General features: G+C 27.6%; 2 protein-coding genes across 2 annotated transcripts; both read left to right on the forward strand.

Moving 5' to 3' along the window:
- The first annotated feature begins 5,379 nt into the window (after positions 1 to 5,379).
- On the forward strand, positions 5,380 to 48,688 carry LOC107451872 (dnaJ homolog l(2)tid, mitochondrial). The gene is made up of 11 exons (XM_087161540.1): positions 5,380 to 5,711; positions 8,526 to 8,659; positions 9,768 to 9,851; positions 11,375 to 11,590; positions 12,601 to 12,753; positions 15,393 to 15,540; positions 20,377 to 20,441; positions 24,658 to 24,786; positions 26,645 to 26,760; positions 31,725 to 31,819; positions 48,418 to 48,688. The coding sequence occupies exons 1-11, from the start codon at positions 5,549 to 5,551 to the stop codon at positions 48,498 to 48,500; spliced, it is 1,386 nt and encodes a 461-aa protein (XP_087017666.1). The 5' UTR covers positions 5,380 to 5,548; the 3' UTR covers positions 48,501 to 48,688.
- Positions 34,887 to 45,135, forward strand: LOC147811894 (uncharacterized). Its single transcript, XM_087161539.1, has 3 exons — positions 34,887 to 37,148; positions 40,896 to 41,667; positions 43,172 to 45,135. The coding sequence occupies exons 1-3, from the start codon at positions 37,057 to 37,059 to the stop codon at positions 44,951 to 44,953; spliced, it is 2,646 nt and encodes an 881-aa protein (XP_087017665.1). The 5' UTR covers positions 34,887 to 37,056; the 3' UTR covers positions 44,954 to 45,135.
- Positions 48,689 to 72,089: the final 23,401 nt, after the last annotated feature.

Genomic DNA, 72,089 nt, shown 5'->3' on the forward strand with positions numbered 1-72,089 from the left:
TACACCGAAGAGCCATTACATTATGACCACCCTCCATCTATAACAATGACCTCGCCCAGGTTTTCATGGTTTCTCACCCAGGAACAATGTTTTCATGGGGCACATTAAGACCCATAATCCTCATAGAACAATCCTTGAAGTCTGTAAGCTACTTGAACATAGTTGCAGACCAGGTTCACCCATTTATAGCAACAGTTTTTCCTGTGGTGGATAATGTTTAAAAACAGGATAATGCACCATGTCATAAGGGTCGAATCGTCGAGGAACATTCCAGTGATTTTCAAGTCATGTCTACATGTCTTGGCCCCCAAATTCACCTAAACTTAATCCAATAGAGCATTTGTGGTCCTACTTGGAAAACCAAATTCGTGCTGCCACGTTACCCCCTCGCAATGTAAGGGAATTGCAGGACCAGTTGGTGAACGCTTGGTACCAGATACCTCAGACTACCTATCAGCACCTTGTGGAATCAATGCCACGGCGGGTGCTAGCAGTTCTGAGGGCTAAAGGTGGTCCTACATGTTATTAGCAGGGTGGTCATAATGTAATGGTTCTTCGTTGTATATAGTAAGTTTAAATAATTAAATATGGCGATGAAAATATAATAATTTTCGTAATTTTATATTAAAAATTGAAAGCAAATTATATTTCTGAAATAATATTACGAAATAACGCGAATTAATTACAAAATAACGCGAAAACATGAAAAAAACATAATTTTTGTTTTTCGATATATTTAGTCCACCTTTGCAATATGGGCAAAATGGGGCAGGTTTTTTCGAAAGAAAAAACACCAAAGAAGACAACAGAAAAAAAAGTTTAAGCTAATTACCTTGTGGAACTTTTTGGAGATAAGTTTCGAACGTGATTCAAACATTGTAAAATGTCAAATGATAAGATATAAACTATAAGTTTGTCAAGAGTATTTACTAATCCAACAAATTGAAAAACTGTATTATTATTTCAGACTAATTACTCTGATAAAAATGTAACAGAAATTTGAAATTCCTATATATATTTCTGAAATATAAATTTAAAAGTTACTTTCAAAAAAAAATTTTTAAAACATATTTTTCACTACATTGAACTCTCGTCGATCCAAAAAGTAACTTATAATGTTTGGAATGATTATGAATACTTTTTTTGGGTGATATTAAATCTGCCTAAGTTAGTTTTAGTTGAAATTTAATTTTTGACTTTAGGCCAAAGATCATCGTCTTCTGGCCCACTGTGGGTATCAATCATAATGGTTTCTTGGGGTGACCTCGAATATGGTAATTAATTAGTGCTAATTATTAATTAAGTTACGAAATCAGACACAAAAACGTACTTTCTCTGAATAAACATATCTGGATTTCTGTCCCTTAAAATAGGGGGTAGGCAAAATTTTGAAAAAATTGGATCACAATGTAAGGCTCTATGAAGCTCTGGATATTTGGCGTCGTCCCATAAAGATGCCAAGAATTATCACCATAGCAGAATTAGAAATTTAATATAACCATACTCTAGCTGCGTAAATGAAAAGAGAGAAATACTCCGTAACTAAGCAACCAAGCTGAGATAATTAAAAAGAATGAAATGAAAACTGAAGTTATTCTTCGTTTTTATGTTAGCTGGGGACAGAAAGGCATTTTTTTAATTAGTTAATATAAAAATATCTTAAAGCTACTAGACAACAGATTTGTTTTTAATTGATTACTGCGCAAAAAGCAAAGATTGCTTTCGTTTTCATATCCTTTAAAAATAAAATTTGAATCGATTTATAAATTATTTACAATTTTCCAAGATTTTAGTATTTGAATTAATCATGGAATTTTTGTACGGTATTATTTGTATGGAAGTTGTTTTTAACTTCTTTAAATATGAAGATTTTATACTAAAATCAAATTCGCATTATTTGAATTATATACAGGGTTGTATTGCAAATCTCGAAAAAGATCCCGTAAAAATTGTAAAATATCTAGAAAAAATTATAATGCACATTCAAAAGGTTATCTATATATATTTCTTTTTTTTCAATATTTCTTTTAATTCTTCACGGCAATATTGAAGAAATTAGTTAATGTTACGTGACATTTTAAAAAAAAAAATTGAAAAATGTATATTTAATATGAGAGCATTTGAGAACACATGTTAAAATTTGAGAAAATTTTCTGTCCTTAAAGAGTTGAAATTTTTTTTATAGCAATCCATAAAATTTAAAAGGCTGCCCTAAAGATTTGAGGATATCTGGTTCCTTTATATAAAGGAGCACTCATAATCGCGTAGTTGATAGATCTAATGAATTAAATTTTATTTTATAACCGTCGTTGAACAGCCGACCCAATTTTATAGGTTTACGACTACTAATTCTCTACTACATAGTCTTGTAATTTTTTACCCAATCCAGAAGACAAGGGAACCCCTGGATCGAGTACTAGGGCGAAATTTGACTTCGTGGAGGACTTCTTGATGGAGCTAACCCGCATTTGCGTTACATGGAGAGGAAGACCACGAGAACCTCCCACGGTTAGCCTGACGGCCGGGGGACTCTAACCCATGATCCGTCTACCACTGAGGATATTTCACGTCAGCACTGTGGTCGAAGCAAGCTGGATCCGGAATTCGTATCGACTGGGATTCGATCCCGGTTCGCCTCATTGGAAGGCGAACGCTCTATCCCCTGAGCCATAGCGGCTCAGGTCTAATGAATTGCAAACAATATATATATATATATATATATATATATATATATATATATATATATATATATACTGTATTGTTAATATTGCATTTCATTTGTTAAAATTCCATTTGATTATACCTGAGGCTCATAAAAACAGAACTGAGAGTGAAATATAAATAAATAAATAAAAAGCATAATAAATAAACAGTAGGTGATTAACTCGATGAGGGAAACTTATAGGTAGTGTAAAAGCATTAAAAATTAACAATATAATTTAATATCCGCACATGCTAGAGTTTTTGAAGTTACACTTCTTTTGCGACTTCCAACAAGAAAAAAGAGTCGTTGAATAGAACTAGTGATTTTTCTACGACTGCTGATTCTTCTACAATTAAAGTCGCAGGTTTCGAAGTTTAACTTCTTCCGCGCGGAGGGACTCCACGCACTATTTTTTTTTCTTTAACTTTTTTCAACTTAAGATTTTGAATCAAGAATTTTTGAATTACTTTAATTAGATTATGTAAATTAATAAATATCGTATTTTTATATTTTCCTTCGGGTTTTTCTTCTAATTAAGTAACATATCCTTATGTCTTTGGTAAAATTACCATTTCTTGGCTTAAGAAACTTAAAAAGAACTAAGCAAACTGTTTTATGATATTAACGAGCAAGAGAGCAGGCTATAGAGTCTCCGAATAAAACAAATTAAAAGAATTAGAGAACTGAAGCTTTAAATAAAATTAAGCATTAAAGGAGCAAGTGAAATTATTCAAAAAGAAATAACTGTCTAATAGCGTTAGGACTTTCTGGGTTTAGTGAGAAGGGTCCTGACTCGCCTAATTCAAAAAAAAAATTGAACGATCTTGAAAAAAATTGTGAAAATCATCGCAAATAAAAATTTTAAAATCACTGTTTCTGATACTCATTTCCTCCGCCAGCACAAAAAAGAAAAAAAATATAGAATTGAGAGCAACAGTAATAAAAAATAGAATCAAACAAAAATATGTTTATCCTTTTCATTAATGGTCATTCACATACTATTTAAATTTATTATTATTAGTATTATTTTTCAAAGAAAGATTTAATTTACCAGGTTATACTTGATTCACATTTGTTTCTTTGTAGGGTAAGGTGTATCTTGTAATTCAAAATTTTGAATACTTTCAGACTAACTGGAGTTCTCAAACTTCAATTAGATTTTCATTCTTGCGTTGATAATTCAAGGTTCAATTTAATGAGCCTCCAAAAACTAAATTTATTTCTTATCGAAAGAAGCTGTTGAAATTTTATGAGACACGTGCAATCAGGAATATATATATATTTATATATATATATATATATATATATATATATATATATATATATATATATATATATATATATATATATATATATATATATATATATATATATATATATATATATATATATATATATATATATATATATATATATAGCTAATTTTGATATAATATTTACAGCTTTGGCATCATTTAAAATTTAAAAGCATGAAAATTTTTTAATTAAAATTCTTCAATCAATAAGAAATTGTGGGTTCTTGGGATTATTTATTTTTCTAATTAAACATTTCTCGTGCAACATTTCTTCTTTAACTTAAAAAAAAAAAGAAAAGAAAAAAAAAAAAAAAACATCTTTTAGTTTAAATGCAAACTGTTGGCATTCAGTTCATCAAACGGAGAAAGTGTAATTTACACTGAAATACACCGATGAATTGATCGCCCTTTTTGAGGTTACCGATGACATTCGTAATATTGATAAACTAACAGAGAGAAATTTTTAAAGGAAAAAAAAAACGAATAATTAAGGTTACGTAAAAACGAAACATTTTTCTTTATACGTTCTCCTGATATGCAATCGAGTTCCTATGAAGGAGCTGTGATTGCCTTATATAATGGCCTGCGAGTATGTTTAGGAACTACGCCAGAAAGCCATACTAACTCGATGCGGTTCATGCACGTCCGATCCCATACAAAAAAGTATGAGAACTCTATTGGTAATCTATAATTTCCAACGAAAACCTTACAATCTGTTTCTTTTTTTTTTCTTGGCGGTAATCAGAGGGGTGGCAATCGCATACAGAGAGAATGCTTACTAAGAGTGATTCCTCGCACATCCTGCGAATCACACTTGCGTGTGATGACATGTGCGATCAGCAAATTTTAAGGTTATAGGAAGATATTTTTCGCATCAATTATTAAAAATTTTGATGTAAAACGTAACCTAGGTGAATTAGGTAGGTGGGTAATATATTTACATAGCACTAGAGCTGCACAATTGGATATTGGTAACGGTATGGAAAACATCCCTGAGGAAGACATGCCATCGCAAGTCAAAAGTCACCAATGTGAATTTGGAAATGATAACGAGAATCTGATTGGTGAGTTTTTAGCCAGTAAATATATTTCCCCACTCAGGCTCTCAGTCTCATCTCCGATAATCATAATCAAGCATGAATAATTTATCTGCAGTACGAACGGTTCTTGGATTCGTTTGCAAACGTATTGCGTTTTGTATGCAGTAAGAACTTCCCCTTAGTTCATGTTCCATGAAGTTTCCATTCCCACTGGAGAAAGTTTTTCCGCATGCGAGAAAACCACAAGCGTATGAGAACCGGATATTTGACTGTGAAAAACTCACTTATTTGCTTACCGCCAATGAAATTAACTTATAACTTTTTTTTTCTCTCAACTTTAACTTCCACTTTATGTAACATGATGTAATCGTGGGACGGCCGGGTAAATATAAACAAATCATGAAAGTGAAGCATTTAATTCATTTTAATATTTTCTTTAATTTATCTAATTCTTAATATTTTGCCTTTCTTTATTATTAACATTTTAAATCTTTTCTTTGAAAGAAAATATGCGTTCTGCAAGAAGTATTATAAATTTAGCTCCGCTTTCTTATGATCGGTGTCGCAGAAATTTATTATCTAATAAATTTGTTAAATGTTTTTCTAATTTATATCCAAGAACTTTTTCAAGATTAATTCCTTCTAGTATTGTAAAGGAGTTGAGTGCACCAAGTACTAATTTTTTTGTTTGTATTTATTTGTTTAAAATAATTGTCTGCTATTTTTTTCACCTCTATAATCTTAATTTTTATTGAATTCTACTGTGTTGAGTATAATATCAACAATGAAAGAAAAGGAATTTTAATAATAAAGTTATCATGTCGTGATCTGCGGCAGATTAATCGCTGAGTCTTTGCAACTTCTGGGCTGCGGTCCTCGAGAAATTAAAAAAAAATATATATATATTACAGAAAAGGACCAACTCGAAGTATAACTCGCAGCCTTTCCAGGACATGTATCTTATATTACTACTTGTGTCTTTTTTATCAAAAAATTGCCAGTGTGAATTCTATTTGTCGATTGCAGTTGATACGACAGATCATGATACGAAAATATCACCAAAATTTTTAAGTTTAATTTAGTAAGGGAACAAGGTTCAGCTTATTTTTTTAAATAGATAAAAATTTTCGTGGATCCCTCAATGGATGCAATGGGAATAACTCAGTGCCATAATGTTAATACAAATTACTTATTACTAATATTTAAACTAGCCATTACAAATAATATCTAATTTATTACTTTGGCTACAACTTTAAATAAATATGTACAGTACGCCAAAGAAAAGGAACACCCTGAATAACTTTTGATCTAATGATCTGATCTTCACGTTCTAGGACTCTATCTTAATGGTTAGAGGGGATGGAATGACCTAAATTATATTAATTAATTTAAGCTACTTAATCTACATTATCAGACACAGCGTACTTTCTTTGAATAAACATACCTTTTTTCCCCCTACAGATTCAGATTTTTGACCCCCATAATATAGGGGGGTATTCGCAAGCTTCGAAATATGGTCCATATTTTGGACCCCCTTAATGTTAATTTTATTTTTTGTGTATTAAGCAATTTGAAAAATCTGTACACAATTATAAATTTTGTTTATCCAAAGCTAATTGCATGCAAAAAATAAATTTAAATAGTTACTATTTTTATTATTTTATTTAATAACAGTTGTAAAATTTTTTAATTCTAAGGTATATACATTTTTACATAATCTTAAAGTATTTAAATTTATATGGCCAAATTCAAAATCTGTTTCTCCATGTGGTTCATTTTTCTTTTCCACACTGTACACTCATTAAACCCATCCCAAATTTTCCTTCATCAAAAATTATATTATTATATGGTCAGACAGATAAAAAAACATTTGAACGTTCCAAATGTCATCACCCAGCTGGATGCCTACTCAAGACATTCATTGAAGTAGTGTTAACTTACAAGTCCATTTTACGAATCGATACAGTCCTAAAAATCTAAGATGTTTAAAGTAAAAGCTTTGCTGGATATGTTGAGGTTTCTTGGTGCATTGAGTTGCATGTTGTTTCCTTACAGATCTCTTATCTTTTTGAGTTACTAGTCTCATGACCTTAATATTTTATAGTAAATTAAAAAAAAGTATATTGCTAAAATATATTGATCTTTACCAAACCAAAGAACAAGGATTTATCTTTACGATTTACTAGTCTTTTGACCTTAATATATTAAAGTAAATTTAAAAAAAAGTATACTTAATGATAAAATATATTGATCTTTACCAAACCAAAAAATAAGGATTTCTTATATTTACGATGTACTAGTCTTTTGACCTTAATATTTTATAGTAAATTAAAAAAAAAGTATCCTACTTAATGATAAAATATATTGCTCTTTACCAAACCAAAAAACAACGAGAATGAATGCCGTAATACCGAACATTCCCCTGAATCCAATTCGACCCTTACCCATAGTTTCATACGAAATACTTTATCTTGATATTGATTACCATCGTTCGATATGAACTGTAGCTGCGGCAAAGTCAAGGTGACAGTATATGTTCTTTGCCTAGACCTCATACCAGAAAGAAATTTTAAAAGTTGGAAAATAAATAAAAGAAATGGATGGGAGAGGGGGTGTAGTAAAAAGATGTTTTCTTTAAAATTAAAAAAAAGAAAGAATGTAAATTGAATTTTTATTTTTGTGAATGTTTATTTCCCACGCCAGAGATAGGGCTTAATCAGTATTCTATAGTATCAAACCAATTTACTGCATCTGAATACATAGTCTCGATTTTAATTGAATGTTTTATAATTATTTAGTACATTGGATGCTAAAATGAACACTGAGAAACATTGATTATTAATGTCTTATAATTATTTAGTATATTGGGTTCTAAAATAAACACTGAAAAACACTGATTATTAATGTCTTATAATTATTTAGTACATTGGGTGCTAAAATAAACACTGAGAAAAACTGATTATTAATGTCTTATAATTAATTAATACATTGGGTGGTAAAATGAATACTGAGAAACATTGATTATTAATGTCTTATAATTATTTAGTACATTGGGTGCTAAAATAAACACTGATTATTAATGTCTTGTAAATAATTAGTACATTGGGTGCTAAAATGAACACTGAGAAACATTGATTATTAATGTCTTATAATTATTTAGTACGTTGGGTGCTAAAATAAACACTGAGAAATAAAATAAATCTGTACCTAATTTGATGACAAACCGTTGCATTATTTAAAAAAAAGGTAAAATTTTATCACAAATATTTGGTTTACTTATTAATCTTTTTTTCTCTTCTTTTTTTGAGACTGATTATTTAAAAATGTAATGGAATAACATTTTTAAATAATGAGTGGAATTTTACAATATTTTGATTAAAATGCCTTACTTTAAAATCTTGTGTAAATAACTATATTTTTAATTTTAAAAAATATGCAGGTTTAAAATTTATTGATAGCATGTTTAACTTTTTTTTCTATTTCTAGGATGTTTTCATCGGTCGCATTTTAAACATTTTCATGTTTCTCACAATACATTAGCAGCTAGAGCTGATTTATATAAAGTTTTAGGAGTTTCTCGGAATGCTAGTCAAAATGATATTAAAAAATCATATTATCAAGTAAGCTTTAATTATTTTATTATTAGATAATTTAAAAAAATTTATGTTGCAGTAGAACTTCAATTATTTGACACCTTCAGAACTAGAGGAATGTTTGAAAATCAAAATCATCCAATAAAGGAGGAACCTTTTCAAATCGTTTTTTTCAACATAATGAACATTGAACTGCTGGTACAATCACTTGAAATAAGTAATGACCATAATAAGGTTGATTTCTGTAACATTCATTAAATTATTTTATTATTGATAAATTGTATATGACTTGTATAATATTTATCGTAGATTAACCATTCTAGAACTTTTATCAAACTTTTCTAGGTTTAAGTTTTTTTGATGCCAAGGAAAAAAAATCTAACTTATCAACATTCTTTTCCTCATCAATTTCTCTTTGTTTAGTTGGTCATCTTTAGATGACACCAACGTAATTTTTTTTAAAACTACTCCAAGCTTCAGCTAAATTGAAAGTAGCACTCTTATTATGTAACAGTTCCAAAATTTTAAAATATTTTAACTACATTTTTTAGTTTATAATAGCAGTTTGGAATAATAGCTTTTTACATATCTTTCCTACCTACTAGGTTGTATTCATGATAAAATGCATATTGGAACACTTTTAAGTCACATGGAAAAAGGTGTCTTATTAGTGAAATGCTGTTTCATAGGGCATTGGATAGTCAGGGTTCTACTGTTTATTTGATTAATAAAAGTCCTTGATTAAAAACTTGATTAACTTTAAATATATACTAATTGTAAATAACAGTCGACATGTTTCCAATGATCAAAGACAGATGCCTACTTTCAAGACTTGCCTGATGTAAATTAAAGCAATTTTATATTAAAAAATTATTTTTGCATTTTTCAATGTCAACTTTATGCTTACTATTTCAAATCACTTTTGTTTCTTTTCATTCACACCCGGTAAGTATTGAAAATGGGCTCACGATTTTAAGCGCTTGAAACATGACTGCTATTTCCAATTAGTGTATTTTGGAAGCAAGTGAAGTTTTTAATTGAGATATATCTGATTGCTTCAGTTTCTTGAGATCATTTATTTAATAATAAAAGGCCTATTTGATTTGTAATTAAAAATAGTGTTTGTAAATTTTAGCTTGCAAAAAAGTACCATCCCGATACGAATAAAGATGATCCTGAAGCTGCAAAAAAGTTTCAGGAGGTTTCATCAGCATATGAGGTATATTTATTTTTGCTCTGTGTCATAAGTTTTAAAATAAAAGATTTATTATATTTTTGTTTAGACTGATGAGAAATGTAAAAAAAAAATATTTTTGTTGCTGTCTTTTGCGAATTTTTTTTTTTTTGCTTTCGTTATTCATATTTTACAATTAGTAATAAAAATGTTCATTTTGATTATTGTTCATTTCTTTTTTGATTATTTATGGGGTATATATTTAGTTAATTTGTCAGTGTTTTAATTTAATTAATTTGTCAGTCGCCAAATACTTTTTTATTATGTGTCTATCGTAAAAGAAGCAAAAGTCAATACGCAATTTTATGTAATTTGAGAATAAAGTGTTATATCAGGAATTAAAATCGATTTAATGAATACTTTAATATTTCCGATTTCCTTTATTAAACCTAGCTATTTGTTCATCAGTTAAGAATTAGTTTAAGATTACATAGACAAAGAAATAAATAAAAAATTCACAATTAACTTTTGTAATATTTGTGTATGTTTAAATAAGTCAAAACTATGTTTTTCATAATCTATTACAAATTATTGTAGTGATAAATGACACATGAATTTTTTATTTGATTTTTTATGTGAAAAATGTTTAAAATTTTATTTTCAGCAATATATGACCTGATTTTGTATATTTTCATGCTTAGATTTTTAAAATTTTTTTAACAGAATGTTTTGAAAAGCATGTTTGCTGATTCGCATTTAAAGATGGCTGTCTTCAGCGTTATTGTTTTTTTTTCTTATTTTTTAAAAAAGCCTGTTAATACCCACTTTTTAAAATAAATATTTAACCCATTTCCGGCCAAACGTGTTATAACGCACCATTTCAATAAATATTTTTTTTATTAACACTGTGAAGTATATTACTCCCTAATTTTATTTTTCTGCTATTGTTAAGGGTTCTTAAGACACCCAAAAATTAATAGTTATTAAATTGGAGTAAACACTTTCAGGTAAGAAATTTTTAAACTATTTAAGTTTTTTTTAAAACTCAAAATGGTTTTTGAAAATGTATAATTTTTCCTTTTGAGATTTATCATTATGTTTTTATGATGGATTAAAGTTGCATTTCATAAAAAAAACAAGCGTTCACCTAAAGGGTTTGTTCATTGATTTGGTGAATGGTGCCTATGCGCCCCATTTTATTTCTTAAATAAAATATAATTTTTTATACAAGAAATTTTTTGTGTGTCTTAATGAATGTAATGTAAGCATATTTCAATGAAAATAATACCACATTTTTTAAAATTTATATGCTTGGCCTGAAATGGGTTAATCACAGTTTTTTAAAATGTTCCAAAAAATAATGTATGTGCATGAAGGAACATAATGTTTTAAATCTCATATCAGTAAAAAAAAGTAAAGTGATGAAGCTAATAAAACTATCCTGTATAGAGGATGCTTTGAAATAGCAGGTTAATCTAAAATTTTTACATACTATTTTAATATTTATGTGAAGTTATAACATTTATATGAAGCTGAAGTTAAAATTTATATGGTTTTTTCCCTCTTAGATACTTGGTGATGAAACAAAGCGAAAAGAATATGACCAATGGGGTACACAATCTGAGTTTGGTCAGCGGAGTAATACTTCAAGTGAATTTCATTATCACTCTAATATAGACCCTGAAGAATTGTTTCGCAGAATATTTGGTGATTTGAATTTTAAGCCTAGAATGTCTGATTTTGAATATACTGATTCTTACTTTGGCTATGGAGCTTCTGAACATGTTTGTAATGTTTATTTAACTTTTATTATGTGGTTTTAGATATATGTTTTAATTTTGAAATTATTAAATGCTTTTAATATTTTAAATGTATGAACCATTTTTCGCATTATTATTTATTTGTTTGTACTTTAACTCTGTAACTTTTTACTTGTTGTTTTTACTATTATAGATATTTATATATTAGCTATAATTTTTTGGTTTATTTATCTGTTTTTTAAATGGCTGCTTTTTATGTGTTGCTTCCCCGCATGATAAAAAAAGTATAAATATCCCATTTAAGACTGGGATATATTTCTTTAAAAAAAAACACAACTTTTTTTTTTCCTTCTAAGTTTTAATACGACTCAGAGATAAGCATTTTCTTCTTAGTTAAATTAAAAAGTATTCTTCTTATGGAACTTAGAAATAATACAATTATTAGGATAATTTTCATGATATTTGGAAATAATTTTTTCATTTCATTAGTTACTGCTTAAATTAACTTGTGAAAATTTTGTGAAATTAAAAAATTTGTCATCATGAAAATTTTGCAAAAAATAACCATTGTTGAACAGCGGACCCAATTTTATGGGTTTACGACTACTAATGTTCAACTCCGTAGCCTTGTAATTTTCAATCCACTCCAGAAAACAAGGGAACTTCTGGATTGAGTTGTGGGCAAAATTTGCCTTCATGGAGGATTATTCTTAAATGTATTGCAAAAAATGTACATTGAAATGAGCTGAAAGTCTCTAATTATTTGTTAATAAATGTTATATTAAGTTTTCTATAGTTTTTATACTGTAGATAATTTTAAAAATATATAATTTTTAGTTTTTCTGTAGAATTTTTAACCATTTCCATTTCTTGTCCATTTCTTTTTATTACCATAGAAATTATTTTTCTTTATAAATATTTTAGTAAAAATTTCTTACGAAAGTATTATTCATGCAAATGTCTTCTAACTTTTTTAATTAAGACAAAATATCAAATATATTTTATGATAATTACTTTTCTTTAATGTTCTGCAGGTACACTTACATTTGGATTTCTTTGAAGCTACCAGGGGTGCACAGAAAGTAGTAAAAGTGAATGTAATTGACACCTGTCCCACTTGTCGCGGCAGTTGCTGCGTGCCTGGAACAAAAATGGTTCGCTGTGATCACTGTAATGCGACTGGGATGGTACGTTCAGTTCTCTGATTTCGACATTATTTTTGACTTGCTTGTTATTATAATAAAATAAAACCAGGTAGATGGTCTCTTTAATGAATGGTATAGTATGAAGACTCATTGATCAAACTTTATTCTTATTGGCTGCCAAGTGTCGCATTATGTAAAATACACGTTGAAATTTTGAGTCTAATAATTAAAATTTTTGTAAAGATATAGAGAATGTAAATTTAAAAATATAGAAAGTAATATAGAATATAAATTTAAAACAAATTAATTTTTTTTCTAAAGTAATATGTAAAAGTTAAATTTTATTAAAATGATTTTGATGTGCTTTTGCTGTTGAAATAACTTTAAATTTATCCTAATTTTTTGTGTCAATTATAATTAGTTTTTACTATTTTGATTTTAATTATAATATAAAATCCATTAATGGTTTTTACAGAATCTTAAATAAATTATTTGCTCATTCATGTGGTGTAAATTTGTCCAATAGTTCTTATTAAGAGTCTGTATATTTGTAGTTTAATTTTTTCTATTATGATACATTTGTATCAAAGCAAAGTAAAAACTTTGCTTCCTTAATGCATACTATTTGTTTTTTGTTTTACCAAGTATGTTTTATGAAAATAAATACGTATTATGAAAATAAATACATTATACAAAGGCATGAAAATTAATCTCTGGTATAAAATACTTAAATAGTTGACTTTATTTTTTTAAAAATTTGATGCCTCTAATTTCCAGAATAAAGCTCACAGAAATGTATGTCATATTACAAGCCAATATGCCACACGTTTTATGTATTATAACCAATTGCCATAAATATTGTACATATTTATGGCAATAGGTTATTGCCAAACTTTTCAAGTCACAGTCAAAATGTTAAATATTGAAACAAAATCTGTTTGTTTTTAACGAGCTAAAAATTACTAGCCTGCCACCACTGGGACAAATTTTGAGAGAAGTACATTTTTTGGCTGTTTAATAAAACACAATCCAAAACAGGAAAAAATTAAGACATTTTTATTCATTCTGGTATTAATATAGAAAGGGGAAAACCGAACAACATTTCAATTTTATCTTCTCTTTTAACATGTCACACTTCTTTTTTAATTTCATCTTCTTTTTTATAAAGTTATGTGAGACATGGTGTGTAGCGTTTTAAAAAAGTGCTTAAAGGTGCTTATTTTCGACTTTCGTTTTTTGAAAGCCCTTTAAGGTGCTTTTATCATTGGGTGTTTTTAAAAAGTGCTTCATTTTCCCTTTTTGAAAATAAGATTTTTTTCTTTACCATGTCGATTTTCTCCACATATTAAGCAAAAGCATGCTTTTCACATTGTTCAATTCAAAGTTTTCACAATTCATTCAATTACAATCTGTTTCGGCGTCTCGTCAGTCGATAGCGTGTGAAAGCGCCAATCATTTTACATGTTTGATGAAATCCTTGAAAGTCCACATGTGCATCTACTGAGTTGGGGGGTTTGGCGATATTCTTGCACCCTCATGTAAACTCTGCTGCATTTTGCAAGATATTCTCAATTTCAGGCTTCATTTTCCACCGTCTGATATCGAATCAAAACACCTCTTCATCTTTTTATAATGGCTAATATAATCAAGAAAACCGTTCTAAGTCACAAACTGGTAATTTTATCATGATCGTGTAAAGTCTTTGAAAATTTTTTTGCATTTTATTAATGTATATAGTGCTGAAAAATATTTTTTGAGTGCTTAAAAAGTACTTAAAAGGTTGTTATTTTTTGTTGAAAGATTTGGCTACGCACCCTGTGAAAGCAACTACTGACTAAGTTATCTTCTTTCTTATAAAAGTAAAATTCTTCCATTTTTAAGAATCCTGAAGCAACTTCAAATAAATACACCACTGTCGTCTGCATGTCCTTTATTTTTCTTCTTGACAGCTTAAAATAAATATTAAATGTCATTGATGACGTCAAAAATCTTCCTTTTGCTCTTCATCTCATTTTTCTTTCTTGTATCTTTCAAAAACTCTTAATCTATTTGAAAATCTTCAGAAAAAAGTACTCTATTCCAGTTAATTTAACTCATAATGAAAGCAAAAGAGGTAAATGTGTCGATTTAATCTTCTGTCTCAGTCTGATTTATTCAGTCTCTTCTGTTTCAGTCTGATTTATTGCTGATTCTGCTATTGTTGTTACAACAGATTTTGCTGCATTTGGATTGTTTTTTTTTTAAATAACCTTCATAATTTTTCTTTTACTTGATATGTACGAGTAACGAAATTTATCTGTCTCATTCATTTTGGGTATTATTGTTCATCAAAGTTGAAAGTGTTTGGTTTATATTGTGACAAACACTCTAGTCACCAAACATTTGAATTATCCAAAAAATTAGTTTGTTCCAGAATATTGTATTTTAGCTTTACAATATTATTGGTTTATAAGTTTAAGAGCGACATACACTTATTTACTTCAAACTAAAAAGCATGAATGCTTTTAAAATTTCTATATTATCAAAACAATTAGGTCAACATTGATTATCTGCTATTTTATGGGTTTGAAGTGCATTTATTTATTCCCAATTGAAATGAGCTATTGGTTTAATATATTCATAATTAATTTAATTAAAGTAACGTAGAATAAACCTAAAATATTTAATATTGTTTTTATTAGGAGACTGTTTCGACTGGTCCATTCATAATGAAGACTACTTGTCGTAAATGTAATGGAAGTGGTATGTTTAATAGATTTCCCTGTACAGAGTGTTTTGGCAAAGGCGCTTGTGTTCAACAAAAAGGATTAACTGTAAATGTGCCACCTGGTATGTTTTTTATTAATATTTACAGAGTTAAAAAGGTGTCTTAATTTTTATATGTCCATTGAGCAAGTTTGTCTACAAACTATATGCCTGAATAAAATTCTTACATGAATAAACATTCTTTTTTCAAATGCATGTATAGGAAAACATATAAATGAATGTACAGTCCGCAAAAAAAAAAGATATCACCCTGAATAACTTTCGTTCTAATGATCGGATTTTCACGAACTAAAAGTCAATCTTAATGGTTCCCGGGGGTGACCTCAAATATGCTAATTAATTAGTACTAACTATTAATTAAGTTACGAAATCAGACACAAAAACGTACTTTCTCTGAATAAACATACATATTTTTTTACATATTTGGAATCTAGACACTTGAATTAGGGGGGGGGGGGTAGAGAAAATTTTGAAAAAATTGGGTCGTAAATTTTGTAGCAATAAAGGTTTATATATTTGGCGATAGTCCAGAAAACTGCCAAAAAAAGTCGCCAGCGCAAATGAATATTTTAAGATAACCCATTGACTAATTCAAGAGCTTAATGCTTAATTTTACTAGGTTGCTAGGCAACCTAGTAAAAGAACTCTGAATGCAAAAAAAAAATGAAATAATGTTCTGTGATTGCTGGGAGAGGTTTAATTAATTGTTTATAGAAAATATCTCGAAGTTTCTAGGCAATAGACAATTTTTAAGCTGATTTCTGTTCAAAAAGCAAAAAATAAAAATTTAAATCTCCTTTGAAAAGAAAATTTGAATTTATATATGAATTATTTATGATTTTTTAAGTTTTTAGAATTAAAATACATGAACTTCTTATCTGATATTATTTAGATATGTTGTTTTTGCTATATTTATTCGAGGATTTCTTACTAAAATCAAATTGACATAACTTATTATAGCTATATACGAAATTTAAGGGATAATCATTTTCACAGATTTAATCGAGTCTTCTAGGCAAGAAAGTTTGAAGAAACAAAAAGTGCTTGAAAAATAAAATGTAGATTGTATAGTAATTCTAATACACATTCACAAGGTTTTCTGTAATTTACGATATTTCTTTTTTCTATAACTCAAGGAATTTCTGAATGTTTAGTGGCATTTTAAAAACATTGAAACATGTTATATTTAAGAATAAGATATTGAAATAATATGTTGCATATTGTATGATTCATTGTTTAAAAAATCGCTTCATTCTGCTAGATATTTAGGTTACATGGTTTTCTCTGGATAAAGATGATTAGCAAATAGCATCCTTATATTTCGATACATTCTGAAACCTACGTTCGCAAATTCACCATAAAATGTCGCACAGCATATTCTTCAATTACGATAAGCTACATTTATCCCCGAATACGTATGTATATTATTGAAATTGTATCAGTTATTGAGATGAAAAAATTAAAAACTAAAAAATAATCACATTAAATAAGCACAATCTGGTGTATAATCATATTCTATCAGAAGCATGCTTTTATGAAACTCGACATTCGTTGAATAAAATGTTTTTTATTCAATAAGATGTTTTATTCAAATTTCTTTACTAAATTACAAATAGAATTTTAGACTATTAAAAAAGAAACATCGTATTTTATAGTTTTAAAAAAATAAAAATATAAAGATTTGCAAACGATTATTAGTGAAAAAAATATGAATGAAATTTTCGCTACGCTCGCTAAGTTAAGTTCCTCGTAAGTTTATCACATTTTAATATTTATCGCCCCACTTAATCATTTCTTCATTGTCGCCAAATTATTTTTTTTTAAATAATTAATTTAAATTTTTCTCATCTTCTAATAAATAAAAACAGTTGAAACTTCAGATTTTTCAATTGAAAAATATGTTGATTAAAATGGTATAAAAAAATTCATACCTTATAATTCAACTTTTTTTCATCCTCACTATAATTAAATAATAAAAAATAATAAATAATTATTAAAAATTATTTTTTTCATGAAATTATCTTTGGGTAAATGAGTTCTATGAGTGGGTTCAATTTTTTTTTGAATTGCTTCATTAGTTTTTAAAATATGACTGAAAACGCAAAAAGCGAAATTAACATTAAGGGGCCCGAACTTTGAATCGCTCTCCTGACCAAACTATGGGGACCACATTTCCCAGATTGCGGCTACACCCTATATTTTGAAGATGAAAAATCCAAATATGTAAAAAAAAATGTATGTTTATTCAGAGAAAGTACGTTTTTGTGTCTGATTTGGTAACTTAATTAATAGTTAGCACTAATTAATTAGAATATTTGAGATCACCCCCGGGAGCCATTAAGATTGACTTTTAGTTCGTGAAAATCCGATCATTAGAACGAAAGTTATTTAGGGTGATATCTTTTTTTTTTTTGCGGACTGTACCTAGTATTAATTTGTTAGAAAAAATGACATTAATCAAATTTCAGTTTTTTTTTTTCATTATGTAAACAAATATTTTTTTCAAAAGCATGTAATGGAAAACATATTAATGAACATACCTAGTATTCATTTGTTAGAAAAAATGACATTAATCCTTTGATGCAAAATTTTTATTGATAATATTTTTCAGTTTTTTTTCATTATGTAATTAAATTTTCAGTTTCAATTTTCTTCATTTTTTCATTACGTAAAAAATTTCAGTTTTTTTTTTCATTATGTAAACAAATATTTTTTTCAAGAGCATGTAATGGAAAACATATCAATGAACGTACCTAGTATTCATTTGTTAGAAAAAATGACATTAACTCTTCGATGCAGAAGCTTTATTAATAATATTTTTCAGTTTTTTGATTCATTATTTTCAATAATTTAGGATATCAACAAGGATATTCTCTTCAACATGATGCTTTAAAGCAATGCCTCTCTTGCAGGTTTTCATATTAAAATTTTACCTTCTAGATTAATTTTCTAGTGCTCCACAATTACGGTAAACCTTTTTTTTAATAAGAATAAATACAACTGGGGGAATAAGGAAGAATTAGCAAACTTTTTTTTTATACAAATTCTGAATTGTTCAGTTAAATTTAATAACATTTACGTTTTTTCAAATATTATCTATATTTTTATTTTTCTTCCCCTTAAGCGCTCTCAGCTGGCATCTTAGTGATTTCCCTTAAATTTTAAGGGTAGATTAATGAGCAATTTACAATATTAAATATTAACTGTCACACATAACAAGTTTCAAATCCTGGAATTTAAAGTTATTGGAAAGAAAATACATCTTTGTATTTGTTGATAATTTTTGTAACATAAATAACTAGATTAATTTTTTATATTTCTGTTCATGTTATAAATTTTTAAAGACTCTTTTTAATACGCTATGCTACACTTGTTTATTAATTTTTTTAATTTTTACATATAATCAGCATTTCTTGCAATTTTTTATACTCACATTTCAAAATTATTGCAGTATCAACTTTTATATGTTTTCTAAATTTTCTATTTTAAAACAAAATTTGATTTGTCACTACTATTTGATTATTATTTGTACTGCTATTTGATTTTTGTTCAGTGCGTTGACAGATTGTTATTTCAGTTAATGGAACACTAATGGAGCTGATTGATAAACTCTATGTGATGATTCTTAAATATCTTATAAATTATCCTTTTAATTATTTTGGCAAAAACTAAAATTCTTTAAATTATTTTTGTAAAAAATTTAATTCTATACATTTATAATTTTCAAAACCAGGATGAAATACATTCTTTTTTTCCTGGAACTTTCCTAACCTTAGTGTCATTTTGTCTATGGAGGATTTTACAAATTTGTTAATATTTGCAACATAAAATTTTCTAAAAAAACTTCTTTAAAAAAATTGGAAAACAATTACTGAAATACTTTTATATGTTAGTTAATATATCATTTGAAGAGTATAAATGTGTGTATTTTATTTAATTTTTGTATTTTTTAACATGTTTTTGAATAGCAAAAACGGTATGTTAATGTCATTCAAGAACATGTGAATTTGAAAAAGAAATTTACTTTTATTAGCACTCTTACTGTACTCAATGTCATATCTGGGTATATTTCTAATACTAATTATAAAATTAGGACTATTCTAATCTCCATTCTTCATACATATGGCAGATGAATTATCAATAGATCGTTTATTTAGACAAGTGGATGATATGAGATGCAGTGGTTTAAGAATGAATGTTTTGTGTTCTCAACATGTAATATGCAAAACTATACTGGGTTATCTTCAACCCAAAACTTGGATAAGAGTTATCAGTATAATTGAAATTGATTTATTTTTCACCCACTTTTGTTAAGTCGTGTGAATGATAAAATGCACTTTTCTTGAAAATGGAGCATATTTCACAAAGTAATCACAAAATCTTTGTAATTGAAATGCAACTTCATTTAAAACTATAAATTCTCTGTTTCTGTTCTTACAGTGAAATTTTTGAAACTTTTTTCTAAAAATATTTGTGCTTTTCAGTCTTGTAAAAAATTGGAAAGCCATGGGACTGAATGTTATTCCAAGTCAGAAATTAAATCACTCTTTTTCTTATCAATGTTCTTCATGCATTATTATTAGTTAGAAAAAAAAATTGGCTCGAAAATATTTATTTTTTGGTATAACTTCTCTAAGACACATGAAATATAAGTGAGGGATGAAGCATGTGGTTGACATTGCAATGAAAATTAGTTTTTTTTTTTCAGAATAAAAGGAATATGTTGGTATAGTTTAAAATCATTATAATTGTGTTGAAAGACTGAAAATGTGGACAAAATTTTTTTTAATTGTTTAAAACATGACAAAAAGATTGTTTTGGAACTGAAATATTTCCTAATTCCTAGAATAAAATATGTCTGTCATGTATCTTATTACTAATGTCTAATTTACTGTTTAGGTGTTGAAGATGGGCAGACTGTTAGAGTAAAAAGTGGACTTCAAGAAATTTTAGTGACTTTTAGGGTACATATTAATTTTCCTTTCTCAAAACTGAGAGTTTTTATAAATTTTGTAGAATTAAAAGAAAATCATTTGATGTTTACATGGTATATTTAAATATAGAAAGGCTGACATTGATGTTTACGTGGTATATTTAAATATAGAAAGATTTTTATGATTATAATCTGTGTTTAGTACCTTTTAAACTAATTATATTTAAATAAATTGACAAATTATTAATTTTCGATGTAAGTATTTCTTAAATAAGTTGATATGTAAAGGCTTTAGGAGTTATCAAAGCTGTGCTAATAAACTATCTAAGAGTAATAATATTTATTTGAAAGTGGTAAATCATTTATAATTGTAATGTTTTGACCAATCAAGAATCTGATAATGCTACACTGGTGTGTAGCATTACACTGGTAATGTTACACATTCTTATGAGAAAGCTATTCACTTAATACAGTACGGAACCCGTTATCCGGAAATCGGAAAACCAAAAAACCGGAACGAAATTCAATAAATTTTCCTGCCATTTTTTTAAAAAAAAATGTTTTTTTCCTCTTAAGATTTTAGGATTTTTCTTTCTTTTTTGAAAGATGTTTACCTCACCACCATTTTGGAAATTATCATTAGTGTATTACTTTAACGTTTTTTCTTCTTTTTAAGATTATTTCCAACTATTTTTATTTGTTTTAGTTGGGTTTAACAATAAAAAAAACGGCTTTTTGTATCGATTCAGAAAACCGGAAAAATCAGTTATCCGAAATAGCGATGGTCCCGATCGTTCCGGATAATCGGTTCCCTACTGTATATTGAATACAAATAATTGATATATACTGTTTAATATCTAATAATATTGTTATTATTGTTAAATATTTTGGAAAAACTGTCACTTACAAGAATTAAAAAGAATGGAAATATCTATCACTTTTATGCTGGCACACAGATGCTATGTCAATTAAAAAAAAACGAAAAAAAAAAAAAAAACAATTCTGATCTCTCTACACATTAGCTATGGAAATAAAATCAGTTTGAATAAATCACTATTCCGATCAATAGTCCTCTATGGTAGTAAAAGGGAGATGTAGAATAAATATATCCAAAACAAGCTAATTTTTGAAAGAAAAATTCTACGCAAAATTTAATGCAGTCTGGGAAAATACACAGTTGGCCAATTTTTTACAATCAGAACATTTATGATTGAGGTAAGCAGCCAAATGCAGCAAAAGTCATCAAATCAAATAAGGCATCTTGATTGCTTATTTAGATCAAAGAATTATATCTTCGTTGTTTTTAAGAAAAAAATTCAAATTAAAATTCAAATATTATTTGTTAAAAAAAAACATATTCTTTTCAACTTATCAAAATTCTAGTTGTTTACAACTTGAGATACTTAGATACCTATGATACTTAGATGCTTGATACTTGAGATACCTATAGGTTGAGAACTTTTATATTGGAAACTTTTTCATCAAAGCAAGTAAGTTATGCTGCTGTAAATGTGAAATTTCTTTTTTCAAATGTGAAGTGCACGCTTCATTTTCTGATTTAAAAAAAAAGTCTGATTTGATACAAGTGTTTAGTAAAATTGGGAGATACATTGATGTCATGCAATCATCATTGATCCAATGTTTGGATTGTCATTTTTTTTGAGGTATCTGAAATTACTATATATGCAGTATGTGTGTGATGAGTATTGCTCCTGATGTATACATGGTGTCGAGTACACCTCAAGAACAATTCTTGTGACCAGATGTTGATGACTGCTTGAGGATATTGACGAAAGTTTGTCCAAAAAACATTTTTCTCTACTTTTAAGTAAATAATGATTATTGTGGCGATTATCGTTATCTTTTCCCCCCTATCGTGATTCATCAAGCAGGGATCTGCATTTTGCTGACATGAAAAATTCTAATGTGGCTGCGAATTATTGAGAGTCAAATTGTTTTTTTTTTACTCTCGGCTGTTGGAACATACTTTCTTTTAATTACGCAAATCCTTGGATGTTGATTTTTTTGCAATCAATTCAACCGTTTATCATTTTTTGACCGCTATTTTGCAAAAACATGCACGTCTTTAATATTCCTTGTTAGAAAATATTAAAAAAATACAATGCTCAGATTAAAAATTGCCACCAACTATATGCAAGGTATCCGCACAAATGGAAAGTCATGGATTTCGGTATTGAACAAAATTTGTCATGAAATGTCATGATTTTAACTATTTTCTTAAAAAAAGTCATGAAAAGTCATGGATTTAGGTCGTTGAAAAATCTAATTTTAAAAATGGAATTTACACACCCCCCCCCCAATTTTACGGTGTTCCAAGTATCTGAATTTGTAACAAAATCCACTCTCACAGTCATATTTGGTTAAAATATAAATTGTTTTTATCGTGTTCTTTCAAAAAAAGAAAGAAAAAACATAATTTCTAGAGCGAATTATCTTTTAAACTTCTGTGATTTCAGAATTTTTGTTATTATTTATTTTTTTATTTTATCAATTTAAAATTCTAGCTGAATCGAACCAGTAATTTTTTTGATTTGTTTAAAATTTCATTCTGAAATGAAAACGGAAAAATCAGGAGTATTTCTTTCCTTTCCGATGAACAAGAAAAGTATCTTTAGAATGTAATTCTGCAGAAAGAAAAAAATTATTTGCTTTTGTATTTTTTTCAGCTATTTTATTGCTTCAACTCTTTCTTTACTCTGTTTCTTAAATTTAAAATCTATAAATATGAAGATGCAGAGTATAACAGTTTTTGGTTATTCCTATCATTTCAATGAATATTGTTATAATGCTCTTTTAAATTTATTGTTGTGTTTTTGTTGGAGAAGATAGTAACTTCGTTAAGATAGTAACTTCGATAGTAACTTCGTTAATTCTTGGAATTAGTCATGAAAAAAATTTGAATTTAGAAATCTAAAATGTAGCAGATACCCTGCATATGCAAATTTTTAATAATTTATTTCAATTTGAGATTTTTTTTAAATGTTTATTATTATGTACTAAATTTATGATGAGGAAATGTGACTTGGAAGTAACATGTGCCTTTTAGCGTCAGCTTGTCAGTTCTAAATTTTTCTCATTCCATCAGCTAAGTTTTTTTATTTTTCTGTTCATAAAGATTTTTGTAAATGCTGGCACTATGTGCATTTTAATTTTGTTCTCATACTTATAATTACTTAAAGACATAGTCTGTGCAGGCTAATGTATACCACACCCAGCACCGTTCCGTGCAAGTAATTGCACTTTTTAAAAAAAATTTTACAATGTATTATGTTACTAATGTATCAAGTGGCTCATATAATTTATTGATATTTTATTTTAAAAATCAAATACAGTTAATTGTTGAAAACTAGACAAATTTATAGCATTTTTTGACTCTTAATTTGTTATGTAATTGAGGATTGAGTTTATTACAGGAATATAATTGCCAAATACTATAAAAAAGCAAAAATTCAAAATTTTGTAATATAAAAATTAAAACAAAACATACCATGATAGTGTTATGATTACGTTGCCAAAATCTTAATTCTTCAGTTCTAGTGCTTGAGTATAATTTCTATATGTAAAGTAATTCTGCAACAAGAAAAGAAAAAGAATTGCTTTGATACAAATCGTAAAAAAAAAATATAGTGCTAAAGTAACAATTAAACAATGGATTGGATAAAATTCTTTATTCAAAGAAATATTTTAAATATAAATTTTGGATTTTAGATACTACTAAAATAATGATTTTTTTAATCAAAAAAATTAATATATATATACATATGATATACTCTCGATATTTCAAAATTGAAACCCCCCTGGAAAAATTTTGAGATAACAGTTTCAGAACTAAATATGTTCTTAAAAGTAGAATTAACAAGTTTTCGAGATAAAGAAGATTGAGATATCGATAGTATACTGTATGTATATATATGCAATTTTATGTGCTTGACTAACCATGTAAAGCATTTATGTTAAGAATATGTTCATACATATACATAAATGTTTATGCATGTGTATATACATACATAAATTCTTCCAGCAAGCTAGTACAGATATTGAATTTTTTTTAAAGACTATTATTGTTTTTAAATTCTATTAATAAATAATTATTTCTTGCATGTTGACTTAACATGTTTACTTTTTTTTTAAAATATAAATAAATGAGTTTTATTTGTGTCAAATTTATTTTTATTGTGCAAAATTTTTTTTTTTCTTCCATGTTCTGAATTTAATTTCATATTTAGGTTCAAGAGAGCAAATATTTTCGCCGTGATGGTTCTGATATTCATACAGAAGCTACTATTTCTGTTTCTCAAGCATTTTTTGGTGGAGAAACTAAAATACAAGGCTTATATGAAGACATTGTATTAAAAGTTTGTAAAAAAAAATTTTCTTCTAATTTTGCTTACTAATTTTGTTTGATAGGACAAAAATTATTGAAATATACTAAAACATGCTGACTTTTTTTCCTATGATGGCAGATTAATTACTTGGCCTGTTCTAACATATTTTTGAATGATGTCAAAACAACTTCTTTTCGATTTGCAAAGTTATTTTTTTAGATATATATTCTATAATCAGCTCTTGCCACAGTTCTCCCTAGGAATAAGAAAGAGAGCAGAGTGCTTCCTCACAGAAAAGGACACTTTGAGTTTTGAAAGGGCATCATCAATTAACACCGCAAAAGTTTCTCAAAATAGGAAATATTATTTAATAACTGTATTTGATCGCCAAAAATATTTAAATTACCCTCTTATACTATTTTATGTAATTATTTGAAAAAGTAATTGTTACTCATCAACAAAATAAGAGAAAAATTTGTTGTTATAAAAAATAATTAACGGCATGCTAGAAGACAATTACTGTGCAAAATTTATTTTCAAAAAAATTAACTAAAAAAAAAAATTATTAATTGATAAACAACTTGAAAGCTTTTTTTCTATAATTTAAACTGAAAATTATGAGAAAATAAACATTTAAAGGTGCGTTTTTTTATTTAAAAAAAAGGTATTTATTTGAAATAAATTTGAAATCACTTAAAAAATTAATTTATTAATTTACTCCCATCTCCCTGAAAAAAGAGAGACTTTTAAAAATATTGAACCAGTTGAAAATAATCCTAACAAAATAAATATTTGCAATAGTAATCAGAATTAAACCAATAAACTCAGATCATTTTGCCAATGTGTAATTATTCAACAGTGAATCGGTTTAAAATGGCGTATGAATAAAAAAGCCGTGTTCTTAAGGGAAGGCAGGGTATTTTTCCAAAAGGACAAGAAGGTGCATCAAAGGGCAGACAGGGTGACCTTCCTTCTAAAAGCACTTAGGGAGAACTTTTTTGTAGTATCACAACTAGGGAACTTGGATCATTTACAGTTATTGTCTGTTGAAAATGAGTTTTATTTTAAAGGTTTTTTCATTTTTTTTTTCTATTTTCATTTAGTATTTGAAATCTTATAATATAATATCCAACAATCATCAATTCAATCCAGCAATTAAAAATCATTGATATTGAGCAATGTAAAAGAATAGTAATAATAATGAGCATCAATCATATATAAATGTTGCCAATTGATGTATTAAATGTCTTATTAAGACTGTTAATTTTTTTTTCTAGATTTTTGGTATGAAAACATTTGTAAGGCTTAATTATGGCTTTCCATTTTTTTAGGGAAATTATCAAATTTTAATAATAATTTGGTGCACAGTGTGTCTATTTTTATTTTAAAAAAAAATCTTTTTAAATTAGAACTATGTATTTTCATTTCTAATTGTTGCTTCCTACAGTTGCTGTCTTATGAAATGGGTTTGTAAGTGTAAAAGTAGTGCAAAGTGATAATTGTGAAATTTTCAGTTTATTAATGGTTTATATGTATAAAAGCTGATTATTTCATTGTGTACATTGTGATTATTTCATCTTACAAGTGGATAATGTTAGTGATATAGATGTGTTTGGAAACTTGTTTTAAACTGTTTAAATGAAAACTGGTGACAAAAGTCAAAATATTAACCTTCCTGTACTAATAAACTTATAACTGGTTCACATGATGCAGAAAAGTTAAGGTGAAATAAACAAATATAATCTTTCATGGCATTGAATCAGCTAATCTTATCTACTTGACTTTTCCTGATTCATTTTTTTCTTGTCATCTAAATGAATATTAATCAATTTGACTTCAAGAAAAAAAAGAAAAACTTATTTTTGAAATGTAGTTAATTTTGTTTTAGATTCCTCCTGGTACCCCTTCACACAAAGTGTTTAGATTTCCCAATAAAGGGATTAAGAATACTACAGGATATGGAAACGGAGATCATTATGTGCACATAAAGATTAGTGTTCCAGGGTAAGAAATCTCGTCTTTATATTCTAAAAATGCTTTTTTTTTTTAATGTATTAAGAAATTTTCTGAAGTTTTTCTGTTTTTTTTTTAAAGTTTTTTATTTCATTTTTTTAATATATATTTTCAGATTATAGCGAATGATTATGTTATGTTAATGTTTTAGCATATTAATATTCATTGCAAATTTTCTAATAAATTTCAGTATCCTTTTTTTTACTTTCACATACATTATCTCATCCGAACATATATCAAATTAATTTAAATATGTTAATATAACACAGCGTTCCTGATAAAACATTGCTTCCTTATTTGTCCTGTTTTTTTAACTTTTTGTTCTGATATTCCTGATTTTTTTTTGTGTGTTCAGAACATTCCATATTCTAGGTAAACAATTGTGAATTTTGAAATAATCTATTCGCATCGAAAAATTAGAAAATTTATCTTTCAATCTGACACTGTTTTATTCAAATTATTACGCGAGCAAACATCTCAAAATTTGATTGTTCAAACTTAAGGTTCATTCACTTAATATATACAATGTTCGGGCTTATAGCTTAGCTTACCTGCAAAATTCCTTGTTTCAAACTTTTTTGGCATTCAGTTATTTAATGAATAAGAAACTCATTTATCAATTTTATGTTTTCAAATTTTCATGATGATGAATTCAAAGGTCAGATATTCATTAATTTCAGCAAATGCAAAAAAAAATCTTGTAGGGTGGTGTTATGTAGTTTAGCAATTATTGATTCGTCTCTTTCATTTGATTTTAAGATAAGCTCAATCTCAATCAACAATACAGTAATCATATCATTGAGTTTTTAATTGGTGATTTTAAAAACAGTTATTGCTATCATTACTTTTGTACATAATGTAAAGGGTCATATTTACTGTGTTTTCTTTTTGAAATCATTAAAACCCTACTTTAAAATCATCTGATTAAGGAAGTCTTAAACCTGACTGTAAATTTTAATTGATTATTGGTATGTGGAATTATTAACTAATTAATGCTGCTTATTTTTTGAATGGAACAGTATAAAAATTTTCTATATATTGTACTAAAAATATTATGAGTTGTTGAGTTCTCCTTTTATAAAATTAGGCTTGAATCTTAATGAACTTTCTATTCTAAACCATTTAATTTTGAAATTAAAAATAGTATATTCCCTCATTCTTTTGTTATAAAATTTATTTTCAATTAAGTGGAGATAATTCATTCATAGTTTGCACTTTTGAAAAGTAGTCTGGAACCCTACTATGATTTTCAAGAAATAGGAATCGTCTTTCCTCCAGGAAACCTGTAAATAGAATCTGAGACTCCTTTCTTTCCTAAAACAATACCATGAACATCAAGATATCAAGTTTCCAAAGAAGCAAAACATTTCTGTTATGCCGAAAGATGTGCTCAAAAGGGGATGGAGAGTCAGATTTAGCCAATCATTAACAGGTTTTAGTGTTTCAGGAGTAATAGATTTTATTGGATGGTTAAGAAAAATAGATTTTAATGTAAAATGCAGAATGTAAATAAGGATCGATTTTGATATTTTTTCATGTGATATTTTCTCATATTTCTTTTTTAAAAGAGCAAAAACGAAATACGTTTTAATATTCATTTCTGAAATATAATTTTTAATATTTTGTTGTCATATAAATTTATTATAAAGGCTTTTATCTGCTATAAGTATTAAATTTAAATGTGAAACATTTTATATTTTTTATGTTGTCTAATAGAATGTTAATACTTAACCACTAAAACATACAGTATTTTTTTAGATGATATAATGTATTCTAATTTACACTATCCTAATTAGTACAAGTTTACTTATTTGTTGCTTCCAAAATTTCACCTTTGTTCTTTTGTATGACAATTGTTCACAAAATATGATGGATCATAAGGACAATGCTACATTACACATAAGTACATTCACAATATTTACATACACATATTTAATTTTGTGTTTATTTTATTTTTAATTTTGTAATATGCTGTATGTACAAATCAAAAATATTTTTGATTTGTGCAAACTTAGAAAGTAATTGTGCAGGAGGTAGAAAGTAATTTTGATATAGTTTTTGATATGTTCTGTTGGAAATTCAGATTGTATTTAATTTAAAAACATGTTTTCATCAGAAAAACGTTTTTATAATTTCTACAAGGAACTTACAAGTGGGAATGTTACATAAAAAACGATGAGTTAGGTTTCATTTCTAATAAATCACCCCTAATAAATTGAATGTTAGAAAATAAAGTATTGAAATTAATAATTAATAATATTTCTACAGCCAACGAATAATAATTATTTAAAAAATAATGCATAAATATATGAAATTGCTGCCTTCATGAAATTTAAGTTCATGTGTACAGTTACACATACTATTAAATATTATTGTGAATACAATTTATGGTTTCTACTTATTTTTAGTTTCTTTGATTACATAATTGATAGCTTCTACTTCTGCGAGTCACAATCAATTTTAGGAGTGAAATTTTTTTTTATCTGAAAATATACCAGTGTGGAACACTTTATCAATTTTTTATTGTTAATCATTCGCTAGTCTCTGAGAATGCTTTGCATTCATCATTGTTTTTCTTTGCTTAAAATTCTTTCTTTTTTTTAATGTAATTTTTGTTTGTAAAATATATAATTATAATTTTAAGTAAGAACATTTGGTTGATATGTTAATTGTTCCGATTACCTGAAATTGAAACAGTCTATTGTGCTTGAAACGAAACAAACATATTATCTTAGGAATATAGAATGTGCAACACAATCAAAAACAATGAAATAGAAGTAATTTTGCCTGTTAATAATATATAATGATAGCCTTATATCATATAACATTTCAGACAGGAATTTTTTTTATATTTATTTTGAATCTTTCATATTTTTAAAAGTTTCAATATAAGTATAAAATTTATATCTTGTGCAACATTTATTCCTTTACTTTTATTTATTTCTTCATTTTTTTTAATACTTAAATACTTAATACTTTTTAATACTGATTTTAAGACAACTTGCAAGCTATAAAATGAAGATCTTGTGAGAGAAATATATTTTTCTACAACAATGAATAAATAATTATTAATTGAAAAAAAGGAAAAAAACTGAAGAAAAATTTATTCTTAAAAATATCTTCTAAATTCAAACTTAAATATAATGATGCTTAAATCATTAAGACCCTTTTCAAATAACTTAAAACTTGAGTCATCATGAAATGGGTTAATTTGGATTTGAGCTATTAAGTTCACTCTAAATGTAATGAAATCTATTATTTAATCTAATTTAAGCTACATTTAGCTTAAATATCCATTTATTATAAATAAGTTTCAAATTTAATGTACAATAATATCTAGAATTAAATTTTTTGATTTTGTTTAATTAATTTCTAAATCTTAGTTTAACATTATTTTTTTTGCCAACTTTATGAATTGCTTTTAACAAATTTTTTATTATTTATTTTTTTAATTTTTTTGGTCTTATTTAGATTGGGAATTTTAATGATTTTTATATTGTATTTTTTTTTCTGATTATGACTTAGATTTCATTCTCCTTATTGAATATTCCCTTTAAAAAATTAGAGTGGAAATTAGACTACTGTTAATTGTTTAATTATAAATGTATGCAAACAGGAAACAGTTTAACATTGGCATTCTAATAATATTTATTAAAGGAATCTCGTTTTTCCTACCTCTTCACTTGGTAGAAAAATAATTCCTCTTGAAATTCAGTTTCCAAAAGGAAACCAGTATTCATGGTTCCAAAAAATGATTCCTCAAGGAATATTAAATTTTTTCTTTAAGTAATCCAATTCTTTACAGTTCGTGATCTGTAAAACTGTTCTCATTTTTTTCTTTTGCTCACTACCAGACCTATATTATAAAAATGTAAATCATTTGTTAGACTTTTTATTATAATTGTTGTAGTTTTAAGTCTTGTTTGTATTTACATTCATCACCTTTCTTAATATGTCTTTTTTGTTATTAACTTTTTACTGCTTTTTTTTATTATTATTTTTGATTTAGTTGGAAACCTGTTAAAATATTTTGTGGTTGATGAGCTGTTTTATTTTTCATCAATCTTTCCTTTTCATCATTTATATTAAAAGGTAAACTAAAATAACTAATTGATGTTCTGAATGTTACATATCTTTCAAACAATAAAATATGCTTCAATATTTCCAGGAAAATTAACAATTAGAGGTAAAAAAAAGTACTATTTTTCTCATGTATTATACTTCTTCACGATTACTTTATTTCTTCATGAATGTCTAAATTTTTATCTGTGAAAATATTATTCCTATCTAAAGAATTAAAGATTTTATTTTTTTTAGTTGTGAAAATGTAAAAGTTTTGTTTTAAAGTTTACAAATAAAATAAAAATAAGTAAATTGAAAACAAGGAACATTAGAAAGATCAGAAATTTGCATTATTTTGTAGTTTTCAACAGCAAATTAATGCATATTTTAGTTTTTGCTGAATTAAAGAAATATAAAAATTAATTATAAAATAGCTTTAATTGGGACAACTCTTTAGTAGTTAGCATCTCTAAAATGTACTTAATAATTTTCAAATAAATAACTGTTAAGCTTAACATTTACCAAAATCAATTTTATTTCAAGTTCAGAAATTCCGTTTTAATATACTGATCCAGAAATTGAACTTACTTGATCCTAGTATTTAAAATTTTTCATTATTTTGCATTTTTTAATGAATTATAATGAAATATTTAATTTGATATACAAATTTCTTAAAAATATATTATTTGTTATTCTTTCAGATAGTAAGCATGCTTTTTGTTAATTTTAAATATCTTATATTAAAATATAAGTTTCATTGACATAACTAGGTATTTAAATCTTATTATTGAAAAAGCTTCAGTATGCATAATGCTATGTTTTAGGCTTTATGAATACATTTTTATATTTTTTATTTAAACAGCCATATAATATTTTTTGCCTTTTTATTTTAGGAAGCTTGATGGAGTACAGTATCATCTAATCAAGTCTTATGCTGAATTAGAAAAAGATACTCCAGGCACTATAAGTGGAATTTCATCTTCTCAAAGTAAGGATTGATAGTCTGTATATAGATAAATATAAATTGTATTATTTATTATATGGTAATATAATTTATATTTATTTATTGTATTAACATTTATTTTTTTTATTTATTATATTCATAATTATTTATATTTATTCATTATTATTTACATTTATTAATTGTTGCATTTATTTATTGTACTGTATTTAATATATGTTTATACAATTTATAATCATTTATATACATCCAGTTATAAACTTAATAATTTTATAAACTATCGGAACATAGAATTTTACTTAATTTATTTGTGACTTTTATTTTAATATAATAATTTTATTTCTCGAATTAGGTGTTCCAAAAATGACTGAGGGTTTAAAAAATAAATTAAATAAAAAATGAAAGGGGATAGAAAAGTAGAATTTATTTCAGATTGCTTAGGAAACTAATTTTTTTCCATCAAATTATAGTAAAAGTTAATTTTAGTAAAATTATTAAATTAATGAACATATGACAATACAATGAACAGATGGAAATTAAAATAAAATCATGTTTTCTGTTGTATGTCAGGACATGTTCCAATTGAAATCTTATCACAGGCTTCTATTAATTTTGTCCTTAGACTGTACGGCAATGTTGTTGCAATTGGCAGTCATTTCAAAGCATTTTATAGTTCTTCAGTTAGTAGTATTATCAGTTATATAGTTAATTTTGACATTCGATAAGAGAAAACGAACTGCTAGTTTTCTAAACAGAAAGCAGCAAATTTTACTTTTTTTTCTATTTCTCCATTATTTTTAAAATTAATTTTTAAATTTCAGATTATTTTTAAGACTTCTAAGCATTAAATTATTTACATTATTTCAATTTCTTTTGACCCAGATTTTATCCCTTGTTATTTAGAGAAAAAGTTGGATATTGAGGAGAAATTTTTATAAAAACTTACTTAAAAGTAAAATGGTTTGTCAAGTTTAAGGAAATATTGATTTTGACTTAACATGTTAGTATAAAACACAAATTTACTATTATTTTTTTGCATATTGTAAAATTTGTTTACTCTATTGAACAACATTTTTCAGGGCTCGAAAAAAATCGGAAATTTTACCCGTCGCCGAGAACGGCTTGTCTAACAATGTAACCGTCCTCCTTTGAAACTAATCCGTAGCTTCTAAATAAATAAAAATATAATTTTCTCTTATTTATTACAAACATTTATATAAATTGCACAATGAATTAGTAGTTACTAGGATTACAATATACAGTAATAAAAGAAATACTAGTTTACTAACAGTAACCTAGTATATCTTTTATAAAATAATTTAAATGACAAAGGTCAATTTATCCGAGGGTACTGCGTTTTTTAAATTAATCAGATATGACGTTTGCCAGTTCCACAATCAAGCCAATGATTTACAGAGGTTTCTGCGCAGAAATCTGAAAGGGGTTTTCCATTTAGGTAGATGTTCATAATTGCGTTTAACGATTCTTGTTTAAGACCAGTACGTAATGTGTTTTTTTTTTGTTCTTTGCTGAAAAGCCCCTTTCGACCGCTGCAGTACTCCCAGACAGAGAAAACATCAATTCCACCATGCGCAGTATGTTGCTGTATTTCTAGATTAGAGGGTCATTTTAGAAGTGAGGCGCTCTTGTAAGATAAAAAAAATTGAAAATGTATCACCAACATTAATGGGAAAATGACCGTCCGCGCGGACGTTCGGATTCGAGAAATACATTGTCCGCGAGGAATTTTTGACCGCAGAGGACGGGCGGCTTTTCGAGCCCTGACATTTTTCTATCAAAATCATTGAAAAGCTAACATTTTGTATTCATGCAATCTTACAGAAAATGAACAGCACTTTATAACAAATTGAAAAAATTTGTTTGTACGGATTTTCATTTCATGGACCCCCAATTTTTTGCCCACTTGACATGGACTCCTTGCAGGTTGTCATCGACCCTCGGGGGTCGATATAGACCACTTTGGGAATCACTGATCTAGACCAACACTTCACACTATTTATTTTATTATTTTTAGGTGAAGTATTCTGAAGAATTCACTAAAAGAATATTTAGTAAAAAGTATAGTAACTTATTTTATTGTTGGATACCAGAGCTCTTGGTGGCACAATTGGTTAAGAGGCCTCAACCTGCGCCATCTTGAAAACTCTCCGTAATGTTAAGTCTATGGGGGAATTTTCGCTACCTTTTCCATTAAAACTATTAGGGATATATCATAACAATTAATTTTTTATACAAGAAAATAAAAATATGCTTCGGGGTCTTTTATTATTTCTTGCGATAATAAATAATAAGTGCTAAAGAAAATTCATTTTTTTTAATGAGAAATTTTAAATTATTTTTTGCGGGAAAACTACAAGATTTTTGAAATATTTGACAACGCGTCCATCAAGCAACTATTTTTACAAAGCATTTGAAAAAAAATTCATTCGTATAAGTATTATAGATATTGATAAAAAACACATTATTTCATTTAATTTTTTTGAGACCCGCCCAAACGCTTTGACCCCGCCTAATCTTGTGAGTAGGGAAGTGGTGTAAGTCCTAATTGACCAGTTAGAAGGAAAATCTTCTGGGGAAACCAATCACTTTCTACTAAAGTAGAAAGTGAAAACTGACCACTCATTACGCAAAGATTCTTTTCGTTCTTTCTTTTCTTTTTTTAAAAATTCATTCACGTAGTTTCATTTTGTTAATTTATTTAATGACAAAGGCGCTATAAATTCATAAATACCCGCAAGGGGATCAAAAGGGTGCACAACAACTCTGGATATTCAATCAATAAAAATTCATATTTTATTTTTAATTATGTAAATTTTCTATTTCAAGAAATCTCAAATATTGCTGTTTGCGTATTACATGGAATCTACTTCAATTCGACAGTTGCATTTTCAAATTTAATGCCAAAATTAACACAAATTTTATTTGCTAAATAGAAGAGGCGTGAAAAAATATTTTTATAAAAAAATTAAGCTTATGGGAACTCATGTCCTTATTTAATTCTAAGAATTTAAATAGATCTTGATCATTATTAAACATTTTTATCGTTTTAAAATAGAAATGTTTTTTGAAAAGCTAATTTTTTGCCAATCAATAATTGGCTTATTAACACTTAATTAATTTATTAAAATTGTCCTAATACAAATAAGATTTCTATTATTTTCATGCAAAATAATATAAAAATTTTAGTTTTTTTTTTTAATTTTTACAGTTATTTTATTTTTTACATTTATTGTCATAGGATTCGTCAAGTATTGAAATATTTTGAGGTGACCAAAATTCATAATTCTTTTACCCTTTTCTAATTTCTTTCTTATTATTAAATAAATAAAATTATTTTCGATAAACTTAATTTTCTTTTTTTTTAAAAAAAAACTAAACTCCCTCCGAAAATATGTTTTTTTTTTTATTATTATTACTATTATTATTATTTACTCAATTCTGTGGATGACTCTTACCTCTATCGCCAAGGATATCTTTAATTTTTTTTATTTATAGAAGTATTCAAAAATTATAGTAAATTTTATTAATTTAAGCAGAGACTATCTATTGTAGTTCGAAAAAATCGATGAACTTACCGTTTCGAATGTCGTAAATTTAAGACAGTTATCTGTTTAATTAGTACCAACATTAATCTGCTTAACTTGTACCAATAATAATATATTTTGTTTTTTTTTTATGAAATCAGCACATAATATTAAAAAAAATAATTTAAAAATGGAATACAGGTGGAATACTATGTGGTAACTCGTAGTTGTGATCACTGACTAATAATAATTATAAATGTGGAAAAATATGTGGAACAGTGTAGTGGTGAGGTCATGCAGGTGGAAGACTGTTGAACCACAAAGCGGATTGTTTGTGCAGGTAAAAAACTCTGTGGTACCAAAAATGTTCAAACATTTCATTATGATAAGATAAATATTTATTTTTTAACATAGCTAATTTTGCTTATTAATCAGTTCTTAAAATAACATTGGAAAATTAAAGGTACATTGTTACAATATATTTGTGTCAAAAACCGTAATTCCATATTTTTGCTTACAGGCTGATATATTATGTGATTATAATGGTATATTAATGTAAACCACACTAAAAATTTATAGTTGTAAGACGGTTAATAAACTTAGACACTGACTAAAATAAGTTTATTTTTTAAAATGTAGCGTAATGAGAGAAAATCATGAAATTACGTTATTAGAGAGAAACGACTCGCTGTAAAACTTAAATTTAGAAAACTTTCAAAATAATAAACGTCATAATATAGCATTGTTAAATAAGAAAAATGAATAGCAATATCTTTAAAATAATTTGAAGATACCTATAAATTTGGGATATAAAATTTTTTCGAATATTTGTATAAGTGTTATTTATGCTGATGAAAACGAAGAAAAAGATTGGAAATTAGCATTACAAAATAGCCGCTGCATCATTTGATTTTTATACATAGTTAGATATTCTTATTTTCTAACTCTACAGTCCCTGGTGGGCTTTGACTTTCTTTACAATGGCGCACAACTAAGCTTCCTCTCCACATTTCTTTTTTTCAGTTTATTTATTATTATCATTATCATCATCAAGTTATTAGTATCATCAAGTATTTAAGTAAGTTGATTTTTCTGCACGTTATTATGACGTTGTTATGTTATCCTAAATTTATATTTTCTACTGCCTCTTTGACATATATATATTTCGATTACACGTCCTTTGCGGTATAATCAGTGAGAGACTAAAGTGCTCAAGAGTACTTATCCTTTTTGTTGGCCTGGGCACACCTTTTCCATCAAGAGACAGGTAAATTTATGTATACTAAACTATCTTTTGCAAAATAATTAGCGTGGCTAAACTCACAGGTGTCGAGTTAGTTCCTTACACAATACTTTAGTTTTCAAAGAAGCGAAAAGGGGAGATCACGGTTCAATGGTACATTACTGGAAGGGTGATCGTTTTTCGAAGCTTTTGTGAAGCCTCGTTATTTAGGAACACCTATGAATAGAAATCTTCAGCACTTCTAAAGGCTCAATTATTTAATTTATTTTAGCATGATCATGTAACTAAAAGTGATTAACATACCACTCATCTCCTTTTCTGTATATAAGAACGTGCAAAACTGTCGAGTTTTCAAACATTCGTTACCATTCGTTGCGATGCGTCGTATTAGTAACAGAGCAACCTTTACTTACTTTTATACCATGATTTCATAAAAAAATTTTTAAATTTCTTTGATGTAAGAAGATTTAGCCAGGATGCCTCGATTTAGAAAAAGAGAACGTGATTTACATTTGTCTGCACGTAGAAAGAAAAATAAAGGTCAAAATTTGAAAGCCTGGAGAGAAAGGTAAGGCTATTTTCATTTTTGTTTTTCAAAAATCCATTTCTTCTTAGAATGTATGTATGTTTTTGAAAATCCATTTCTTTTGTTGCTCAATTCTCTATGTGCGATAAAAGTCGTTTTTTTTTCATCGATGTTATGTAATTCCAATTCAATCATTTTTGGATATTTTAATTTCAAAATTTTTAAATATTACCAAAAATTATAATAAAAAATGTTAAAAAATGCTTATATTTTTGAAATTCTTTTTTTTTTTTAATTATAACCTTTATTTATTTTGTATAGTTGTATAATTACAAAATAAACAACTAAATAAAAATATTGAGAAAGCTGTTCAAATATAATTTTTTTGTTAATTTTCAATTGGTTTGCAAAATTACTTTTTTTGGTAAATATAAAAAACTGTTTTAAATTGAAAAGTTGAATTTTTTTCTTCCATTTTTCTTTAAATGAAAAATTAATTTTGACACGTTTATTTTAATGGACCTTTTCTATCGCAATAGTATTATTTTCTTGCCTTTGGATTAAAAAAAAAAAACATGTTTAAATTTTAACACTACCATTTTCTATCAGACCGATAGAAAATATTCTGTTTAGATTTTCTTGAAAATATTATTTATTCACGTTTACAATATTATTATTTTCTTATTTCCTCGCATTCCGATTTGAAATTTGTGTATAATAAAGTTATCATAAGTAAAGACTTCATACTAAAATAAATTAATAGCTTAAATACTTGGTTATGAAGCATTTAACTTCTACTAGTTGTACGCCGAAGCTGGAAGTGATGTTTAGAAGCTTGAAAGTGTGGCAAAGAGGATATTTCAGTTTACAATAATTTCGTAAATGAATCTGTATTGAATTATTTTAACTTGTATTTCATTTATTTATTAGCTTAATTAATAAATATTTATTTGCGACACTCAATCAAATGCTGAATTAAAAAAATATTTTTGTTTTAAAACTTGTAAAGCTTTAATCTTATAAAGTTACACTCTGTTAAAAATTTCTTTTCTGAATCGGTAAGATTTCCTAAGATTTTGTTTTTTTTTATTATGATGAAATTAAATAAAATGAATAAAATTTGGGCGAACGAAGGTGTTACTATTTTTATGTTGTAACTTGTAAATATTAGTAGGGAAGACTAAAGCCAGTTGACACAAGAGTGGGTTGTAGTTATAACTTATTCTATTTCCTGCTCTTCTATAAATTGTGTCAACTCAAGGATTCCATAGAATGTAACAAAAGCGTAGTGCTAACGTTATATAATAGGAATATAAGCATTTGATTCATTTTTTTTTTTTTAATTAAGTCATTTTACTCAGGTTTATTTCTGTGTTGACTGAAATTATGACTACTATATAATTTTATGAGAAAGTTTATTGAAGAAAGTTCTGCGTGAATTCTAATAACATGCTACTGTGAAGGGTTATATATAAGGCTCGGGTTTTGATGACATTTGCATTTTTTTTTTTTTTTTTTTTTTGCATTTTCGGACAATATTTGTCCTTTAGATCATTTTTTTAGATTTATAGGGCATTTTTTTAGATTTATAGGAAATTTTTTTTTTAAATTTTGGGGCGTATTTTGCATTTTAAAGCATTTTTAAAGTTTTTTGTTAATTTTTGCCACTTTTCATTATTTTTTGCGGTATTTACATTGAAGTTTCTATACAAAATGAAAATGCTTTGGAGACAATATATTTTCCTTTTTTTCTGTTATTTTAGGATATAAAGCATATTTTTCAAACTTTAATTATCGTAGAAAAAATATTGCATTGCATTATACTTTTTTAAATGACTCATAATGATTTTAAGGAGAAAAACATTCTGTTAGTTCAATATTTCTACTTTATTTAAGTCATGTCAGAAGCCTTTTTAGCGCAATTTTTACATTTTTAGAGCATTTTGTGTACTTTTTAAGGTCATTAGTTGAGATTTTTCAAACTCCGAGCATCAAAATCTGGGCTTTATATATATATACCCAATGATTGCTGGTAAAACAAATTACGTGTAATTTTTTTTATTTAATTTGAAATTGAATAGAAAAAAATATTGGCACAACAAATTTAGAGTTAACGAATAAGTATGATCTGTATTTACATCTTCATCATTAATCGAACTCCGCAAAATCTACCAGTTACAAAAAAAAAAAAAATAATAATAATAATAAAAAATAAAAAAGTAAAAAAAAACAATATTCTTTTAATTTGTGATTTATTTACATCTTATTAACTAATAATCAACAGTTATTTCATGACATGAAATAGTTTTTTGTTCTACGAAAGTTGAAATTACTGTAGTATTCATTCACAAATTTTAGTAGAATTCATTCACATTAATACAGTAGGAAACCGATTATCCGGAACGATCGGGACCATCGCTATTCCGGATAACTGATTTTTCCGGTTTTCTGAATCGCTACAAAAAGCCGTTTTTTTTTATTGTTAAACCCAACTGAAAAAAAAAATTGGAAATGATCTTAAAAAGAAGAAAATACGATGAAGTAATACACTAATTATTATTTCCAAAATGATGGTATGGTAAACATCTTTAAAAAAAGAACGAAAAATCCTAAAATCTTATGAGGAAAAAAAAAATTTTTTTTTTAAGAATGGCTGGAAAATTTACCGAATTTCGTTCCGGTTTTTTGGTTTTCCGGTTTTCTGGTTTCCGGTTAACGGGTTCTCTACTGTACTACTAAAAGCCATTCTGTTCTTGTGTTCGTGCAAACATTCCCTTTATGATTCGGCTAAAACCTAATACTGAACATATAAATATTTTCATTACTAATAATTTTTTAAAATGACATTTTATATTACAGATATATTGTTATAACTAAGGCCCGGATTTTGATGACATTTGCATTTTTGGACATTTTTTGTCCTTTAGGGCATTTTTTTAGATTTATAGGGCATTTTTCATTAAATTTTTTGGCTTATTTTGCATTTTTAAACATTTTTTAAATTTTTTCCAATTTTTATTATTTTTTTATCATTTTTTATTATTTCACTGGCTTCTAAACAGTGAGGAAAATCTCTAGAATAACATCAGTAGACGTTGAAAGAAGCTTCTCAGGTATAAGAATTTACTTTTAGACAAGAGACGCTCGTTTACATTTCAAAATATCAAAAAAAATTTAATAATCCAATGTAATTCTGATATTTAGTAATATTATGAGATTCAAGTTGTCAATTCATTAAAGTTTCTACACAAAATGAAAATGTTTTGGAGTCAGTATATTTTCCTTTTTTTCTTTGTTATTTTAGGATATAAAACATATTTTTCATACTTTAATGAACGTAAAACAAGTATTGCATTGCTTTATATTTTTTGAAATGACTCATAATAATTTTAAAGAGTAAAACATTGTTTTAGTTCAATATTTTTACTTTATTTAAGTCATGTCAAAAGGCATTTTTAGAGCAATTTTCGCATTTTTAAGGGCATTTTTCGCACTTTTTAAGGGCATTTTTTTCACTTTTTAAGGGCATTTATTGGGATTTTTTAGGTCATCAAAATCCGGGCTCTAGTTATAACAAATTGGATTAGTTCATGACAGTAAGTTAATATTTCCGTTCACTAAAAGGGCAAATAGTTTAAATATATTTAAGCATACATCACGCAGTGACCAAAAATAAAATTTTCAGCAGGAAATAAATGAGAAAAAAATGTCTGATTCAAAAAAAAATGAAATATATATTGATATTAAAAAATTTGATATAATTATATGTTAATTATATTTTCCTTTTAGAAAAGCGAGAGAACTGGCAGAATTAGCTGAACAGCAGCAGTTAGAACCACAGCAACTAGAACATCAAGAACAACATCATCTAGAGCAACAGCAGCAAGGACACCGAGAGCAACAGCAGCAAGTACAACAGCAAGGACAACGAGAGCAACAGCAGCAAAGACATCATGAGCAATATCAGGATGTACAGCAACACAGAGAAGAACAAGAAGAAGGGTATGATATCGAACCAGCTCAACTCTTGCGCACAGAAGAACTTGAAGGGAGAAGAATAATTGATATTGTCTTTTTCCTGAAGCAAGTACGGAGTTTAGACAATCATAGCAATTTTGGGTGCAATTTCTCTTCAATGGAAATAATATCTGAAGAAAGGAAAGGCTTACTTTCTGGATTCAAATTCAAATGTCGCATGTGTAATCTAATGAAAACCGTTTGGTCAGAAGACACAGATTGTCCTTCCAAAAATGTGAACACTGATGCTGTGTCTGGTATTATGACAATTGGATGCGGTTTCAACAACTTGGAAGAGTTTTTTGCTATAATGAATATTAAAGCAATGAGTTACAATCTTTATAGTAAAGAACATGAGAAAATCTGCGATGCTTGGGAAAAAACAGCTTTGAAAGAGATGGAATTAGCAGCAGCTGAAGAAATGGCTTTAGCTGTAGCAAGAAAAGAGGTAGATCAGGACGGTATACCACTCTTGACAGTAGTCGTAGATGGAAGTTGGGCGAAACGTTCATATCGGACAAATTTCACTTCCCTTTCTGGTGTCGTAAGTATCTCTGTTTCATTAATTTTCGATAACATTAATTGCATAAGTAAACATATATTTCTTTACTTATTTATTATTTTTTTAACCTGATAATTACTTATACAAAATGTGATTCTAAATTGTTACAAGCACTTTAAATAAATTAATTTACGCTTTGAAGCCAACAAAATTTGAACAAAATTTTTTGAAACAAAAATTTAATTGAAATCGTACTTTATTTAAATTTTTTAACTAAATCTACATTTAATACTTTTAAATGAAATATATATGTATCTGATATATTTTAAATTAAATATATATTTAAAATTTTTTAAGTTAAATATTTAATATCATAATACCACCATTATAATATCATAATAATATTTAATATCATAATATTTAATATCATAATATTTAATATCATAATATTTAATATCATAATATTTAATATCATAATATTTAATATCATAATATCATAAACCGAAAGTATGAAAATAAAATAGAATAAAACTTTTTTATTCTCCATATACAAATGTCTTCAGGAGTGAAGCACCCTATTTTTTTTCGTTTTATGTGTGATAAAAAAAAATCAATTATATTTTTCTTATCCACAGCAAAAAGGGGAACTTTAGGGAAAAACTTAATGAAACTACTGCTGAGTTTTCTGATGCAATATTTATTAATTTATTGCAAAGTGGCATACCCCACTCCGCCAAAACCTTGTTTCTTTTAAAACTAGTACGTCAGAAAATTTCTCCATAAAGAATCTTACTTTTAATAGAATGCATTATTATTCATTTTCCAAAGCTATTTCATCTGCTAGAAATATCTCACTTCAATTAAAATTGACAAGGATTCCATATCTAGTAACTTTTTACTTCAGTAAAGTTTCAACAATTTCAATGAACTGAGTTTATGTAAAATTTGCTTGTTCTTTTATCCGATACATCGAAAGAAAAATGAAAAAAAAATTTACAATAAATATAATAATTAAAAAAGAAAATACTGTCTCATAGTGAAGGAAATATCAAAAATGTTCATAACTGTCGTCACAGCCACCGTACCGAAAATCATCCTTCTCTATAAATGCGATTGTGAAATAAGTGCTAGTTTCTATTTGCATCCCGATAAGTAAAGGTAAAAGTTTTGAAGCAGCTCAGCTAAAATTTTGTTTCCTTAATTTCTTGGATTATTAACCATATCTTTGATTGACCGTGAGTTGTTAAACGCTTGTGACCTACGAAAGAGTTTTAAATCACATTTAGAGGTGTAAAATTAAGTGGAAAATAAAAAATATAATTATGATTTTAAAACTATTCTTAAAAAAATTAATTTTTTTCCATCAAATTCTGCTATAATCAAAAAGTCAGATCAGAGAAAAGAACTTGTGCTATCAGCAGAAAAAGATTTGTAATCAGAGAAAAGCACTTGTTCCAACTTACGGACAAATCACGCATAAAAATTAAATGTTTAAAATGAATCTTATTAAAGTATTGCATTCTTAACTCTGATTTTTCTTCCATAGGCAGCTATTGTTGGCTTTTACACAAGAAAAGTTTTGTTCATGGGAGTGCGAAACAAATATTGCGCTAAATGTGCACGGGCAGAATTACGTGGAAAGCTTGCTGCAGACCATAAATGTTTTTTAAACTGGACAGGGACATCAAGTGCAATGGAAGCGGATATAATTGTCGATGGATTTAAATGTAGTGTCGAGTTGTACAACTGCAAATATTCGACAGTTATAGGAGATGGAGACAGTAATGTCTATAAAAAAATCATCGATGCAAGACCGTATCCCGAACTAACTGTCGAGAAAATTGAGTGTAGCAACCATTTGCTGCGGAATTTATGCCACAAAATTAAAGACATAGCCAGGTCGGGATCAAATGGTGACATTACTGCCAGAAAACTGATCAATTCAAACATAAAAAGGTTCAGAAATGCCGTTACAATGGCAACCAAGTTTAGAGGGCAAGAAGAGGCAAATTTAACCGATAAAGTGAGAAAATTAAGGGAAGACATCCTTAATGCCCCCTTGCACGTTCTTGGTGAGCATGATAAATGCGCTGATTACTTTTGCAAGAAACCAAGAAAGAATACAATTTATAGTACCATTAAAAGTTCGGCAGCTTTTTTTAAAGTCATGCAAGCATTTAATATGTTATCTGACAATGCAAAGAGTTTATTGTACAATGTCAACAATAACTCTGCAGAACATTTCAACTCGGTTGTTGCAAAATTTGTTGGTGGGAAGAGAATTAATTACTGCCTTAGGGGCTCGTACCAAGGTCGGTGTAATGCTGCTGTTTCGAGTTACAATTCTAAAACACCACTATCGAATCTACATAGGACGTTATACAAGTCTAGCCCAAGTTCAGTTTTAAAGCGTTTGGAAAAAAAGAAAGTAAGAAGGAATTCTGGGCGCAAAATAAAGCCAAAGAAATTATTTAATAAACCAAAGGAAGAAAATGATAAATATTATGGGGAAAAAGCAGAAAAACCAGATATGAACTCTCAAATATATGAAGAAAAGAAAGATTATGTGTTAAAATCCTTAACTTTAGATGAAGTATCCAGGAAGAGGCTGCAGTTGGATACCACTCTTCAACGCGATTCATCTCTATGGGTCGAAGAGAGAAGAAAACGAATCACTGCTTCCAACTTCGGTACCGTTTGTTGCAGGCTGCCTCACACAGGGTGTGGAAATTTAGTGAAATCGCTACTATATTCAAATGTGGATACTAAAAGTATGCAGTATGGCCGCTTCAACGAAAAACATGCAATTGAACACATCGAGAAACATTTGGACATTCGTGTTCAACCCTGTGGTCTCTTCGTAGATGAAGAAGATTTTTATTTAGGGGCTACACCAGATGGACTTATTGATAACGATGGCATACTTGAGGTCAAGTGCCCCAGTTCGTGCAAAGATATGACCCCTGAAGAAGCTATAGTTAAAAAAAAATTTACTTTCTGGAAAATTGATAAAAAAACAAATAAAGAGGAAATTAACTTAAGGCACAAGCATTATTTTCAAGTTCAGGGGCAATTACATATAACAAAACGCAAATATTGTTTATACATAATGTGGACCCCTAAAGGAGTAAAGATAGAAAAGATTTTCAAGGATGACAGGTTCTGGAATAAAGAAATGAAATTAAAACTTCAACAATTTTATTTTGATTGTATTTTGCCAGAACTTGTTGATCCTCGACATACGCGGTCAATGAAAATTAGGGAGCCTGAATATATTATAAAAGCGCAAAATGAAAAAAATCTTTCTAAAAAAAGGAAACTATTGTAGTATAATTGTATTAGAATAATTGTTAAGAAGTAGTTTCATAATTGCTTATAATTAGCTAAAATAAATTTTTGTTTATAGCTAATGAGTCTGTCTGGTGTGACCCCGAAGTAAAACTTTTTTTTTTCATGCAATAGTTAACAAGATTTATATTTTGTTTTTCCTTGTGTTCAGTTGCATGTTTATTAGACATGAAATATATATATATATATATATATATATATATATATATATATATATATATATATATATATATATAATATTATATATAAATATATATATATATAATATTATATATAAATATATATATATAAATACATATATTTAATATACTGCGAACTGAATAAACGAGCAGTTTGTTTTAAAAAAATGCAAATTATAATTGGCTATCTTATGTATTGTTATTTAGATAAATTTATGTCACAGTTATTGTTACTTCAAATTTTGAATCTTATAATAATTTTGTTCATTCATATTCAACAATATATATATATATATATATATATATATATATTCGAAGATTTTTGTCAAACAGTTCAAAATATCAAAATAGTTCGCATATCATTAATAAAGTGAGTTTGTTATCTTTATTATAAATGATACTTTCATTCTTTGCATCTAAATAATTTAATTAATAATAAATTTTCGCCGAGTATACCGTAATTTTCTTGTCACCCACTATATTTTCAACAATCAAAAATCATCGTAGCTATTAAAATTTTTTCTTAACTTCTAAGCATGCTTTTCTGCTGTAAATACTGCTTATAGCTAATACATTCTTTTTATTTTGTTTAATATTGTTTTATAATTGAAATTTAATAACCATTCTACATCTTGTTTTAGAATTGCAAAGTATTATTATGTATCTTATGTATTGTTATTTAGATAAATTTTTTGCCATAAAAATTTTATTTGCAATTTTAAAAAATTTTAATATTTTATTCAATACTATTAAACGAAATGCTATGCGCATACATGCATGAATCTAATTAATTTATGCGTAAATGATTTTTACCAAAGAGTTTAAAATAAACATCAAAATAATACTTAAAAAGAATACTATATGAAATAATGACCTACGTTTTCTGAGAACTCTTTTTTACAATTTCATTATTCTTGTATATCATTCTTTATAAAACATTACAACTGATTTTAAACGTCTGTAATGCTAAGTAAAATAAAAATACTTTTTTTCGTATATAAAAAAATTATGTGGGATTTATCTCTTGCCTCCCTTTTCATTCATGTGCATGTTTTTTATTAATTATATTTCCTCCTACAAAACGTCCGTTCAAATTTTTCTTTATAGTTATCTAAAGCTTGTTTTGTTTTGGCCTTTGTATATACTGCACATAAACATAGCTAATAAATACATTTTTGCATAATGTAAGCAGAATACTTCATTATACATCCTGTTTTGAAAATGCAGTTAATAAAAGTTTACCTGCAGATTTTTATTAATTTGTCCCTTTATAAAAATAAGAAGTAACTGGCAATATTCATTCATCATCACTTCTGAATATTATTCTCTGCTTTTATTATGTTTTCGCTTCTTATTATTGTTCAAAATTAGAGGATGAAAAATAAAATTGTTCTTTATTTAATTTTAAAGGCATTATAATGCATTATTTCATGATAAATATATATACACCGTTTAATAATCTTAAATTGTAACATATTACTTCTACTTTTGAAATTAGTTAAGAAAATGTATACACTTATTATAATGAACAAGAAAAAAACGAAATTCTAAAGGAAGAATTTTCTTTCAGTTCTTATCACGTTCGGGGAAAATATTGAATGAGTTTTTGTATCAATCAAAAGTTAACTATGAATTTCAAGAACGGATTTCTGGAAGTACGGCACAACAGTGAAGTAGCAAATGTATACAATTTTGAACTTAATTCCAATAAAATATGAAATTAAATTATCAATAAAATTTGAAAATTTTTGGGATTTAGACTAATATTGATACTTGAATCTGTAAAAAAAATATAAATGATAGCAAATCTCAGGGAAAAGATCATTTTGTTTAATAAAAAATTAAATTTGTTTCATTTTCCCTGCCACCGGCGTATATATACGCCTTTTCGAGTACCATCCTTTGCATTGCGCTGCTATAAAGAAAACTGCTCCAACGATTTGAATTGATTTTTTTTTTCATTTTCTTTTTTTCTGACGGAATATTAATACGGAATATAAAACGGAATATTTCGTATTCATTATTATAATTGCATACATTTTCAGAACTGATTCTAAATTTTAAAAGTAAAAGATAACATATTACTTTTAAAATTCAGAATTAGTTCAGAAAATGTATACAAACATAATAATGAATACGAAAAGTAACTACCTGAATTTTCTTTCAGCACTTATAAATTATCACTTTCGGGGAAAATATTAAAAAAGTTTTCATATCAACCAAAAGTTAATTATGAATTTCAAAAATGAATTTGTATATGTATTCCACAACAATGACAGAGCAAATTTATAAAGCTTCTAATTTAATTTCAATTAAATAGGATATAAAAATATCAATAATAACACCATAAAAAAATTGATTTCTGGAATAATTCATATTAGATTTATGTTACAATCAGTAAGAAAAAATTTACATGATCGCAAAGCAATCATATGAGTGTCAAGATCATTTTGTATAAATTTGAAAAACTGTTTATTACAACAAAATAAATCAAACAGTGTACACTTTTCAACTCTTGTTAGAGAGAGATATGAATTACGTAGTGAGGAGTTCTAGTCAAGCAAATGTCTTATTTGAGGAAGGAAGAAAGTTTTCAATCGAAGCTATCCTATATCCTAAAATTCTAAGCAAAACAGGTTTGTCCAGAAAATAAAATAAGAAGAAAACCACGTTATTTGAGAAGGTTTGAGGCAAAGAGGGGTTTAGGAAATGGGTTCTTGGTTCCCCCTTATATTTGATTGACAGGCCGGTCAGCTTGGAAGGGTCCTCCTTTTACCACCCTTTTTCCCTTGCACCCATTCTCACACCCCCTTGACAAAAAGTTTTCACTTCCAAGTGATGTGCTCTTAAGATATCTTTATCGTTCTTGGTTGAGAGCTAGGTGTCGTAAATTGGACGCTAACAATCGACTGAACAATTGGCGTGTGTAAGCAGCAAGGTGCATGCTTAATATGCTGCAGCTGAAAGTTATCTCATTCATTGTGGTGTGGAAGATTGAACAGAGAGTTACCAACTCGGGTACTGTCCTCATCACCTGATTGGGGTCAAAATTACCTGACATTTCTGCTATGGCTGTTAAAAGAGGATTGGGTGCTTGGCGATTGGTTAGCCAAGCACCCAACTGGTATTAGTATTGTTGGTTGATTGGTGTGTTGGAGACTAAATTTATTTTATTTTATTCATTTATTGTTATTATACATTTCTTGTTTTATATGTTATTATGTTTCTTGTTATTATACATTTCTTACATAAATATCTTTTTCAGAAAAAGAACAAAAGTATGCTGGACATGCAGAACCTGAGAAAAAAGGACTATTAGAAAAAATTAAAACAGCTATATTTGGATAATTATTCTGTATAATTATTCATTTTTTCCAATTTGAAATTTGTGATAGATTTTAACTTTGTTTTGACCACATGTATTATTAGATGTAAATGGAAATTTATATTCCGAAGATCTAGATTGGTCTACATCTTGTAAATTGTTTCAAGTTCAATAGTTTTATTTAAATATCAGTAAAACATTTTTTATTTAATGCCTCTCTTTATTTATTTATTCTTTAATAGTTAAGGGAATTATCTTTACAAATTGTTTTGATTGTTAATGTTAGTTTAAATGCAGAAAATTTATGTATGTTATGTATGTATACATTTAATTGTTGATGGATAAAACAGAAATAAAAGTTTTTAAAAATGTAAATATCTGTAGACAAATAAAAAAAATTTTGTTGAAAATATTATACTACTTTTAGGTATGAAAGCAGTTTTAAAAGATTTCTGTAGCAATAAAAATTAAAAAAAAAAAGCATTTGTTTTTAAATAGTGATGTTAATGTTCCCAATTTTACATACTTTGGACTAAGTTAAAATTTCTTTAAAACTGTTCCATACATGTTTCTAATTATAATCGAATATTTTTGTACTATACAGCATCCCTTCTTTCATATGAAAATGGTTTCAAACTTATCTAATTGTGTAGGGAAAAAAAATATTAAAAAAAATTGCTAATTGTCAGACAAAGAATATCAAATAATCGGACTCCATTAGCAAAATAAAAAACTTGGTGAGATATTAAGAAATAAAATTCTGTGCTTTTACTGCAAAGAAGATACACTGCAAGGCATTTTCAATCTCTCTGAAAACATCTTTTTTAAGTGGCTATTTTGCACATCCTTTATAGTTTCTGTTTTGCCTATTAGGATTTTTTTTTATAAATATAATTGTTTCATAAATATTTCTTAACATAATTAGCTAGTTTTGGTAATTATGACAACCATTTTTTCATATGAAAGTGGATTCAATCTCAAATGAATCTCATTGTACAGAAATGAAAAAAAAAATATTGGAAAGCAAATTGTGTTAAGTATGTATATATACAAAAAATGGACTAATACATTGCATTTTTCTCCTTATTGAGACTCAATTTCTAAATTACGGTATTTGTGCAACCAATACTATATATATTTTATAACTGTCATTGATCAGCCGCCCCAATTTTATGGGCTTACGACTATTAACGTTCAACTCTGTAGCCTTGTAATTTTGAACCCGATCCAGAAGACAAGGTAACTCCTGGATCGAGTGTTGGGAGAAATTTGCCTTCGTGGAGAACTTTTATTTTGATGCAGCTAACCCGCATTTGCGTTACATGGAGAGGAAGACCACGAGGAGCTCCCACGGTTAGCCTGACGTCAAGGGGACTCTAACCCATAATCCGCCTACCACTCAGGATATTTTAAGTCAGCGCTGTGATCGGTGCAAGCCGCATGCGGAATTCGTATCGACTGGGATTCAAACCCGGTTCGCCTCATTGGAAGGCGAACGCTCTATCCCCTGAGTCATCGCGGATATATATATTGCGTATTTCTACTGAAATAAGTTTTTTTTTTATATCTTCCTTCACTATTTCAAGAGAATTTTTTGTTATTTTGCTAAGAGAGCCAGAGTTCTCTTTAGGAATAAAAAAGGCCGAGGTGATTCCTCACAGAAAAGGGCACTTTGAATTTTGACCGTAAAAATTTATTGGTTTGTGTAATATTATGTAATAACTTAATTTGCTGCTCAACAATTTTTAAATTACCCTCCTTTACTATTTCAGAAAGTAGTTCTCACATATTATCAAAACAGGAGAAAAATTTCTAGTTGAAAAAATAATTAAAGGCATACTGAAAAAGACAATCTCTGAGCATAAATCTTTTTCAACCTAAGTAAACTAAAAAAAAAAAAAAAAAAAACGATCAATTGGAACGAACAACTTGAAAGTTTTTTATTTTTAATTTAAACTGAAAATTCAGAAAAAAATGAGCATTTAAAGGTGCATATTTTTTTAAAAAGGGATTTATTTCAAAAAATAATTTTCAAATTTACCTAAAATATTTATTAATATACAAAAAATGTGAAACTTATAAAAATTTAACCACTAAAGAATAATCCTAACAAAGAATATATTTGAAATAGTAATCAGAATTGAAACTATTAACACAAATAATTTTACCGGTGTGTAATTATTATGTATACAGTGAGTTATTAATTTATTATTATTTTAAAAAGATATGAGTAAAGAGGCAGTGTTTTTAAGGAATAGCGACTTATTTTTTCGAAAAGGGCGCATTATAGGGATGAAAGAGCAGCTAGGACGGGCCGTCCTATCCGAACAGGACATTGAGAGAGCCATATATTAACAATCGGATTTCGTTAACGAAATTATGGAAAATTGAAAAGGAAATGTGAGTTATATCGACTAGTTAATATTTTCATTTTTGCTTCTATCTTAATTGTAGATTTTTAGTATTTTGCCATGTTTGTCTTAGTTTAAATAGTAATACGATTTCTTTAAAAGATTAAAAGGATTCAACGAAATTTCAATAACTCGTAAATATATTTTAATTTATTAAATTCAAAAGAAAGAAGTGAAATAGTATTAGGTTTACCACTAAGTAATGACTTAAAAATTTGAAATCTTCCAATTTTGTTTTGTTTTGTTTCTAAAGCTGTTTTGTTTTTTTACAATTTTTTTTTTAATTTCTATTTAAAAAAAACTATTTGAACTTAAAAATAGTAAAATCTTTTTTAAGTATATTAGAAGAATTTTTGCTTACATATTGCAAAAAAAAAAAAAAAATTTTTTTCCTACAAAACTTATTTTATAAAAAGGAAATTTTCTTTTTATATTGTGAAAGTAAAAGAATTTTTTTTTTTAAATATAAAATTTAAAACAATTCTTTTCAAAATACACAAATTTAAACTATAAAGAATTAATTAATTTAACGACTTATAATATTTTAAGGTCGAATTAAACCATGTTTAAAATTTTAGTAACTAATAATTTTTAGTAGTTCTAGAAATAGGAATTTAATATGATAGTATATTTACATTAAAACAGTATATTATATTGAAACAGTATATTTAAGATCAAATTCGTTTTAAATTGTTCTTCCGACTCTTCGATTACCAACAGAAAAGTTTAATCGGTTTTCATTTTAAACCTTCTATTTTTCGTATAAATAATCAATTTTGTGTAAAAATCAAATTATTTTAAAACAAACTTTTTATTTTAATACAAAATATTTTCCAATGCTACACTGACTGTATTTTTTGTCACTTTTTCTTCAAAATAAAAATGAGCCGTGTTAGGTCAGTGGTTAGAGAATTGGATTCCGGGCCTGAGTTCGATCCACAACTCTCCTAAGACCTACTGAATACATTCGATGTACGTGCTCGTAAAATCCGTGGTGTCGAAGGTCCTGTGGTCTGTTGCTGAGCAGTTACCATGGATATAGGATAAAGTGACCACATTTTCACTGAGACAAAGCGGGACAAATGGGATGAAATGAGAATTACAATTTAGTTATATATATTTTATTGTATACATTCATATACTTGTACAAAAATGTATTTATTATTAATTATCGGTGACTATAAAAATATTTGTAAAAATAATAATTTGAACATTATGATTTTTAATCAAATTAAATTTTTTATTTAAAAAAAATTACGATTTTCTTTCACGGTCATATTTTTGATCCGAGTGAATACTTTGCAATAGATTCGGATCATTTATTAAAATGTCGTGAAATATTTCACATGAATTGGTCAAATTATATTTTACACTTAAAATAGATTTTAAAGTTTTAATGTTCAACTGCGTTTTTTCAGTTGTCCATATTTTATTGATACTAGAAAAAACACGTTCTGTTGCTGCATTTGTTCCCGGAAGGGAGAGCGCGAATTCTACAATTTTCAAAATATTTTGATAAGAAATATTATTCTGTTTAAAATGAAGGAATAACTCCGTCCATTTTTTGTCTGTTTCCACATTTGCAGACAACCAACATTTAATTTTTTCATCTGTAACATATCTTTTTACCAATGACACCTCATCAAAAAGATCATTTTCGCAAATATTATTTTTCGGAAAATGGTTACTAATATATTCAAAAGATTTTTCCACATATTCCCATAAAATCTCCTTTTTTAATGTCACCCAATGAAAATTTTTAACATCTTCGAATTGAACTGTCCATTCTTCAAGATATTCCAAGCAGTTATTATAGAAATTTTTGACATAGTTCAAAAAATCAGGTCGTTTAATGGCACCTTGTTCTTCCAACCTAGTGATGTCTTTTCGAATAATTAAAGGAATGTAATCGTTATCAATTCTTTCTCGTAATTTTGTTTTTAAAATATTGATTTCATTTGACACTTCCGTAATTGAAATTTTGTCCCCTTCAATAACTTTCACAGCATTGTGAAATAATGTAGCTTGGTTGTGAATGAACTGAAGCCAAATTTGTGATGTGCCATTTTCAAAAAAGAGCTGCAATATTCTTGGACATTTATCTTGTGATAAAAAGTATGATTTTAATGGTTCGTATATTTTTAAAATATTTTCTACAGCTGGTAAAAGAGCTAGCCATCGTGTTTTGCTGTAACCAAGAATTCTTTTATATTCGATTTCTGCGATTTCACAAAAATCCTTCAAACTTTCAACACGCACAGTATATATATAAAAATACGAATAAATTTTTGCAATAATATTTTCTACATCAACTGGAAGTAAGTCAGATGCTGTTTGAATAGCATTATGTAGAATGTGAGACCTACTCCAATGAATGTGACAACCTACTCCAATAATTTTTTGGTTCAAATGTTCGTTAAGTTTCGTAAAAACGTTATTGATGCCTCTTCTAGCTTTTCCACCAAAATTTGCGTTAGTGTTATCCGCACAATAGGCAATAATTTTATCGTTCAAATTATTCTTTTTCAAAATAGTACTTATTGAGTCAAAAATTATTTGTGAAGTTTCACCCGGCAATGAAACAAAATCTAATATTCTAATTTTAATTCCTGTTTCCGGATCAAAAAATCTAACAATTGTGGGAAATAATTTTAAATCTTTGTGGTTGGAAGCATCAGAATATATGGATATAAATGAGCATTTTTCTAATTCTTTCTGCAGTTGTGAAAACGAATATGGTGAAAAAATATTACAAATAATTGCTTCGGTTTTTGTCCTTGCACATGAAAATTTTTTGTCGAATAATGTTTTGATCATTTGCGACGTACAATCCATTGATCGGAAACTTTGATTGTGGTTTATGGTGTGGAAAGCAAATAGCCCTTCCGCTAATGCTAGCTGTTTTTCCGTGTTGCCAAAGCTAGCACTGCGAAAAAACTGTTCCATTTTAGACGAAGAAGCGGCATTATCCAAAAATCTTTTGTGCCTCTTTGTCGCTAGATGTTTAGTAATATCGTTTTTTCCACCATGTGAGACCGAAAATTCAGCATTGCATTTATCACACCGTACCATATAGTCTATTTTAGTTTTTTTAATAAATGGAAATTCTCTGCTTAGCTCTTCATTAAATTTGCATTCTCTTTTTTTACTCATCTTTTATTCTGTGGGTAAATACTAGAAATAAATAAAACAAATTTACTACAAAGGCTAAAAAAGAGTATTAAATTTTACCTTTCTGGCCATTACGTTGTAGCGACTATTGCTCTACCACTATCTTCGTCAATCGAATCGAGTCAAACCGAAAGTCAAATTGAAAACAACAAACCGCATTGTCTATCGGCAGTCCGCCTGTCTGCACTTATCTGAATTAAGCCGAGACGTAACGACAATGATCGAACACCACCGAATAAATCTAACTCGGTACATTGCCTAATTTAGTTTACTCTGCATGCATTTAATGTATTTTTTTAAATCTATTTTTTATTTCTTTATATTCACCATAATACTTAATAAATAATAGGTAATATATTTTTACAGTACATTTAAAATAAGAAATGCAGATATTTTCTAAAAAGCGGGACATTTTAAAAAATCGGCGGGACGCGGGACAGTCCACAAAAAAGCGGGACTGTCCCGCCAAAATCGGGACGTGTGGTCACTTTAATATAGGAACATAGAAAAAATTTCCTTTCCCTTTAGAGCAACGTCTAAATTGAGAAAGTGGCCTCACATAATAGTGATGGCATGTCCTTTGGATCATTCTCAGAGTTGTTTTCCAGATCGTCGCCAATAGCCCAAGCGAAGCTCTAGTGTCGTAAATGAAGTATCTACCTAAATATCAAAATAAAAATTCATATAATATGGTAGGTCATATACTTTATATACGTCGCACTAGAGCTGCACAGTGGACTATACTAGCGAAGGTCCTGGAAACATCCCTGAGGATGATCCGAAGACATACCATTGCAATTTTGATCCTCTGCAGAGGGGGTAGCTCCCCTGCTTTGGTAGCCAGACGACCAGCGAAGCAAAGTCGAGCGCTTTACGGTAGAACAGTTTTACGAGGACCAATACCGCGCACCCTCGGTCCCTATAATGTAAAATATTTAGAAATTGAGAGTTTGATTGGTGCATTTAAAGTTGAATGATCAAACCACACTCATTACGAATGTTCCCTAAATTTGTAAAAATCGTGCATTGTATTTTAAATGACGATCAAAATGGGCTGCAGGGGGAGTATCTCAGAACTCTCTACTTATGGCAATACTTCATATGTTTTCACCATTATCGTTTGGAGAATCAGAAGGAAGGAAGCTAGTTTCTGTTTTTAATCTGTTGATCTTCAAATTGGTATTTATTAAAAACTTCTAAGTTAGGAAACTATATGGAGCTAAAAACTACATTCAACATAGTTCTAAAAGAACTTCTCCCCAGATGGCGCATACGAGCTTTGCAATCACGAATAGTCTCAAGATTTTAACTTTTTTATTGTAGTTTATTTTTCTCAATGAAATATTTAAAGTACTAATAAAAGAATTATTACTCAACCTTTCTAAATAATTAATAACAGTTAATCGATAAACTTCTCAAAAGTTGAAGAAATTCGGAGCGGGCTCCAAAAGCTCCGTGTCGTGGAACTAACTAAATAAAACTATATTTAATGAAATCATATTTAGTTTAAAGAAAGTAATGTTTAATAACATTTATGTAATAGTATATACAATATTAAAACACTGTATTTTATATCAAAAATCTGCATGAAATATAGTTAAACAAATCAGTGTTTAATAATGTTGCTATACTATTATAATTATGAAAACAGTGTATTTAGTATTGAAAATAGTATATTTAATATTGAAAATAGTTTATTTAATATTAAAAAAATGCATCTTATACTATAATTAATATTAAATATATTATTAAAGATTGTAATAAGATGTGTGTACGGGCGGCACAAGAAAAATTAAACTCCATAATAATTACTCTGTAAACTGGTATTAAATTTTACATTTTCTGTAGCATATTAAAAATAATAAATCTTTTTAAGTTACTCGATAAAGCGATAAAGCTTTATTCTAAAAGTTTGTGCATTAAGTAGGAAGTAACATTGAAAATTTTGTTAGAGTCATAAAAAAAGCCATGAAACAGTTTAGGTTAACATTGTATAAATGCTTTAAAACTGTGTAAACAATGTGTTTTATTTAAGCAATTTTTTTGGAGTGAATTTCCTCTGTTCTAGTACCGTGCGGAAATTAGTTCCCTTTTTAAATGACAATGTAATTTATCTTCCGACAAAAACAATTGTTGAAGTGAAAGTACTCTTTTTAACTTCCTTTAAATTTGAGTTGTTTTACGACATTATTTAACACTCTTTTTTCCCCCTTCTGATTGTTTTTCTTCTTGTGTGTGGTTTATTAAGGTGTATTTCATAATCTCTACAAAACAATGCGTAGTTTAAGAAATTCTTAAGAGTTTTTTTTTCATGATAGCTAGAAGAAAATTTAAATTTTTTCTCTACTTAAAAAAAAAAAAAAGCGATGTTTTAGGTGTTCAACTTAACGTTTCATTATGCGTTTTACTGTACAAAAGTTTCAGCCTGACAAACTTGAAATTACGAAAATAAACCGAAAAATATATAAGGAGTGCGTGGATTAAAGTAAATTATTATTTGATAATTATTTCGAGAATTATTAACTGTTAAAATTTTTTAAAAGCTTTCTCTTCCTGATAGCTAGAAGAGAATTTTTATTTCTTCTCTATTTTAAAAAAAAAAAAAAAAAAAAAAAAAAAAAAAAAAAATTATAGCTGTTTTCGTCTTCATATATACGTTTGCAATACTTGTAGGTTTGTTTTGCGCCGAAATGCAAAAATCTACCAGATGTGTTTCAAAATGTTGCTGTTATTCTACCGAAAGTTATTCTACACGTTAACTAAGTTACTTGCAGATTATCTAAGGCGATCTGTCAAAGTATCAAAAATTGTTTAATTTGTCATATCACCTACGTATTCAGCAAATCACCTAAATAATCTGCACCTTACGTACTAGGCACTTGGTAATGTGAAAATGAGATTTTTGCCGAAACGTTTCTTATGCTTAAATTTATGTAATGTCACTCATTTATTTATTTTAAAATTTAGAATCGAATGAATACAATTAAACTAACAACAAATTAGTTGATATAATCAATCATCAATGAATTAAAAAAAACTATAATACAAAAAACTATAGTATAACTGCTGAAACATTATTGCAATTAAGGAAATTAACTCATTCTTTAACCCTTTTGAAGGCCGTGGTAAGTATACTTACCACCACGTTTTACCACTTTTAATTTAGGTTTCCATTTTTCAATAACTTCAGCTTTCTTGAAGTGAGTTTGAATAAAATTGATAACCATTTGTCACTTTTGAAAAACGTATAAAAGTATAAAATACATAATTCCTTTTGAAGTTTGTAGCATTTACGGAATTTATTTTATAAATAAGGAAAAATAAAAGTCAGTAAGTTCCTAATAGGTCATGTTAAATATATTTACCACCAAAAAAAATGGCCATTTTTATAAACTAAATGAGTTATTTTTTTATATCAATTACTGTTCTTAAAACAATTTCAATTCCAAAAATTCTTTAATTTACCTTTACTAGAAATAAAGGACCCGTTAAAGGGTTAATTTATTTATTTTTCGGCATCTAAAGAATCAAGTCAATGCAATCAAACTAGCAACTAATTAGTTGAATGAATGACAAAAACAAATTTCAGAAATTTAGCGATGGGGAAGACATTAATGTGCATATTAACTTGGTAAAATGAGGAAAATACTTGATTCCACATTATCTATCTAAGTAGTCTGCTGAATAGCTAGAAACTGTGGCTTTTTAGCTTTAGCGGCAACATATAAGCTGATAAAATACATTAATTTCAGAATGCCGAAGAAAAAAATAATATTCAGTCTGTACTTAGATAAACACTATTTGCAATTTGCTTATCTTTAATTAATTTCTTTTGATATCACACGGCAATTGTCTGAAATATTTGCGAAGAAACTGCGATGCAATATTTAATGCTACGAGTTGAAAAAAAAAGAACTCTCAAATATACTGAAATTTATGTTTCTGTTCCTGACCTAAATACAAAATACACAATATATCTCAATGCTTTAAATATTTCGAATGCTATGGAAGGCTTGAAATAGAATGTTTTAGAAATATTTACTAGCAAATATTTACAACCTACTTTTGATCTACATAAATAACTTTTGTCAAAGAATTCAAAAGTATAGTAATAGTTTGTAATTTTTCGCCTTATAAAAAAATTAACTGTTTTAAAATCGAATTCAAAAATCAACTGCTAAGGATTATTGTTATGTTTTGAAAAATTTCAATTTTGTTGGTATTAGGTTCATTTTTTTGTTGAAACTATGCTTTTTTTCATTTTATTTGTAAACAGCTCTGAATTTATCACTAATGTGATGCTATTTTAAGAAAGGCTGTTGTGTTCGAGCTGTCGAAGCATGCTCACCTTTTAACATGTCACCTTTTTTGCCATTTCAATCATAAATTAATGAAGTATTTACCGTCAAGTTATGCCTTAACGTTAAACTTGATATGTCCATTATAAAGAATATGAGAAATCATCGATTGCTGCACATTGTTGGAACCTTGGGCATAAACTCAATTTTGACAATGCCAAAATTATTTCCACCTCATTCACATCAGCTCATCTTGATGCTCTAGAATCTTGTTTTATTCGTATGAATAATGATTTTCTTGTAAATGACATTAGTTCCCCCACCATCTTTCCATAGTTTATGGAAATGCATTTTACTTTGATCTGCCCCTCTCAGGCACTGGGGAATTTCTTGTTCTGTTTTTCCTCTTTTTTCTCTCTCGGCTCTTGTGGATTTTCTAGTTTTGTTTCGCTCCTTTATTTTTCCCTTTTTCTTTGGCAATATTTCGTTTTATATGTTAAAAATCACTTTTGTTTCCTATCGTTCACGTCTAGCAAATCTTGAAAATGGGCATCTGTTTTTGAGTGTTTGAAACATGTCGACTATTATTTCCTATTTAAATATTTTTGACGTGAATGTAGTTTTTAATCAGGTAATACCTTTGCGTATTGATGTGATAAAAATAAAATATAATGAAAAAATAATTCATAAGATTTTAATGAATTAATTAATAAAGTAATAAATAATACAATTATAATTTATAAGATTATAGTCATGAAGTATGTATAAAACAGAAATGATTAATCAAAAATGAATTACTCTTAGCTTATATGTTATATGCATTTTACTTCATTTTATAGGGATGGTTTGTAGGAATTTATTTAAATTAAATTGAAGGTGCTATTTTTTTTACTTTTTAAAATTTGAACTTAGAATATAAAAAGAAAATATTTTGACTAATTAAACTTTATTTATGAATGTTTCGTAATGAAATTCAAATAATATTGCAGTTAATTATTCTTAAATAAATGATTTAGAAAAACGTTTGTGTCTTAAAAATATTCTTATAAAATAGCTTTAGATTGTCTAACGCATTGTCTAAAAATATTCTTATAAAATAGCTTATTCTTATAATAATAATAGCTTAACTTTAAGATTCGCATTTTAAGTGCAAAGGAGCAAATCTTTGCCTTATCTAAAGCAAATATTGATAAGCTACTAGTATTTTATTCGAAAAAAGATTCTTATTTTATTTTTATTTATTTATTATTGTGGAATTTACTTAATTGTGGGGAATCAACAAAACAAAATATATCTGTCAGAAATATTTGCGAAATAATGTTTTTCCGTGAATTCTTTCCCAGCATTTAAGTTTTTTGTTTGGTGAATTAAAATGACATAATTTTTTTTTTCGTAATCATATAGTTGAAGAGTGTAAAGAAAGAAAATAATCTATAAAAATGGCAACATCAAAACTTACTTTAATGACTACTGTAATAATAATAGTAATAAAAAGGAAACAAGTAACTTTATTTTCTTTAACATTTGAAGTTTAAGACATTCTTTATTTCTATTTGTATTCCTTACTTGGTAAATATTTTAAAAAATCTCTCATTTCTTTTATTTTTATTCAAGAGACACTTTTTTTAGGGTATAATTATTTTTATTACTGAATATTGCATCTAGAGATAAAAAAATTATTTTTCCCACAAAAAATAATTTATTTGTAACTTTAGAAGTACGTTTTTTAGAGTCGTGATTGCTCAGAAGATAGAGCACTCGTCTTGCAATAAGGTGAACTGGGTTCGAAGAATCTGATTCGCTGATGGCTGATTGATACGAATTTTACACCCACTTCGCTCCAATCAGAGTGCGGAAGTAAAATATCCTTAGTGGTAGATGGAGCATGGGTTCGAGCTCTTTAGCCGTCAGGTTAACCATGGAGGTTTTCGTGATTTTCCTCTCCATGGTAAAGCAAATGCGAGTCTTTCACGAAGTCAAATTTCTCCCAAAACTTGATCCAGAAGTTCCCTTGTCTTCTGGATCGTTTCAAAATTATAAGACTACGGAGTTGAACATTAGTAGTCGTAAACTCAAAATTAGGTCGGCTGTTCAACGACGGTGATAAAGTTAAAATATGTTTTATTTATTGCTTATAATAAATAATAAAGCGAACACCTTAAGAACTTTTGATCTAATCATTAGTTCTTCAGGAATCTTAGGAACTATTCTTAAGTATGCAAAAAATTTTAGAACAGAGGACATTTTAAGTTATGAACTATGGCACAAAAACGTACTTTTGTAAGCTTCCTTTTTTGGGGGGTGGGGGAAGGATTCTTGAGCCTCAAAATATGAGAGGTCGCCGCACTCTGGAAACCATAAACTATAATCCCGATAGTTTAAGATGGATAGCGGCTAGAAGTTTGCATCCTTAACCGTATACTGTGATCCTTAACGTATGTGGTGAAATATATGCATTCTTAAACCTATGTGGTGAAATATACAAAATTTTATGGATGCAAAAATTAAAGGAAGCCTTGTATCCCTTAATTTTTGGATCCATTAAATTTTGTATATTTCACCACATTTTTGAAACAAAAAATTGTTACGCACAATTATAAAACTTGTTTATCTGAAGATAATTCAACACAATTTTTTTCATTATTTTTAGTTATTTAATTTACCAATGGTAAAAATTTTTAAATTATAAGTAAAATTATTGCACTAATTTTAATATTCGTAATTTTAAGTTTTAAAATCTGAAATTTAGAGGGATTTCGAAATAAATAGTTCTTCGGAAAAAAAAAATTCTCAAACGTTTTATTTGCGATTGGGGTACGCAAAAAGAAAAATTAACATTAAGAGGCCCAATTTTTCGAATACTGTTTTGCCTAAACGATTGGGATGGGACCATATTTTTTTGGTTCTGGTTTCCCGGCCACATTATTGTTTTGAGGGTCAAAACTCTAAAATTCATTTAAAAAAAGAAAAAAAAAATATTCAGGAAACCTACATGTTCTTCTGTCTGAATTCATAACGTAAAATATCCACATAAAATAAAATATATGATTCAGCATATTTAAAGTTAGCTCCTCAAATTATGAATATTGCATAAACGAGAAAAATCCTACCAATAGATCAAAAGTTATGAGGTATTAGTTTTTTTTCTTCTTATTTTCAGTCCTGTGCAACAAATTGTATAGTACTTGATCCAAAACGTTTTCAAAATTGCATTCTTTTTTAGAATACACTTATTAGAAATAATTTTTTTTTGGAAAGTTTTTAGCTCGAATTCAGAAATCAAGGCATGAAATGGAATACACGTGATTCTTAAAAGTTATATTAGAGCAGCTGTAGACACAAAAAGTAAACGCCCGCGTGCATATCCTCTCTATAAACCAAGTGCATCCCCTATCTCTTAAAATGAATTAATTTATCATTAAACTAATTATCGTACTTTAATGTGTGGGCACATAAGGTCAAAAACATTTTTAAAACTCACTCTGGCGTAAAAGGTTTATCTACAATTGCGATGTTGTTTTTTTTTGCAATTTGCAAAGATGCATTTTTTGACATTTTCTATACAATGTTAAAGCATAATAAAAGCTGATGCAATGATAACTCTTTTAAAGGGGGTAAAATCAAAATGTTGTTTAGTTGAAAAGGATATTAAAAAATTCATCTGTTGATTCAATTTTGCTATTTCACACACGGTATTGCTTTAAAACAAAAAAAAAAAATTCGATGCATCATTTTATATTTCTTTTTCTTTTTGAAGACGAGTTTTCTTCTCCTTTTTCTTCTTTTTTTTTTCTTAGCTAACACGTCAACACAACTGCAGTGGATTGTATTTAGGGCACGTGGATTTTCCTAAATTGACTTTTTAGTTTTACGAAAATTTTTCATTTGACTGTGCCTTTTTTTTTTCTCTTTTTTTAGCTAACACGTCAACACAACTGCATTGGATTGTATTTAGGGCACGTGGATTTTCCTAAATTGACTTTTTAGTTTTACAAAAATTTTTCATTTGACTGTGCTTTTCTTTTCTTTCTTTTTTCTTTTTTTAGCTAACACGTCAACACAACTGCAGTGGGTTGTATTTAGGGCACGTGGATTTTCCTAAATTGACTTTTTAGTTTTACGAAAATTTTTCATTTGACTGTGCTTTTTTTTTTTAAATTTTTTTTTTAGCTATCACGTCAACACAACTGCAGTGGATGGTATTTAGGGCACGTGAATTTTCCTAAATTGACTTTTTAGTTTTACGAAAATTTTTTTTTCTTTAACTAACACGTCAACACAATTGCAGTGGATTGTATTTTGGGCACGTGGATTTTCTTAAATTGACTTTTTAGTTTTGCGAAAATTTTTCATTTGACTGTGCCTTTTTTTTTTTCTCTTTTTTTAGCTAACACGTCAACACAACTGCATTGGATTGTATTTAGGGCACGTGGATTTTCCTAAATTGACTTTTTAGTTTTACAAAAATTTTTTTTTCTTTAACTAACACGTCAACACAATTGCAGTGGATTGTATTTTGGGCACGTGGATTTTCCTAAATTGACTTTTTAGTTTTACGAAAATTTTTCATTTGACTGTGCCTTTTTTTTTTCCTCTTTTTTTAGCTAACACGTCAACACAACTGCATTGGATTGTATTTAGGGCACGTGGATTTTCCTAAATTGACTTTTTAGTTTTACAAAAATTTTTCATTTGACTGTGCTTTTCTTTTCTTTCTTTTTTCTTTTTTTAGCTAACACGTCAACACAACTGCAGTGGGTTGTATTTAGGGCACGTGGATTTTCCTAAATTGACTTTTTAGTTTTACGAAAATTTTTCATTTGACTGTGCCTTTTTTTTTTCTCTTTTTTTAGCTAACACGTCAACACAACTGCATTGGATTGTATTTAGGGCACGTGAATTTTCCTAAATTGACTTTTTAGTTTTACGAAAAAATTTTTTTCTTTAACTAACACGTCAACACAATTGCAGTGGATTGTATTTTGGGCACGTGGATTTTCCTAAATTGACTTTTTAGTTTTACGAAAATTTTTCATTTGACTGTGCCTTTTTTTTCTTCTCTTTTTTTAGCTAACACGTCAACACAACTGCATTGGATTGTATTTAGGGCACGTGGATTTTCCTAAATTGACTTTTTAGTTTTACAAAAATTTTTCATTTGACTGTGCTTTTCTTTTCTTTCTTTTTTCTTTTTTTAGCTAACACGTCAACACAACTGCAGTGGGTTGTATTTAGGGCACGTGGATTTTCCTAAATTGACTTTTTAGTTTTACGAAAATTTTTCATTTGACTGTGCTTTTTTTTTAAAATTTTTTTTTTAGCTATCACGTCAACACAACTGCAGTGGATGGTATTTAGGGCACGTGAATTTTCCTAAATTGACTTTTTAGTTTTACGAAAATTTTTTTTTCTTTAACTAACACGTCAACACAATTGCAGTGGATTGTATTTTGGGCACGTGGATTTTCTTAAATTGACTTTTTAGTTTTGCGAAAATTTTTCATTTGACTGTGCTTTTTTTTTTTTTTTTTTTTTTTTTTTTTTTAACTACCACAACAAGTCTTCTGAATCCCTGTTCTAATAAAAGTTTTTTTGTTTGTCATTTAACTAATAGAACGAAACTTTAGTGAATTTTCTAAATCTCTTTTAAATTTGCGGAGACTTTTTGCTTTTAATTAAATGCTACAACGCGACTGAAGTGGATTTTCTAAATTCCCATTTTAGTTTGAGGAAGATTTTTTTTTAACTAACACGGAGACGCAGCTTGTCTGGATTTTCTAAATTCCTATTTTAATTTGAAGAAGTTTTTTCGAAACTACTAAACTGTCACGTATTTTTAGTGGATTTTTTAAATTTTCATTTTAATTTGAGGGGAGATTTCTTTTGCGTTTAACAAATATGGCAACACAACTAACTTTAGTGGGTTATCTAAATTTCTTTTTTAGTTTTTTTTTTGTTGTGTATTGTGAAGTAATGGAATTTTTTTTAATCGTATTTTAGGAATAAATAAGTATGAGAAGTTACGTATATGAGAGTATATGAGAATTAATAAATAAGTTACTTTTAATAAATAAGTCAATTTTCTTTTTTTTCCCTGGTGAATTGTGAAGTAATTGAATATTTTTAATCGCATTTCAGAAATAATTTAGTATATAAAGAGTTTTGTAAGATGAGAGAATTTAAGAATTAAGTATATAAGTTACTTTTGAAAAATAAGTAATTTTCTTTTTTTTCCTCTGGTGAATTGAGAAGTACTTGAAGTTTCTTATCGTAGTTTATGAACAATTTTGTATAGGAGAAGTTATGTATATGAAAGAATTTGAGAATTATTTATTATAAGCTATTTTTAAAAAATAAATCAATTTTCTTTTTTTTTTTTTCTTCTGGTGAATTGGGAAGTAACAAAATTTCTTTTATCGTTTTTATGAATAAATACGTTCATAAGAAGTTACATATATAAGAGAATCAAGTATCTAAGCTAATTTCGAAAAATAAATCAGTTTTCTTTTTTTTCTGTTGAACTGTGAAATAATTGTTTCTTTTTATCGTATTTTAGGAATAATTAAAATATATGAGAATATATGTATATGAGAGAATTTGAGAATTAAGTAATAGGTTACTTTTGAAAGCTAAATTAATTTTTTTTTCCTTTTTCTGGTGAGTTGTGAATTAATTTTTTTATCGTATTTTAGGAATAATTAAGTACATTAGAAATAAAGAAATATCGATGGCACGTTTATGTTGACAATGTTATCATTGATTACATATGCTGAACTTCCCACTTATAATGGAAAATGAGAATTGTGTTTGCTTAGCAAAGATATGAGTACTTTTTCTCAATACATTTTCCTTTGCTATTCTGAGAAAACAGTGCTTCAAAAGATATGAATATCAACGCCAGAAAAAAATGGAAAAAAAAATAAATAAAATAGGATAACAGATTTCTAAATCTTTCTTCCATGTGATATGGCAGTATTAAGAGTTATATTGATAAAAAATGAAATGCTTACAAGTTATTAGGTAATAAACTACATCACGAAAACAAAAATTTAGTTCTTAAGTTCAGAAATGCGAAATTTAATTTTCACTAACGAGTCCTCCGCACATTCTGAATTTTCAAATCAATCTTTATGTTAGATTAGTATATATATTCCTGGTTGGATTTTTTTTTTAGATTCTAGGGGACCTAAATACGATATTTTAGGTACATTTACTACTGTAAATCAGGTACATTTACTATTGTATTTTAGGTACATTTACTACTGTATCGCAGGTACATTTACTAGTTATTGTTCTTTTACATTGTGAGCTTTAAAGTTCTTTAATTTATAAATTAAAAATCGTTTTGCATATGCCTTTTCAAAAGAAAATATTTTTAAGATTGCGTTTTTGACCTAAAAACATATCAAATTTTATACTCGTATGGAAGACACAAAAAATTTCCAATTTGTCAAAAAACGAATTTGAGTAACCATATTGGCACATTTTCAAGACCTGGAGTTTTGAATTTCGAGGAAACGTTTAACATGGTGTCCACTATAGGATAGACTATACGAAAAATGTTTGAAGTCAATGAAAAAAAGGAAAAAAAGATAGGAAAAAAATCCTTAACAGTTATTTGGGTTATGTATTATTTTATTTTATAAACTGTAATCGAGTTTGAGTGTACAAACACAGAGTTTATAAATTTGCGTACTTATTAGTACAGAAATTCAAGTTCAAGACCAATTTTTTGCGATACGTAAAATTTTGAAAATCCCATCCACCCTCCCACCGAAAAAGAAGGATCTTAAAAATCGAATTAACTTTAGGTAATAAATTAATTTCTTTCTACAAATTAATCTCAATCTTTAAAATGCTTTAACTTAATATTACTAGCAATAAAAAGGTGCAATAAAAGGTTAAATAGCATTACAGAATTAAAACAACTATCTTTAAGAGAAACTGACTTTGTATTTTATTATTTTTTTAGTTTATTTTTTTTCTTTTCCTGTTTAATTTTTTTAATTTTCAGAATGTGGTTTTTAATGTAAAACAAAATAATCCTTTTTTGATAGGAGAAATACAAATTAAATTGAATGAAACTGTTTATGGTAATAATTACTTAGGTTCCTGAACAAATACATTTATTTCTGCAGTATACATTTATGTAAAAAGTTCATTTTGTATTCATTTATGCGGAAACATGTTATGTAATATTAAAATATACATCTTATCAACGAAATGTATTGGTATCGTTTGTACGTACGCGTTGTTGTTAATGTTGCATGATTTTAATAACAATTACGGTTAAATAATATAAATTAACCTTTTGTCCACTTAGACATTTTAATTGAAAAGACTAACTACTAATAATTAATAATAACATTGATGATTTTAAAATGGAGTACTAATTGCTGGCTAATCATAATTTCCAGAGAATGCATTTTAAATGGAGATATCTATTTTAACTTTCATGATTTAAATGAAAATAATCTATTAAAATGTATTTTATGTTATAAGACAAAATCAGCTAATTTTTATTAGGTAATAAATTAACAGAACATATCTAAGTAGTAAACAAAAGGTAAAACGTTCTAATTTATTTCTAATTTTTTTAATCTTTTCAAAATTTTTGAATTTTTCATGCATAATTGTGTCAAACAAATTTAAATATAAAAATTATCGAACACTTCCTGAAATATTCGAAACCAATTGTGTCCTTGGGGTGCTTTTAAATTACAGATCACTCTTGGAAATTTCATTATAAAATTATGGTAAAATAACCGACGACAGCCTGTCCATCCAATTAAATGTAAAGTTTACGGTAACGAACATTTTTTTTACTTTTAAGGTTGTGAAACCGTTTACAACTAGTACGTTAGAAAAAACCATGGATACAAAACAATACGGTTTCTCAACCACATACAATTAACATGGTTTCAAAACAGTAAAAAAGAACTTCGACTGGACATTAGAGATAGTTTAGTAGCCTTATGGTGCTGCCATCTATGCGTGGAAGAGTGTCTCGTGTGCTAACAGACCAGGGTCATAAATTGGGGAGAGCAGGAAATTTGAAACTCTTCATATGTTGAAGGGAGTGAGGAAATCGTTGTGTCTTTGCTGGGAATCGAACCCCCGTTCGGTCAGTCATAAAATTAACGCATTTTCTCTTTCAGCTATGCACCCATTTGTAAAGAACTAAATGACTTCATAACGTGATTCTGGCTGGCGTGATAAAATTCTGGTTGTTTAAAGGTATTAGGTAAAAGTAGTTAATTAGCGGTTTTCTCACAGTTGATAGTTAGAATACCATTTTTTTCATAGTTATTCGACTGCGGTTAAATAGCTATTAAATAAATTGTTATTCAACCTTTTTTTTCTGAAACATTTCTAACAGTGCAGATAAAGTTTATTTTGATGGGATGTTTAATCTCAATATTTTAATTCTTTTCTATCTGCATATTATCAATAATGTTTCAGGGTTCAAACAATCAAGTTTCGTTTTACTTCTACAATACTGACAGCTATTGAAAGAATAACTGATAACAAACAAAAGATAAGGCACTCTAAAATTGATTGCGATTTGTCTAGGTATGATATCTTCTTGATGGGTGTTTTTGTTTCCAAGGGACCGTGATCTCTAGTAGTTTTATAATATATTTGAATATGGCTCAGAACGAATTTAAGGTTATTGATTTCAATTTCGAGTGGAAAATCGAAAGATTTTTTAGTTTTTTCGAAAACTGTAGCTCGATTGAGAGTCCCCATCTGTCAATAAGTGCCTTCCATAGCATTTACTTCACATTGGCAATTGAGGAGCCGAAACATATTGTAGTTACCGTTCAGAAAAGTGAAGATCTTAAGCTTAAATTAAGCGAAATCGACATAAATTTAAGTGACACAAACGAGCATGAACTGGAATTTTTTACGTCAATCCAAGCCGAAAAAAATGCATATGTTATCAGTACGTCAGAACAACTTTCTCCTTCCTTCAAATCAAATAGACTGAACAGACATTTGTCACTTAAATGTCACATGTTTTTTGGAGAAGCTGTAATTCAGTCTGGAAACAATGATTCCGATGCGTTAGAGTTGTTGAAGCTTTCTAGGGACATAAGGAAGCTAAATGATCGTGAAGAGTTTTCTGACATCAAGCTGCAAGTGGGAGATTCCTCATTTAATGTTCACAGAGCCATTTTGTCAGCGAGAGCACCGAATTTGCTGAAGGAGTCAGCTTTGAATACTGACACGTTAAATATAAACCATGTTACCAACATTTCTTCTCCGGTATTTAAGCTTCTCATGAAATACATCTATTGTGTGAAGCTGGATACGCCAAATTTCCAGTTGCCTTCTGGGTTGCTAAAAGCAGTCGATATGCTCAAGTTAGATAGCATGAAAAGGAAGTTGAGCGTGTATCCTAATCAAATCAAACTGGATACACGCCAGTCTTGCAGTCAAACTTCATTCACATGGTCTGTGGAAAATATAAGCTCTATGAAGTTTCAATCACCGAAACATGTGAAATTCAGTCCAGTGTTTCAATCCAGCTGTGAGAATGTCTGCCAATCCGAAATGAATTTGGAAGTCGTCAAACTTGCGGAAGGTTCTGAGGAAGACATTTATTTCAACGTTGCCCTCAGGTACTGCTTTGATAATTCTTCGAATGTGTATTTTGTCAAAACAAAAACCTCCATATTGGATATTTTCGGTGAATTGAGCAACTCTCAGGAATACCGATTCCAGGTGGATAAGTCGAAGTTGCATTCAGAGATATCGACGTGGGTGTACAGAATTCGCAAGATTGACCTAGATTTAGAGGAGGAAGTATTTCTTCCAAAAGATACTCTGACGTTTGTGTTTGACCTGACTATCTGCAAGGCAGATTTCAACATCGAAGGCAGCGCTTATACTGGAGATTCTTTTCCTGACATGAATTTCGATATTGAAGATAGACGTCAACTAAGCTTGGATTTGGAACAACTATATACCACTAAAGAATATTCGGATTTTACATTGGCCGCGGGGAATGAACTGATTAAGGTTCACAAAATCGTTTTGTTTGCGCGAGCTCCGAAGTTTCTAAATACCGAGAGTACAGAGTCGAGGGTTCGAAACATAACTGACGTAGATCCTAATGTACTGCAGATTCTGCTTAGATATTTATATACAGCTAAGTTGCCAGAATTGACTAGTGGCTTGGCAATTAAACTGTATCTAGCTGCATACAGTTACGAAATTTCACTTCTGAGGCAACGCTGTTTAAATTTTGTGAAAAATAACTTAGTGTTTTGAAATAGAATAGAATTCGCTGTCACAAGTCAATGAAATTGAATAGAATTCGCTGCCATAACATCACCTTCACGTGGTCTAACTTTTCTAACTTTATATGCTAGTTATTTGATTAATATTTGAATATTTAATTCTGGGTATATTTAAATTATTATTTATTCGCATTATGATTTTATTTTAAATTGATAAAAATGCACAAAAATTTTCATATGATAAGCTATCAGTTAATATAAATTAAAAGTGTGTCAAATTTGATCATCAGAATTTACAATCTTTCATCACTCTTTTAGTACAACTACTAAAGTGTAGTTTCCATTAAATCTTATTTAAAAAAAAGCTAAAACTTATTTAGATATTTTGATATGACTTGGTGTATTATAAATACAAGTTAGAGAAACGTTCTAAAATTTTGCCATTTAAAAAATCGCTTTAAAAAAAGGATTATTTTTTACTGTAAAATATTGACATTCAATGAAATATTAATACCTTTTAAATGAGATACCATTTTTAAACAATAGTTTCTAAACTGTGTCAAATTAAAAATTTAATTTTTCTTTTTAAATTAAAAAGAACTATTAGTTTGTTCTTTTCAACTCTGAGGAAAAACTATTGTTAATTAAAATTTATAATATTTAAATATTTGTATAAAATCGTCTGCTGTTCATTTGATAAAAATACAAAAAAATGCAATTATGAAAAATTGTTTGATATTTCAAAGCCCGGTTAAGCGTTAAAGCGTATTTTTTAAGTTGTATTTTTGTGACAATAAGTCCATTAATCCCGAATTGATTAAAACGTCATAAATGTCTTTTATTTTTTATTCAATTGAAAGAGTTATTTAGAGAAATGCTTTATAAAAATATATAGATGCCACATTTGTTTGTTTCCTTACCTTTCATTTTTATTTTTTATTTTGGTATTTTATCTTTTTTGTCTCCTTTTTGTTAGTTTCATTACAAATGTCTGTTATATTTGCAGTAAAAACAACATTTAACTTTGTATCACTTCATCTATTTAGTTTTGCTTACATTTATTTTAAAAAAATCTACATTTAGTTTAATTTATTTTTTTACGTTTTGTAAACGTTATATTAAAACGTAACTATTTCAAATATGACATGTTACCTTTCAGAACTAGACTAGTTTAAAAAAAAAAACAAACACGAATTAGTTTGATTTTATTTTTGAGGAAATTGAGGGGACTATATTAGAAAAAAAATAATTTTTGCTATCAACACACTGAGCTTGAATGAATTTTGTCATGAAAACTATTGGTCATGAAATTTTGTCATGAAATTTGTCATGAGTTTTGTCATGAAAACAACAGACCCGCATAAAGGAGATGACATCATCGCTTGTCATGGCAGGCGGAAGCCATTCACGGTAAGGCTGTAATTTTTTTGCCATTGACAAATTATATGTTGTTATTTTTCGAAATTTGTTAGTATTGCATACTTCTCAAAACATAGGCCGAAGCATCTCAACTTCTGATCTAATAATCGAATTATCGTGTTGTAAAATGTAATCTTAATGGTTCAAAATCTTTAAATTTGTTAAGTATTATAAGCAAATTATTATATCAGCCACAAAATCTTATTTTTTTCCTAAATAAATATGCGTTTGCTTGACAAATTTAATTTTTTGATCTCAATTTCTCTTGAACCATTTGATCAATTTCATTCAAATTTTGGATTTTGTAAATTAAATTTCTTCAGTAAAAAATTATGTTAATCATGGTATACTTTACAATTCCAAAGATTTTTGACCATTATTAAATTAGATAAAAGAAAATTATAAAGATATATAAGTATAATATAATATATTATAAATATATATAAGTATAATATGATATATTATAAATAAATACATTATAAATAAGAAATAATAATAAATATATTATAAATAAGAACTAATAAGAAATAAGTTATAAATAAGAAATTATTTATCCTATTTTGCATTATATTTGGGAAATTTTTTTTTAAAATTCTGTATAAAATGTCTTAATTTTTCTTTTACAGTTCCAGTGACATGGCGAAATACGTAAAAATTGAAAATATATTAATATAGCCTTATTTTCAACTGTTCTCCTGTCTTAACAATTGGGACCATATTATTCAAATACAAGCTTACCCTTTATGAGTTAAGAATCTAAATCCCTTAAGCAACAGACATGCTTTTTCAGGCGAAACACGTTTCATTGCTGGATTTACTAACTTAATATATAATCTTCTCAAACAAATTAGCATTTAATGCAAATTTATAAATCACTTTGTTTTGTGTACTATTTTAATTTTTCTTTTTTCTCATCCTTTTTGTGAATGTTTCTTATTTTTTTATTTTTAAAAATCATTTTTCCTATTATTATTATTTTTCTTTTCTAAATTTTACATGCCTTTTTACTATGTATTTCTGTTTTAAAATCCTACATACAAGACTACTATACTTACGTCTGTAAGCCT

The sequence above is a fragment of the Parasteatoda tepidariorum genome, chromosome 4 (assembly GCF_982258835.1).
Source record: "Parasteatoda tepidariorum strain Cologne lab strain chromosome 4, Ptep-v5.0, whole genome shotgun sequence".
Classification (NCBI taxonomy): domain Eukaryota; kingdom Metazoa; phylum Arthropoda; class Arachnida; order Araneae; family Theridiidae; genus Parasteatoda; species Parasteatoda tepidariorum.

Bases quoted from the DNA above. Each gene is read 5' to 3' on its own strand.
- LOC107451872 (XM_087161540.1), top strand. From the start codon at position 5,549: ATGCGTTCTGCAAGAAGTATTATAAATTTAGCTCCGCTTTCTTATGAT. The intron at 11,591-12,600 runs GTTTGTAATGTT...AATGTTCTGCAG, and splicing joins GCTATGGAGCTTCTGAACAT to GTACACTTACATTTGGATTT. The intron at 12,754-15,392 runs GTACGTTCAGTT...TGTTTTTATTAG, and splicing joins ACTGTAATGCGACTGGGATG to GAGACTGTTTCGACTGGTCC.
- LOC147811894 (XM_087161539.1), top strand. From the start codon at position 37,057: ATGCCTCGATTTAGAAAAAGAGAACGTGATTTACATTTGTCTGCACGT. The intron at 37,149-40,895 runs GTAAGGCTATTT...TTTTCCTTTTAG, and splicing joins TTGAAAGCCTGGAGAGAAAG to AAAAGCGAGAGAACTGGCAG. The intron at 41,668-43,171 runs GTAAGTATCTCT...TTTCTTCCATAG, and splicing joins TCACTTCCCTTTCTGGTGTC to GCAGCTATTGTTGGCTTTTA.